The sequence below is a fragment of the Oncorhynchus kisutch genome, linkage group LG29 (genome assembly GCF_002021735.2).
Source record: "Oncorhynchus kisutch isolate 150728-3 linkage group LG29, Okis_V2, whole genome shotgun sequence".
Classification (NCBI taxonomy): Eukaryota; Metazoa; Chordata; class Actinopteri; order Salmoniformes; family Salmonidae; genus Oncorhynchus; species Oncorhynchus kisutch.
Window position 1 is genome coordinate 2,823,565 of NC_034202.2, and position 72,089 is coordinate 2,895,653.

The 72,089-nt window shown below is 44.3% G+C and overlaps 1 protein-coding gene across 6 annotated transcripts; it reads right to left on the bottom strand.

Moving 5' to 3' along the window:
• Window positions 1-2,059: 2,059 nt before the first annotated feature.
• Window positions 2,060-55,598, bottom strand: LOC109873518 (spectrin alpha chain, non-erythrocytic 1). 6 transcript variants are annotated; one of them, XM_020465181.1, is made up of 49 exons: window positions 46,470-46,686; window positions 32,684-32,923; window positions 32,236-32,361; window positions 31,426-31,566; window positions 30,896-31,176; window positions 30,469-30,768; window positions 30,143-30,278; window positions 29,908-30,009; window positions 29,650-29,787; window positions 29,425-29,535; window positions 29,264-29,341; window positions 28,958-29,113; window positions 28,549-28,753; window positions 27,224-27,405; window positions 25,820-26,186; window positions 21,407-21,717; window positions 21,010-21,144; window positions 20,494-20,642; window positions 20,021-20,077; window positions 19,622-19,820; window positions 17,630-17,734; window positions 17,408-17,440; window positions 17,263-17,298; window positions 16,230-16,277; window positions 15,210-15,301; window positions 14,840-14,984; window positions 14,320-14,601; window positions 13,958-14,155; window positions 13,337-13,587; window positions 12,936-13,098; window positions 12,176-12,190; window positions 9,161-9,292; window positions 8,763-8,900; window positions 8,261-8,365; window positions 7,679-7,887; window positions 7,306-7,548; window positions 6,857-7,088; window positions 6,489-6,648; window positions 6,258-6,334; window positions 5,915-6,124; window positions 5,522-5,818; window positions 5,249-5,361; window positions 4,996-5,013; window positions 3,735-3,789; window positions 3,446-3,642; window positions 3,243-3,296; window positions 2,972-3,118; window positions 2,595-2,742; window positions 2,060-2,376 (listed from the first exon to the last, which is right to left on the bottom strand). In XM_020465181.1, the coding sequence occupies exons 1-49, from the start codon at window positions 46,554-46,556 to the stop codon at window positions 2,251-2,253; spliced, it is 7,530 nt and encodes a 2,509-aa protein (XP_020320770.1). In that variant the 5' UTR covers window positions 46,557-46,686; the 3' UTR covers window positions 2,060-2,250. The 6 variants fall into 6 exon arrangements, with proteins under 6 accessions (XP_020320770.1, XP_020320765.2, XP_031664821.1 ...); XM_031808962.1 differs by lacking the exon at window positions 46,470-46,686 and adding an exon at window positions 55,477-55,598 and having other exon boundaries at window positions 2,251-2,376; XM_020465176.2 differs by lacking the exon at window positions 20,021-20,077.
• Between the last annotated feature and the right edge of the window lie 16,491 nt (window positions 55,599-72,089).

Sequence of the window (72,089 nt, forward strand, 5' to 3'; positions counted from 1 at the left end):
TTGTGAGTGACGTCAGCAGCAGGCGCTCAGCTCGTGCACAGGCAGCAGAAGGCCAGCAGCAATTTCAGCAAATTATTGTTGGCTGACGGCAGCAGCAGTAGTACGGGTTCGACTTGCCAAACCCAATGAATATAGTTGGTCACGAATGCTTGAACTTACAACATCAATCAACATGTCTCAATTAAAATTGTACAGCCAGAAGTACAGAAAAGAATCGGAGTCTGTACCTGAACAAATGTCAAATCATATATTTTGCCGAGATGGCCAGCCTATTTGAGTAACGTTATTGTGTATATCACGCAATGACATCACAACGTCATTTAGCAACAAATCAACCTGCCTCTAGCAATTTACTCTGAAAATATGTTGGCAAAACTGGTGCCAACCACCCGTGGAGGCCAAATAAAATGAGCAAGGTGGCACACCGCAGGAGAGACTGACACCAAGCCACAGCAGAAAAGAAGGACCGAGCTAAACCTAAGTCATTTTCTTTGTTATGTTTATTTTCTGTCTTGGTAAAGTTGTTTTTGCGGACCAAAACCCCCCTGTCTCTGCACGCTCAACCTAACACCCCACGGTTTACCACAGTATATAAGGACGTCCCTGTCGTCGGATGCTACAGACCGCACCCGGGTTCGGGAGATGCATTTAACTCGCTGATGTCCTGCGCAAACTAAATTACCTTGAATTCATTTGTTCAGGAGATTAGGAGGCAAATGGCATCTTAAATGCACTTGATTAAAAGCAGCATTGTGCTGCTCTATTTGTTGACCATGAATGGTTGCTAGCTAGACTTAGTAACATTGGTCTCAGTGAAGGGGCAGTAAATTGGTTTAGGAACTATCTTTCTGACAGAACACTGTGTATATTGCTGACAATCGTAAATCTAGCTTTCTTGAGATTAATAGAGATGTGCCCCAGGGTTCCTTTTTAGCTCCTGTGTTGTTCAATTTGTTTTTACGGAAATGGGATACAACCGTCAAAATTGCATCTATGTACAGATGGTATTCATATTCTCCTTCTCTGGTTCAGGCTGTTGAAGAGCTCCAGACTGCTTTTCAGTCACTGCAGGCCTCTCTTTATGGTCTCAAACTGGTCTTGAATGTACAAAAAAACAAATTCATGACCTTTACCAGAGCTAGAACTCTGCCAGAGAAGGTTAGTATTGCCACATCTGGTGGCTTATCCATTGAAAAAATGTAATCCTATAAATACCTAGGTATATGGTTGGATGACATGTTGTCCTTGAAAGTTCATATGGACAATCTTGTAAGGAAGCTTAAATTGAAATTGGGGTTTTATTTTTGTAATAATGCTTGCTTCCCACTCATGACTAAGAAGCTTGTTCGGGCCACTTTTCTCTCTAATTGAATATGGTGATTTGTTGTATATGCAGGTGGGCTGTCTTACAGAGGCTGGTCTGTTTATCATGCATCCTTGTACTGTATTACAAATGCCTAGTCACTCACCCACCATTGCACTTTGTACCAAATGGTGGGTTGGACTTCACTTTTTATGCTCAGAAAGCTACATTTGTACATGTTCATCTACAAAACCCTTTTGGGTAAACTCCCTCAATGGTCTGGTGTCCACCACCAGAAGTTACCATACCTGGTCTGCTAGCTGGTTGCTTATATTCCCCAGGACATTTACAGGATTAGGCAAGACTGCGTTCTCGTCTTGTGCACCAGAGGCATGGAATAGTCTACAACTAGATATGTTAGTGCCACTGAATTAATACATTTTTTTGATGGAAGGCTGTTGAGTGTAAATGTTTTTTTTAGGCTGGATCATGTTGAATTGTATTCTAATATATCGATTGTTTCTGCCTTCTTGGCCAGGTCTCCCTTGAAAAAGAGACTGGGTCTCAATGGGCTTTTCCTGGTTAAATAAATAGGAGTTAAAATGCTTTTGAGATGTTGAAACAGCAAATGTGTATTTATTTATTACTCCATAGGCACTGAGTGGTTATTCAGACCTCCATTGGTTGTTCCTTTTTATACTGAACTGAAACAAAGGTGGATTCATGTTGTAATAGAAAAGGTACAGAGAAGACATGTCCAGTTCTAACCAGTAGCATTTATTAAGCACACAACAGTCCTTATTGTGATGTCACAGCAGATCGTCTCTGGGTTCTTAAATCCAGCAAACATTCAAATGCAGACAGATTCACTAGGCAGGGAAGCACAAAGAGTGAGAGATATAGGTAACTAACAAATGCATCCCGATTGGTTACTGGCAGGCAAGGGATCAGTTGACGAAAAGCGAGCGGGTGAATTCAACAAAGTCGAAGGCAGATGGCATTTCCCGGCCCTTGCTGTCTAGGTAGGGCTTCATGTGCGAGATGCAGTAGTCTGCCTGTTCCTTGCTCAGGTTCTAAAAAAGGGGGAGAAACAAGAAGAGATTTGTAATTTAGGAGATGGGCAGTTATTTCTTCAGAGGTTTTATGCAAGTTATTTCAGAGGCATTTATAAAATGCACAACTTTTATGGCTGCAGCTCATATTCATAATATTCTGGTCCTATTCATTAGCCACTGTGACTGAGAAACAGTCGAGTCAGAATGTGGTGTAAGGAAGGTCGGTGTATAAGTACCTGGTAGAGCTCCTCCTTGGTGACGTAGGGCTTGGCATCGACGCTGAGGGCTCGGAAGGCGCTCTCAATTTCCTCGCTGGACTTTACGTTCTCTGTTTCGCGGCTGATCATGAAAGCCATGTACTCCTGCAAGGACACGTTGCCATCCCTGGAACACACACACAAAACCAGTTAGCCATAAGAAAGCAGCTAAAGAAAGCCATAACCCAAAGAAATATAAACATCAAAATATGAGGCAAACCACTAACCCATTCTGAGTAATAATAAAGTAATTCTTGGGTTTAATCGTTTTTCAAATACTATTCCAACAAGTGATTGGCCGGATGAAAACCCCCAAGTAGAGTTGACTGAATCTGAATAGAGCTCGGGTTCCTGACCTGTTGGGATCGACCGTGTCGAGGATGGACTCAAACTCGGGGTCTGGTTCTCCCTCCTCCACCATTGGCAGGTCGTAACCCAGCGAGCGCAGACACGACTTGAACTCCTGATGGTTTAAACGGCCAGACTTCTCTTTGTCAAAATGCCTGGGGAGTAAAGGGTTGAGGTTATTAAGTTCCTTCACCTATCTAGGGAGAGCTTCTTTGCATTTCAGCCTTGCATGCCCCCCCCCTCCCATACTAAGGTACAGTGAAAATGGCCACCACTCACTTGAACATCATGCTGAACTCCTTCAGGGCATCCTCTGTCACTCCAGTGGTGTTCCTGCAGTGAACAGATATGACCAGATTAGGAATGAAGGAACGCTTTGGCCAAAATAGGTTTACTGTTGAATATCTATAAGGGCTATCAACATGGGAGTTTATAGTGTGTAAGAATGTTTTTGTGTGTGTGTTCGTCTCCCTTTCTCTGACCTGGCCTGGATCTGCTGCTCCAGGTTGTGCTGCATCCTCATTCCTAGTTGGTCTAGCTGGTCCCACTGCTGGGCCAGGCCCACCGTGCTGTGTTCTGTGTACTTGTTGTCCAGGATCAGGGCTTCCTCCATGGCCGCTCCCAAGTCCTCTATCTTCTTCAGCTGGCTGCGCATGGCCCGGATCTCCTGGTGCTTACGCTACAGAGTGAGAGTGACACACAAGTAAGGCTATGCAATGAAATAGCCAAAATGGTTGTCTCCAGCATAAATGACAAGGGTTTCTTTCTTACCTTGGTTGCCTCAAGCTGTGATTCCAAGGTTCCGGACTCTTCTACCATACAGGACCTAGATGTATATACACAAGTGTCAAGGGAGAGGAGAATTCTAGGCTGATGAAATATTGGGCTAAACAACATGCCATAGCCATCAAGATCAGGTGATCCAGTCAGTCACATACACGCAGTCTCAGACAAATGCATACGCACCAATTTGGAAGTAGGAACCAGTGGTGTAAAGTACTGAAGTACAAATAAAGTACTACTTAAGTAGTTATTTTGGGTATCTGTACTTTACTTTTTATATTTTTGACAACATTTACTTTACTACAAAGCCATCCATTTCCCTAGAAATGTCACTGGGCTTACCTCAAATGGTGGAAAAATGACTCAAAAAGTACGAAGAAAAAACTACAAGAAATCCTAAAATACACTGGCCTTTGCACAAAGCCAATCAATCCATGCCAAAGAAGCTAACTGATAGCTGTGGTAATCTATACCATGGTTAGGGCTACAGTGCACAGCGTTGGAAACTACATTTGACTCTGAATCTGTTGCAAATGAATGAACAAATTCAGCTCTCCTTTAAAACAGTGCTCAATGTAGTCAGACTTGAAAAAGGTATGCAGACCAATCACGAGGTTGATCTTAGTTTCAGTGAGCTACATTGCAGTAAAGTTAGTAGAGATAAAACTGAGCACACGGAGCCCAAATGGTTGGTTTTAAAAGAGCATGAGGACACGCAACCCAGAGGGCATGATGGAAGTAATGATAGGAGAAAAAGGAGAAGACCTTCCGGAAAGATCATCACTGACTTCATACTGAAAGACACGGACAACCCTTCGATAAGCTATGCTATTCAGAGAAGGAGGATATAAAAAGAGAGTAAATAAGAAAAGAAAAGGGAGCACCATTCACAAGGAAATTATACAAAGATGAAAACATTTGTCAGAAAAAGGACAAGGCATACAGAAACAAAGGGCGTACACAAAATATAGATTCTCTAAAGTGAAAGTGGTCCAGTTTTACCTTCAACTTCTTCACGTTGAGACAGTTACCTGGTGGTTCTATGTAAACAACATGTATGATGTAGCATTTTACCACCGACTTGATACCAAATGGGCAGTGGCTCAACAAACCTGATTTGTGGAAAGCACCATCACTCCAATCTACCCATCTTTCAGATCACAGACCTTGATTTCATAATCTTCGCATTATATTGATTTGACCCCACTCACACACACAAACACACAAGACAGTAAAATGTGATATTAACCCATCCAGAAGATATGTCCTGATAAGCAGAGTGATTCCCAAGCATCAGCGAGGTAGCAGCAAGAGAGGGAAAAAGTGGGAAAGAGGTGTGGGGGGGAGAGAAAGAGACAATGGTTAGAAACACTAGGCAGGGGCACAATGGTCACATTTTAAAATGGAATGCTATTAACATTCTCCCATCCTATTCCTAGAATATACCAATATATCAAATAGCAAGTGCACTGCCTTCCTAGCACAACAGGTCCAGACCCTACCTGGTCTCCTGCAGCCACTGGTGGAATGCGTTGGCATGCTGAGCAAACTCCTGCCGCAGCTTGTCGTTTTCCTCCTGCCTTCTCTGCTCCTTCTGCAACTCTAGCTCTCGTTCCTATATAGATAGATGGATGGATGGATGAAGTGCTTCCCAGACAAAATGCAGATTCCCCCCTGTATTAAAATGAATGTTTTCCAAATGCTATGTGTGATCACCAGTTAATTTCCCAGCCTGTTGGAGATACAGCACAAACAGACCTCCCACCCCTCATCACCTTGATGATCTTCTGCAGGTTTCTCCAGGTCTCCTCCAGGGCCTCCATGGTGAACCAGGTGTAGGGGTTGGACACCACCTGGTAACTCTTAATCTGCCGGTCCAGCTCAGCTAGCTGGTTGAAGTCGGCCTGCGCCGAGCTCAGCGACGAGCGGAAGGCCTCGTGGGCATCGCGCAGAGCCCGGATCTCCTCCAGCGAGTTGCAGCGCACCGGGTCCGTCAGGTCCTCCTCTGCATTCTCAAACCAGCTATTGAAGGCCGATGCCTTCTTGGCAAAGGTCAGGAACAGGTCTTCCACCTGGGGGGGGGGGGGGGGGGGGGGGCTCGATTCAGTGATGTTTGACGGACTACCAATGATAATAATCTATGAATTGTAGTCATTAAGATATCTTACCTTCCTGAAGTGATCCTGGGCCTCCAGCAGCTTCTTCTTGCGAGCCTGTGAGTTGTCTAGCAGCTTGTTCCAGCGCTTCATGAGGGCGGCGTGGCGGGCCTCAATGGCCTTGGACTGGACGTGCTTGGCCGCCAGCAGCTGGTCCTTGAGGGCCGTGATGTTGGTTATGCCCTCCTGCTGGAAGGCCTGAAGACCAGCGTCAAACGTCTCCTGTAGACCCGAGGAGGGAAGAAGGATCATGAGGCATGGGAGAATGTGTCTAGCTGATGTGTGGTGAGCTTTCTGGCAGAAAATGGCGGCCATGGCATCCCTCATTTGGGAGACAGACATTGCTACAGCGTACCTGCTTAGTGAGCAACGTCTGCACAGAGGAGAGATCTCGTCCGTAGTCATCAGTCTTCAGGCTGTTCTCCTTCTCACCTGCACAAACAACCGGACAGATTGAATAATGCACTCAAATACACATCCTTTCATCTTTTGTGAAAACTTTGAGTTAGTTCACCCTCAAGAAAGTGAAGAGCTTAAAGACTGAACACAACAGTAACAGTATTATTGAGAAGCCCCTCTCGCGTACCGATCCAGGACTCCACCACGTCGGCCTTCCAGTTGAACTGCAGGAAGGCAGAGTTCTCGTCCAGCTTGGCTTTCCTCATGGCAGCGGCCCTCTCCAGCTCAGACACCTTGCCCCGCAGGGACGTCATCTTGGCTGAGATGCTGTCCACGTGGTGGTTGTTCTAATTGAGGGACAGGGACACAGACACACAAAATATGCATTTAAAATCAGTCTGGGACAACAGCCAGTCTAGTGAAAGTGTACATTGTAAAAAAAAATATATATATATATATATATATATATAAAAAGTGTCAACACGTTCAGTTGGTACCTGGTCTCTTAATCATAACATTTATCATTTATACGGTCAGTGTTTGGCTGAGACGTACCTTGTTGATGAGCTCGTCTCCGTTGGAACACACATCATTCACTCTGTCCCTGTGCACGGTGAAGTCAGTCTCAAACGCCTCATGCTTCTTCAACAGGCCCTGCACGGCGGCCAGGGTATCCCCGTAGTCTTCGCTTCCCACCAGATTCAGCTTCTCGTTGATCCAGGCTTCCTCCTCTTCAACATTCGCAACAAACTGCTGGTATTCCAGCGACTCCTCCAGCCTCTGTCCCCTGATCACACATACACAAAAAAATAACATTATCAATGAATGCTCAAGATAATGGGGTTCCACCGGTGTGTGGTGTGCATGTTCATTTGGTTTTGTATCAGATTGGGCTGGGACGATACCAGCATTGCGATAGTATCAGAATGTGTGCGCGTTAGTCAGAATGTGTGTGTGTAAGTGTATGTGTATCAAAATGTACCTGTGTGTGTGTCCAGTCTCACCTTGCTGCAGCCAGGTCCTTCAGCTCCGTCCAGTGCTCCTCAAACTGGCCCAGCCTCTGCTCAATCTCCTCCTGGCCGATGGTGTTGTCATCAGACAGCTTCTTCCCAGTGTCCTGCACAGACTGGATGGCTGGCTCGTGGGCCCCCAGCTCAGCCTCCAGCCTCTTGTGTTTCTTCCTTAGATTCTGCACTCCTGTCAAATCACGTCCATAGTCTTCTGAACTCACAAGCAATTTCTTTTCTCTGAATGGAGATTAAAGGAGAAAAAGAGAGAGCGAGTGTGTTAGTAATTGACCTCAATGTCTCAACACCAACAACCCTCCAAGACATTGTCTTGCATCCATTCCTCCACAACTCCAGGGGGCGCTCTTACTTTATCCAAGACTCCTCATCGTCCAGGTCCCTGAAGAACTGGTGCAGGCGGTGAGACTCGTTGAGCTTGGCGCGGCGTCCGGCAGCCATGCTCTTGATCTTGGCGAAGCGTCCATTGACGGCGTTGCGCTTGTCCTTGACCTGGGTGGGGTCGAAGGCTGTGCTGGCCGTCAGGCTGTCAGCCTGGCCGTTCAGGTCCTTCAGGCGATCCTGTAGTCAGACGGAAAGACATTCAACGCAAAGCACAAACCTGTACTAGTGGATATCTGTAGTGATTTGTACCAAAAAAATTAAAAGACATGATAAGTTCAATAGGCGATGCTTGACCAGAGGTTTCAATGTCGAACCAAACTGAGGCAGTGTCACCTTTCAGCCAGTTATCATTTAACACGGAAGTGTACAGATAACGGATTTCACATATAGCATTTCTCACATTAAGTACATCAAGGACCCCAGCTGAGGCCAGACTATCATTCAGCCATTTTCAGACGAGGCCTTCCCCTGGTCCAACTGAAGAAGCTCAGTCCCATGATGGTGGTGGCTGTAGTTTAACAGTGGGATATGTGGACGTAGGATACATTACCTCATGAGCAGAGATGTCGGCTTCCAGAAGCTGGTGTTTCTTCAGCAGGTTGTTGACGGAGGCCAGGTCTTTGCCATAGTCCTCAGAGGCAAGAAGGGCCTCGACCTGCAAAAGTATTTCTCAGCATCTTTTATTTTTTACTATAGCACAGAGGTGATGTCTTTAGGTAGGTGAACGAGTTAACGCGTCAAATCCAACTATTTTAAGCCCATTTAAAATCTGTCTAACATTAACTACATTGTTGGAAACAAACTCAGAGGTGATGTCTTTTTGGGTGTCTGTTCAGCAAATCAAACCTCTCCTTTTCTAATTTTACTGACTATCTGTGCAGGTCTCAGATAAATCCTATTAAACAGGGTTTTCAGTACATGATTTCTCATGATAAACCTAATATCACCATCTTTAACTTCTGAGAATTGTGTGGTGGATGGGAACCTTTCACGAAAGTGATCTAATTTTTACATCTAGATTTTTTTAGTATTTTATTGTCATTTGTTTTTACCTCAGATAGCCAGAAGTCAAAGTCCTTGATGCCAGTGTTGAAGTTCTGCTGCTTGTTGGCTTCCTTGAGCTTCTGGCTCTTCTCTGCTGACTTGTTCACCAGGAACTGCCACTGCTCATCCAGGGCACCGAGACGCGACTAAAGAACACATGACAGGTTAGACACCCAGTTTTGGACTACTGACAAAAACATCAGATGTTGAACTAGGCAAGAATCCGTTCACGTTGCTTGAATTGCATAGAAAGAGAATGTGTTTAACATTTGTTTGCAATGTGATCACCATGTTTTTCTCAAAGGCTTTTGTCCGTGAAGTGGATTTGTACCTAAATAAAAATGTTATACTTACAATTATAAGGTGTTTGTATAGGACAAGTAAGCTGTTTAAAAACTGTGTGTACCTGAACTGCGTCCTCACTGCCGGCGCAGGCCCCTCTCTGGATGAGGGCGTTTCCTGTGTCGATGACCCCACGGATGCGGTCTGCGTTGGCGTGCAGCTCTGCCTCGAAGGCCTGGTGCTTCTGGTGCTTACTCTGAGAGCAGGCAGGGGAAGGAGGGAAGAGACAGGGGAGAGAGAGGGAGTGAGAACCATGGAGTATAGAGAGCCAGTGGGTTGGTGCTGGATGGGTGACGTCTTCCCTTGGATTGTGTGAAACACATCCAGTAAGCTACTTAGATATGTGTTGGTAAGGGTTGATGTACAATTGAAAAGGCAATTTAGTCATTTAGCAGATGCTCTTCTATAGAATAAGTGCATTCAAATAAGGAGGCAAAGTATACAGTGAATTTGGAAAGTATTCAGACACCTTGACTTTTTCCACTTTGTTACGTTACGTCCCTAAGCCACTCCTGCATTGTCTTGGCTGTGTGCTTAGGGTCGATGTCCTGTTGGAAGGTGAACTTTCGCCCCAGTTTGAGGTCCTGAGCACTCTGGAACAGGTTATCATCAAGGATCTCTCTGTACTTTGTTCCGTTCACCTTTGCCTCGATCCCGACTAGTCTCACAGTCCTTGCCGCTGAAAAACATCTCAACACCATGATGCTGCCACCATGCTTCACCGTAGGGATGGGGCCAGGTTTCCTCCAGAAGTGACATCTTGTTTCTCATGGCCTGAGAGTCTTTAGGTGCCTTTTGGCAAACTCCAAGCAGGCTGTAAAGGGCCTTTTACTTAAGAGTGGCTTCCGTCTGGCTACTGTACCATAAAGGTCTGATTGGTGGAGTGCTGCAGAGATGGTTGTCCTTCTGGAAATTTCTCCCATCTCCACAGAGGAACTCTCGACCTATGTAAGAGTGACCATCGGGTTCCTGGTCACCTCCCTGACCAAGGCCCTTCTCCCCCGATTGCTCATTTTGGCCGGGCGGTCAGCTCTAGGAAGAGTCTTGGTGGTTCCAAACTTGTTCCATTTAAGAATGATGGAGGCCACTGTGTTCTTGGGGACCTTCGATGCTGCAGAAATGTTTTGGTACCTTTCCCCAGATCTGTGCCTCGACACAATCCTGTCTCCGAGCTCTACGGACAATTCCTTTGAATTGGTTTTTGCTCTGACAACTGTGGGACCTTATATAGACAGGTGTGTTCCTTTCCCAAATCATGTCCAATCAATTGAATTTACCACAGGTGGACTCCAATCAAGTTGCAGAAACATCAAGGATACTTGCACCCGAGTTCAATGCAAACATTTCACTTCATCATTATGGAGTATTGTGTGTAGATTGCTGAAGATTATTATTTTTTAAATCCATTTTATAATAATTAATAATAAATTAGGCTGTAAAGTAACAATGTGGAAAAACTCAAGGGGTCTGAATACTTTCCGAAGGCACGGTATATATTAGAAAGGCACTTTTTACAATACGCTTCATAAGTGTCAGTCCTTTTTGAGACATGCTTATGTTTGTGCGTGGAAAGTGAATCTCTCCTATTTGGGGCTATTGATTAGGCAGGGCTTGACATTAACGCTTGTATAGATTTCAGTTTGAACAAGTATAAAAAGAAAAAAACAGAAAACAAATATTTTTTAAATGTACAATATCAAACAATTAGGCTACTCCGATCATAACTGGATGCGATGTTTTGCTCACTGTCCTCCCAATCTCTGCAGATCGCATTGGATTAAAATGATTGTAGGCCTGCATTGACAGGCTCGAGTAGTCTTTCAATCATGCATTCACGAGATATGTTTTTGAGATCAAAGCGAGCTTAGCTGCATTTGCACATTTGTTGATAATAATAGCTAGTGAGTTATTTGCCCAGTTATAGATCATTTTTGGTCAACAATGAAAATCATGAGAAAGTAATGGTGTGTGCCAGTGGGCCGTTGCCACGGGAGAGAAAAAGCTCGCTAGAGAGTAAATTGCTCAGCAGGTAAAACAGACTAACTAGACAACCAGCCAAAACTACACTGTTTTTTGAATTGGTTCTCTCGTTAGTTAAATATTAGCATGCATTAATGTCATTGTCATGTCTGAAGTCCTGAAGTAACTTTCCACTGGCAAATGGCCAAAACGCAGTTGATGAAACCAATGCTAAATTTTCCAGTTGTCAAAGTTTTTCAAGGGCTCAAAATTGGCTATGATTCTCCTCTATTCAATACTGGCCATGTAATTCTGACAAGGTAAAACACCACCAAAAGAGGACAGACGAACTGACTTCTACAGGACAAGACACACCAAGGTGACAAACAAAATGGAGATGGAACTGACTTCTACAGGACAAGACACACCAAGGTGACAAACAAAATGGAGATGGAACTGACTTCTACAGGACAAGACACACCAAGGTGACAAACAAAATGGAGATGGAACTGACTTCTACAGGACAAGACACACCAAGGTGACAAACAAAATGGAGATAAAATATATTTTTGAAGATCCCTACAAGATGAGAGGGTCTTTTAAAAACGAATTCCACACTTTGTTTTTACATAACCAGAGATTGAGAGCAGACAAACACTTATTCGAGGTGTCGGCGCTATCCTTGATGTTACTGTGTTTGCGGCTAAAGTGTGGTTTTTGGTTACAACCATGAATGCAGCTAGCTTGCAAAAAGGCAAGGCACATCAATCTCTCATGTTTAAATACATTTGGCAAGATTTATAGGACTACTTTTTACAACAACAAAAAAAACAACAATATGTGGAGCAAGACTATCTAACTGCAGACAAAAAATATATATGGAAGCCACAACCAGCAACAAAATGGAAACAACTGCAGTCATATACAAACATGTGCATTGATGGCACAAGACGGGGGAAATTAAGACATGTATGAAACCCATACAACAACAAAAAAGCACTTGCGAGTGCAGATGAACACGTAAAATACAGGATGGCATTCTACACACGTGTCTACAACAGACAAGGCGACATAAAACCTACGTTGGGTGTTAGTTTAGCAGACACACTACTCAACTTACCAGCAGCTTGGACAACTATAAACGAGATAAAAAACAGAGGAGAGATTCAGTCCCATATAGACACACATGGGGGTTGGTTCAGTAGGTACAGGTAAGGGGGCATTGTAGTCATTAACAGGGAGCAACAATACATTTACACAGTATTAAACTGCAGTATTGAAACCAACGACAAAACACTCACCCACCCTCCCCGAAATGGGTTTACCCTCTTTTGAAACCAAATTAAATGCCTTGTAGGCCAGGTTGTGGAGGAATTAGTGGGGTTGCCAACATTAAATAAATACTTGTCTAAAAACAATGACAGTACAGAATTATGGCAACATACACATGTTTGAGACAGATCATTTGAAGAAAAAAACATGTTAGAGTAAATGTATTTATTGGTTTTAATATGAATGTAAGGTTATTTGTTGATGTAAAAATCGACATTTATAAATTTTAAGGTTAAACCGTTCGATTTGGGGTGGGGTCACCAGAAATTCTGAAAAAAGGGTGTTTCAAGTCATTATTTGATCATGATCTTTTGATCAAGTCAAAGTATTTCAGATATTTGTCATCCTACTAATGGTTATGGGGTAAGGTAAACTGACCCTAGATCAGTGGTTAGGGGAAGCCCATAGAGATGCTGAAAGCCCTCTATGGCGCTACCGATTGCTATCGGTCTTTTGTGGCAAGTGTACCCACAATCCATCTCTATGGTTCAGCCTTGAAACTCCAAATGTGGAGCCTGTCATTGTGATATTCTTAGCCAATCCTGTACCTGGATGTTGGTGGGGTCCTTGTAGGACTCGTCGGTGGCCGTCTGCAGCTTCTCGCTGATCCAGGCCTCAATCTCATCCACATCACGGCTGAACTGCTGCAGGGTCTGGGACTCGCCCAGCTTGGAACGCTTCTCAATCATCTGGGCCTTCAGACGGCGCCACCTACAGACCGGGAGGACAAACGCAGGCAGGCACAGTTACACTAGGGCAGGCAGTTACACTATGGCAATTCCATGGTAATGGAATTACGCTGAGACTTTAAAAAGTATGCCAAACAAAAACCATTGATTTCAAAGTTTAACAAACCCTATATCAGTGGCCAATTCCATGGTAACGGTATAAACAGATACGCACATGCAAAGTTGCACAGATGGTCATCTAAAGAGAAAGCTAGAGTGACCTGTCCAGGACTTCGTTGCGACGTTTGGAGATCTCAGGCTTGGCGTAGTGGTCAGCGCCGACCAGCTGGTCAGCAAAGGACTGCAGGGCAGCGATCTTCTCCTCCTGAACATTGATGGCCTTGTCAAAGTCCTCGTGTTTCTTGATGAGGGCCTCCACGCTGTCCAGGGAGTCGCCCTTGTCGTCGCTGGCCAGGAAGGCCTCGCGCGCTGCCATCCAGTTCTCAGCCTGCTCACAGTCACGGTTGAACAGCTGAGGGAGGAGTGGTGAGAGATTACTCACTAGGATACGTTTTATACTGGCTAGGCTAGTAATTGACTTCGTCTCGAGGTTGTGTGTAGTATAATTATTTAAAAAATTATTCCATGGGTTGAGAGCACACAAACTAGATTAGGCCTAGTTCATCCAAAGTATATTTCTATTGAGGTTTTATGCTGTGTAATTTCATTTACTTAAATTAAGTTATAGTTAAATTACGGTCAAACATTGCCAATTTGCGAGCTTGGTGTGTGTGCTGTGTCCCTGTATGGAGGCAAGCTCCGTTTCATAGTTTGTTCTACAGTGTTAATGATTGAATGAATGAATGTGTCTGTCGGTGTCCGTGTGCACGCGTGTCTCCAACCTGGAGCTCCAGGCACTGGTCGAGCATCATGCGTCTCTGGACCCAGGCCTTCTCCAGGTCGGCCCTCTCGTGGTCCAGGGCCTCCAGCTTCTGCTGGATCTCCGGACTGGCGTAGTGGCCGCGTGCCAACAGCTGCTGGCCAAACTGCTCAAAGGCCTGGAAGGTGCCCGCACGGGCGTCGATCTCAGTACGGTGCTCCTGGAAAGAGGGAGAGAGGATGGTAAGATTACAGGTGTATATTGGATGGATTAGATGTTTGTGTATGTCCATATGCGGAACCTGGTTCACCTGGTATGTCCACAAGATACAGGGGATGGATGGTACAAGTGCTTGTGTGTGCATCAATGTGTATATACCAGTACCTGGTGTCTCTCCAGAAGGGCCTCAGCCCCGGTCACATCTTTGGCCAGTTCCTCTGAGGAGACCAAGCTTCGGATCCCGTTAATCCAGGACATCAGGTCCCTGAAGTCGGAGAGGAAGCGCTGCAGGTCGTGGGAGTTGCCCAGCTTGTCCTTGCGCTGGTCGGCACGCGCCACTAGGCTGCTCCAGGCCGTGTTGAGCTCTGTGCACTTCTCCTGGATGTCGTCCACAGCCTCTGGGTGGGACTGGATCAGACGCTCCGCCGTCTCCCCCAGAGACTTCACCTGGAGCAGGAAGGCAAAGACCCACTAAGGATTATTACATTCTTCAACCTTTTTTTAGTCCCTGTGTGTTTGGCTGGTCCTGCTCTTACTGAGACGCAGTATCTTCTTGAAGAAGGACGATCGACACAGTAGATAAATGCATGCGTTTCTGCTCACCTCATCTTCAAGACTTTGATCAATACTGACGATCCACTGATCTAAATGGCAAGTGAAAGTGTGTGTGTGTGTTTCCGCTCACCTTGTCTCCCAAGGCGGCCAGGTCTCTCTCAAAGCCCTCATGTTTGCGCTGCAGAGCCTGAACGCTAGCCAGGTCGTGGCCGTAGTTGTCGGTGTTCAGGGCCTGGTTCTTCTCCTCGATCCACTCCTTGGTCTCATCCGCATCCCTGAGGAAAACAAGCAGCCATTTAGTTTTTCATTTCACACCAGCCATTTTGTTCAGTGTGTTAAACTATTAATGTCCACCAACTTTCTCCTTGAGGTGATCTTGGTCTTCATCAGGAACCTACATGGGCTAATACATGTGTCACCTTAAACACACTTCTGCATCTGTTTGAACATAGTGTGTATGTGCACTTCATATGCCTTCTGTGGACGTGTGCTGTGTGTACCTGTGGAACCTCTGCACCTCATGGGCACTCCCCAGCATGTTGCTCCTCTCCTCAGCCAGCTGCTGCAGGGACCTCCAGCGGTTGTTCAGCTCCTACAAACACACCCCCAGACACCGTTATCATCCAATCAGAGCTAAACAGAGCTTCTCCAGGATCCAATAACTCCCATGAGGCCTTTGCCAAGGTTTCTTGAACCCAGTGCTCCAATTTAGCCGATTTAAATTGAGAGAATGTTTTAATTCATTGATTAATGACTTATTTTCAGGGAATTATTTGATATATAGACTCTTGGTTGCATATCCTTCCAGGTTGGGATAAATTCCATTTCAACTCAATGAATCAAAACAAAATGACTTAATTTTTTAGATGAACTTGAAAACTTCTCTGAATTGACTGAGTTACAATGGAGTTACAATGGAATGGAGCCCAATACTGGTAATCTTGAACAATGAGGGTCTTAAACTGATATCAGTTGTGAATATAAATTGTGAATCAGTAAAGTGCTCATTGATTCAGGTTGTGCTCCATGTGTGTTTGACAGACAGACTGGTGGTAAAGGAGGCTGTTGGATAAAAGGGGTTGGTAACGAGGAACATGGAAAGTCAGACTGGGAGATGGATGAATGTCAATGACGATACACAGGATGTAGAAACAATGGAGAAAGAAATGACAAAATGCTAGGGAAACAAAATATGGTGTTGAGGCATATTTCAACGCCATCCTTCATTTAGAAAACAAATAACAATGGTTAAAGGAGAGGAGGATGAGACAAATGAAAACAGGAATGAGGGACAAGGCCATTCAATGACATGATGAGAACAAAAATACAACGTAAAGACTGTAGACACGGACAGAGTCCAGACCGATGATGGACAAGACAATGGAACCACAGGATGACCACGTTGGAGGGGTTAGTCTCCAGAACGAACAGGATGCAGGTATGAGGCCAGCCAGGAGGACATAAATGCGAGGGAGGAGGGGGCGGGATTTGGGGGGGGGGCTAGTCTTTAAAAACCTTACCTTGATAGTATTAAAGTTAGCCGTCGTTTGAACAGCCAAGCGTACATTCTACAATCAAAGGTGGAAAAAAAAATCAGAGCAGAAAGAAGGGAGGATAGGAAAGGGGGGGGGGGGCAAAAACACCACACCAGTCAAAAGAGGAACCATATTAGCACCGCAGGGGGTAAAGACAGACCATGTCTTTACACTGTTGCCCAAAAGACAGCCGGCACCATCAACATGGCGATAGAAGACCAGCAGGCCCCAAACCACCACCATTACCGTACATGCAGTGGAGACAGAGACTTAAGCGCTGACTAAGTTACTACAGCTCAAGGCAAAAGTGAATAATATTGGGTTTATGTGTAGCTATAGCTAAATCAATGTGTCAACATGTGTCTGCTATGTGTTTTCATATAATACTGTCTTCTAGCTAAATCCATCTATGGATGTGTGTGTCTGCTATGTGTTTTCATATAATACTGTCTTCTAGCTAAATCCATCTATGGATGTGTGTGTCTGCTATGTGTTTTCATATAATACTGTCTTCTAGCTAAATCCATCTATGGATGTGTCAACATGTGTCTGCTATGTGTTTTCACCTGTTTTAGCTGTAATGAGAACGTTTTTAAATAGGTCAAAATTACCTTAACACATTTTTGTTTACCCATACCTTATAAACAGGTAGCTAGAGTAAACAAGTAAACAGGTTCACTAGAGTAGCTAGTGAACAGTAGAGTACTTCTAAATATAGAGTAGAATATATTGAATGGTGAGTGGTAAGTGGCAGGTCTACCATTCATTTCTTTATCGCTGGTTTGTTAACAAGTACGTCTTCCATCAACTGATACAAGGTCCTATGTACAAGGCTGAATTACTGGGCATGAATCCAAGATTCAGGTTCATTTAAATATTTTTGACAGGCTACATGCTGTCCAATCTTTTATGGAGGAAAAAAAAAAGACATGGTCACACTAAAAGGATATAGTTTGGGAGACAAAATGCTTTGTTTGGCTATCCATGAGACTAAGTTGATTGGTCAAGACTTTCTTACCTTCCATGGTGAAGCATTTTTGGAATCGGTATCATCCTGTTGGAACAAAGAGGGGAATTTGGGTTATGTGACAGAAATAAACATTCTAGATACATTATACTGTTAATGAAATCAAAATGTATTGAAACTCAGAAGTCGTCTTTACCTTGCCAGGAACGGAACCCACCATTACTTGTTCCTGGAGTAAAAAATAAAAGTTAAGTTAAAAATGTTTTACACTGGCATCCCTGGAAAGTGAATACCTTTGCAATATTTCAAACAATGTCAAATCCTTCACACAAATACTCACGTAAAAACAATTGCTTCATAGGCTTTCATCTTTGACAAATGAAACATGACATATCTCTGCATTAGCGGGCTACATTACCTGAGCTTGGACCATGTTTGCCTCCTCTGCCATTAGGCCCTCAGACTCCAGCTCAGATGCCACCTTGTTGATGTCCCTCAGACGAGACTCGTTGGCCTTCAGGTCCTGGTGGACACGCAAGGAGAAGAAAGACCGTCACTACACAACTCACACACATTTTATTCACCAAGGTACTGGTCGAGATGGGTATGGTATAAACGAAGAAGGACTGCAGCACGTCACATTCCCATGTGTTCTAGCATGCACACATTATTAAATGGCTCTGCAACCGGAATATGGAAGCTAATTGGAGTCAAATCAAAATTGTATTTGTCACGTGCGCCGAATACAACAGGTAGACCTTACAGTGACATGCTGACTGGCACACCCTTAACACCTATTCTTCTTAAAGCTGCACTGTTGGTTAAGAAAGTATTTACTCAAATAAACAAAAACAAAATATTAAAGAGCAACAATAAAATAACAATAGCAAGGCTCAATACAGGGGGTACCGGTAGAGAGTCAATGTGCAGGGGGCAATGGTTAGTCGAGGTAATTTAGGTAATATGTACACTACCGTTCAAAAGTTTGGGATCACTTAGAAATGTTCTTGTTTTTGAAAGAAAAGCAACTTTGTCAATTAAAATAACATCAAATTGATCAGAAACACATGTACATTGTTAATGTTGTAAATTACTATTGTAGCTGGAAACAGCTACTCCAAGTTTATCATTTTAAAAGGCTAATTCATCATTAGAAAACACTTTTGCAATTATGTTAGCACAGCTGAAAACTGTTGTCCTGATTAAAGAAGCAATAAAACTGTCCTTCCTCAGACTATTTGAGTATCTGGAGCATCAGCATTTGTGGGTTTGATTACAGGCTCAAAATGGCCAGAAACAAAAGACCTTTCTTCTGAAGCTCAGTCTATTCTTGTTCTGAGAAATGAAGGCTATTCCAGGCGAGAAAATTCCAAGAAACTGAAGATCTCGTACAACGCTGTGTACTACTCACAGAACAGAACAGCACAAACTGACCCTAACCAGAATAGAAAGAGTGGAAGGCCTCGGGGCACAACTGAGCAAGAGGACAAGTACATTAGTGTCTAGTTTGAGAAACAGACTCCTCACAAGTCCTCAACTGGCAGCTTCATTAAATAGTACCCGTGGAGTGAACTTCCTCACCTCAACTTTAGGTACCGATATGTATTGTGATTCTGTATGTATCACAATTCTATATTTATTGTGATTTCGATACTACTACAGAGGGAAAAGAGCCATGAGACAACGAGTTTTGATCAGTCAAAATGAAAACATGTTGGCTCACCAAGATTGAGGCCAAGCCATAGAAATACCAGAGTTTTGACAGCCGACTAGTGCAAGCTGATATTACCTATCTAGCAGAGAATCGATACTTAGAATATATCGTCAAAAATATTATTGCGGGGGCGTCCCGGGTGGCGCAGTGATCTAGGGCTGTACCACCAGAGACTCTGGGTTCGAGCCCAGGCTCTGTCGCAGCCGGGAGGTCCATGGGGCGACGCACAATTGGCATAGCGTCGTCCCGGGTTAGGGAGGGTTTGGCCGGTAGGGAAATCCTTGTCTCATCGCGCACTAGCGACTCCTGTGGCGGACCGGGCGCAGTGCACGCTAACCAAGGTCGCCAGGTGCACAGTGTTTCCTCCGACACATTGGTGCGGCTGGCTTCCAGGTTGGATGCGCGCTGTGTTAAGAAGCAGTGCGGCTTGGTTGGGTTGCGTTTCGGAGGATGCATGGCTTTCGACCTTCGTCTCTCCCGAGCCCGTACGGGAGTTGTAGCGATGAGACAAGATAGTAACTACTAACAATTGGATACCACCAAATTGGGGAGAAAAAGGGGGTAAAACCTATATTATTGCGATACTCTACTGTATTGATTTTCCCCCTCATCACTACTAAAGCCTAAAAGGATGAAGTACAGTAAGTCAGCTAGTGCCCTCTCCTACTCCCAGCAGCCACCGTGTGTGCAGGGTACCTTCTGGAAGTCGTCAAACTTCTTCTGCAGCACCTCCACCTGCTCCAGGTCGGAGCCCACCTCCTCGTTGGTGAGGGCTCCCTCCTTCTCGTTGATCCACTGCTGCAGTTCGTTAGCCTCGCGGAACAGCATGAACTTCTTGCAGCTCTTTTCTAGCATGTCCTTGCGTTTCTCGCCCAGCTCCAGGAGAGTGCCGTACCTAAAATGACAGGATGGAGATTTTAGAATCCCCTTTGTGTAGAGCGAGAGAGCGAGCACTGGAACCAGTCACAAGGACCACGACATTGAAATGGGTATTGATTGAGGGACTGGCAGGAATGGCAATGGCTGCGTTGCTCGTGGGAATGCATGGTGGCTTCACAAACATGACACCTAGAGGGACACTCTGGTCCTACTCACAGTTCCTCCACCTGCTTCATGCGTACAGACACACTGTACGCCTCCTTTGCGCCCGGCCTACTCAGTCACAAACATGACATGCGCAGGCAGGCAGTTAGGGAGGGAAACAGAGAAACAGACAGAGAGAAATGCAAGGCCGTTAGTGACAGAAAAGTTTAAGCTACTGGCTCACTGGACTGTAATGATAAGGAAGAGACTAAAGGGAGACTAAAATTTGAGGGAGGGGGAGAGAGAGACTGGGACATTGAAGAGGTTAATTGTTAATTAGCTAGGCTAAGATAGGAACATACATTTGTTAAAAACAGTTAATTAAACCAGTCGGGTCAACAGGTTACATTCTAAGTTAGAGGTAAAAAGGTGGTAAAGAACCACAGGACTGAAGATGAGTACTGGGGCATGTAAGAGCAGAAGTCAGAAATCAGTGGGAAAGGGAGGGTAAGTTGGAAGTGGGTTAGGTAGGAGGAGGCCCTTACTGGTTCTCGATCTGGTCCTGGCGGAGGCCGATGCTGCCCTGCTCGTCCAGCAGGTTCTCCCGGGAAGAGGACTGGGTGGGGTCTAGCTTCTTGACGTAGGCCGCTGGCACAAAGCCCTGGCGGTCGTTCACCTCCACCTTCCACCAGTCCTTCAGCAGGCGAGAGAGGTCAGGAGAGAAGACACACAAGACAAACATGTTATTTTTGTCCCCCATAAGGGATGAACATGCATCCCATTCAGTTCATACTATCTTGGTTATGCCTATCAAATTATTTCTGGTCTACATCAAGTGCCTGATCATGGGTATGGGCTAGCAGCAGTTATTTGTGGACCTGGCCCTGCTTGGAGCAAGGCTTTTGTTCATTACGCTAAGATGGTAACTTTCTTTTATTATACAAGTTGTGTGTGTGTGCACACACACACACACACACACACACACACACACACACACACACACACACACACACACACACACACACACACACACACACACACACACACACACACACACACACCTTGTTGGTACTGTTGAGCAGGGTGAGGATGTCTCCCTTCTTCATGGTGACCTCACGGGGGCTCTTCTCCTGGTAGTCATAGAGGGCCAGCACCAGCTCCTTGCCAGTCTCATCATCGGTGGGCGCAACTTGTTGCTGCAGGTGGAAAGGAAACAAGTGTTAAAGGTGCAATCTAGACAATAGCAACATGAAAATATCCATTTGTGTCTATAACAGACCAGGAGTAGTAAAGAAATGATTGATTTGTTGGTACTCTGGTTCTCAGATGTTTGCAAAGATGGAAAAATAGTTGAATTGTTCATGTTAGCTAGCTAGTTTAGGCATTTATAAAAGTTGTAAAATGGTGCACATTCATTTCACGATAAGACTAAAGATGCAATGTGGGTTCCAGACTTACCCTGCAGGATTGGGCCTGCTCCTTCAAAGCCTGGATGCTGGTGCCATAAGCACTCAGGTCAGACATCAGGGCTTCGTGCTTCTTCAGCAGGGCCTCAGCCGAATCCTCATCCTTGCCGTAGTCGGGACTGCCCACGATGGGCTCTTTCTCCCTCATCCACGACTCTGCCTCGTTGGCGTCGGCAAAGTACTGCTGTGCCTGCAGTGAGTCCTCCAGGTCCTGCCTGCGCTGCCCGGCCTTGCCTTTCAGGGTGTCCCAGCGGCCGTTCAGCTCCCCCAGCTTCACCTTAACCTCCTCCCCAGCAAAGTGGCCTGGTGGGGACCACAGGGAGAGGGGGGTTGTTTATTTGCAGCGCCTTAAGAAAGTATTCACACCCCTAGACCTTTTCCACATTTTGTTGTGTTACAAAGTGGGATTAAAATGGATTGATAATTTTTTGTCAACGACTACACAAGACTCTCAAAGTGCAATAAAAATTAACATTTGTCAAACATTTATGAAAAATAAAACATTTATTAGATAAGTATTCACAGTGTTGAGTCAATACCTTCTGGGTAAATTTCTAAAAGAGCTTAACACACCTGGATTGTACAACATTTGCCCATTAATCTTTTCAAAATTCTTCAAGCTCTGTTAAATTGGTTGTTGATCATTGTTAGACAACCCTTTTCAGGTCTTGTCAGGTCTTGTCATTGGTGGCAACCCACCTGTTTAGCAAACAAATAATAATACATCTTTGAGTCAATAAAGCCGCATACAAACATGGTCTCTTTTTTGCCATCTTGAGTAAGGCAGCTCCAAAATGCAGGTGTTTCAGCTTAGCTCAGTGCTTTCTGTGGTGGTGGGGCAGCCAGTGGGAAATATTGAGTGTAGGGGTTGGTTCTCTAGTTGTGCCACTCATGAGGACAATACATCACCACAAAATCTACTGGGAGAGCTTGAAAATTCAAGCCCCTTGGGTGCTGCCTGCCATCAATTTACATTAGAAGTGCCCATCCAAGAAGGCTTAAGGTCATTGGCCACAGATCAAATTATGTCATATCTACAGTAGTTTTGATTGGACTGATCATGTTAACAGTATACTTTCAAAAGCTTAGCTAGCAAGCTAGACACACAGTCATCATGAATCAAATCGGTGCTCATCAGCCATTACACATTAACATTACACAATAAGTTGGAAATCACAAATTCAACAGTGAGTGGTGTGTAAGGAATCAGTGGCGAACTGGAAGCATTGCAAAGCAATCACTAGCCTGCTATTCCGTGGATTGGGTCTGTGGTCCAATTCTGGGTTTAAGGGTATCTATTCCAAGCTTAAAAAGGATAAACATTCCCACGCAACACCATGGGCCAGAAACAGATGAATACATTGGCCATGCTGTCAATTCAGCATGACTTCTGCCGTGTTCTAAACGACTGGAAATTCGGAGCTCCGACTGGGGAAAAAAATATATATAATTCATCCAACTCAGAATTCGAAGTCGGGAACTCTGGCCTCTTTCCAGAGCTCCGACCTGAAGATCACTGACGTCATGATTCAACCCCCCCCCCCCCGAGTTCCCAGTTGTCTTGAAAGCACCATGAATCCAGAGAATTCCAGACCATGACAAAATGTGAAGGACCATCCACGCCACCTTCCTGTTCAAGTGGGGAGTCCAAAAATGTACTGTATGGTGCAGCATGAATGATGTAATATGCCAGGGAGATATGTGTACTGTAGCTGAGAAAGTAATACTAAGTGTATGTTGTGTAGTAAGCTGTTAGTTGCCCATGTGCTTCACTATTCGTGTTTTGTCCCTTTCCCCCTCAAATACAGTACAGATCCAAAGTTTGGAGACACCTCCTCATTCAAGGGTTTTTCTTTATTTGTACTATTTTCTACATTGTAGAATAATAGTGAAGACATCACAACTATTAAATACCACATATGGGATCATGTAGTAACCAAAACAGTGTTAAATAAATCAAAATATATTTTAGGTTCTCAAAGTAGCCACCCTTTGCCTTGATGACAGCTTTGCACACTCTTGGCATTCTCTCAACCAGCTTCACCTGGAATGCTTTTCCAACAGTCTTGAAGGAGTTACCACATATGCTGAGCACTTGTTGGCTACTTTTCCTTCACTCAGCAGTCCAACTCATCCCAAACCATCTAAACTGGGTTGAGGTCAGGTGATTGTGGAGACCGGGTCATCTGATGCAGCACTCCATCATTCTCCTTCTTGGTCAAATAGCCCTTACACAGCCTGGAGGTGTGTTGGGTCATTGTCATGTTGAAAAACAAATGATAGTCCCACTAAGCCCAAACCAGACGGGATGACATATCGCTGAAGAATGCTCTGGTAGCCATGCTCATTAAGTGTGCCTTGAATTCTAAATAAAACTCTAACAGTGTCACCAGCAAAGCACCCCCACACCACCTCCTCCATGCTTCACGGTGGGAACCACACATGCAGAGATAATCTGTTCACCTTTTCTGCGTCTCACAAAGACACAGCGGCTAGAACCAAAAATCTCTCTGTAAGAATCTCTGTTCTTATCTTGTGTCTGTTCTTGGGCTGTAAACACAACCCCCACCTGTGGACGTCGGGCCCTCACACCACCCTCATGGAGTCCGTTTCTGACCGTTTGAACAGACACAAACACATTTGTGGCCTGCTGGAGGTCATTTTGCAGGGCTCTGGCAGTGCTCCTCCTGCTCCTCCTTGCACAAAGGCGGAGGTAGCGGTCCTGCTGCTGGGTTGTTGCCCTCCTACGGCCTCCTCCACGTCTCCTGATGTACTGGCCTGTCTCCTGGTAGCGCCTCCATGCTCTGGACACTACGCTGACAGACACAGCAAACCTTCTTGCCACAGCTCGCATTGATGTTCCATCCTGGATGAGCTGCACTACCTGAGCCACTTGTGTGGGTTGTAGACTCCGTCTCATGCTTCCACTAGTGTGAAAGCACCGCCAGCATTCAAAAGTGACCAAAACATCAGCCAGGAAGCATAGGAACTGAGAAGTGGTCTGTGGTCACCACCTGCAGAACCACTCCTTTATTGGGGGTGTCTTGCTAATTGCCTATAATTTCCACCTGTTGTCTATTCCATTTGCACAACAGCATGTGAAATGTATTGTCAATCAGTGTTGCTTCCTAAGTGGACAGTTTGATTTCACAGAAGTGTGATTGACTTGGAGTTACATTGTGTTGTTTAAGTGTTCCATTTATTTTTTTGAGCAGTATATATATATATATATATATATATATATATATTAGTAAAATGAAAAGAAATACCCTGTAATGAGTAGGTGTGTCCAGACTTTTGACTGGTACTGTAGTTATATAGACTGTCCTAGCACGCTCATTAATATGTCTTAATCGAAATTAGGGACTCCTTATCTGTTCATTGTCCCCTTATGCCATAGCTTGTACATCTCAAATTGTCAGTAGAAACCATATTTGTTTAAGTAAGTCAGGCATAAGCTATGTTTTTTTTAAGGCAATAAATGAAGTTGAATGAAAGGCTCTGCTGATAGCCAGGTGTAGCAGTGGTAAGGATTCACTGCATGGTGCTGAAAAGAAAGCTCTGCTGTTGGGACAGCTTTATGTAGACTAACATTTTGTGGGCACCGTTTGTCACTGTTATAGTGCCATTAATGTATTGTTTAGTGGCTTTGCTGGCATGCTTCTAAAAAATGTTTTTTTTTTGTTTGCCAGACCAACATTTACATGGTAAAAATCACCACTGCTTGCCATAGATTTTCAAGACGATTTAAGTCAAAACTGTAACTCGGGTCACTCAGGAACATTCACTGTCTTCTTGGTAAGCAACTCCAGTGTAGATTTGCCCTTGTGTTTTAGGTTTTTGTCCTGCTAAAAGGCAAATTCATCTCCCAGTGTCTCCATGAAAGCAGACTGAACCAGGTTCTCCTCCAGGACTTTGCTGGTGCTTTGTTCTGCTCAGCTTCTTTTTTATCCTGAAAAACTCCTCAGTCCTTACCAATTACAAGCATACCCATAACATTATACTGCCACCACTATGCTTAAAAATATAAAAAGTGGTACTCCGTAATGTTTTGTATTGGATTTTCCCCAAACCTAACAAATGTTTGGCTGTAACTTTAGTGCCTTGTTGCAAACAGGATACCTTTTTTTGGACAGGCTTCCTTCGTTTCACACTGTCATTTAGGTTAGTATTGTGGAGTAACTACAATGTTGTTGATCCATCCTGTTTTCTCCTGTCACAGCCATTAAACTAACTGTTTTAAAGTCACCATTGGCCTCATGGTGAAAGGGTTTGGACAATTCATTTCAATTCAGTCAATTCAGGAAGTAAACTATAATTAACTGAATTGAAATTGACCCAAACCTGCTAGATAGTGAAAAAAGGTGACAGTAGGGCCTATGCACATTTGTACGAAACAACTCACCTTCCTCCACCATAGCCTCTCCTTTCTGGGTGACGGCCTTGATGCGGGGCTCATGGCCGGCGATCTCCGCCTGCAGGGCCTGGTGCTTCTTCAGCAAGTTCTGGACGCCGATCAGGTCTTTTCCCCGGTTGGTGGAGGCGGCGATGGGCTCCTTCTCCCGGACCCAGGTTTCCTCGTCCTCCACGTCCCTGAAGAGCTGCTGCAGCCGCAGGGAGTCTGACAGCTTCTGCTTGCGGGCGGCCATGGGGTCGCGGAGGGCATCGTAGCGCGCCACCAGCGCCTCCTGCTTGCGCTTGATGTTGTCGCCGTCAAAGTGACCGGCTTCCTGGAACTGACGCGCCTGAATGGTGATGCCATCGATGCGGTCCTGGAGAGAGAGGGAAAGTCAGTCAGTCAGCCAACTAACTGCCTAGTGGCAGTAAAGGCTTCCGATCTGAAACAGTTCATGCATATATTATGACTCTTTTGTTCGTTTTGGTCTTTGGCAAGGGTTTTCTCAGCTGTTCTTGCACACTAGATTTTTTCTTGAGGGATGCCGAAGTATGTAGCAGAAGGCTACATCCCATCGTCGGGGATTGTTCAACAGTAGGGATAATTCAATGAAGTGTGTTGACATTCAACGATAGACTAATCGTTCTCATGCAAATGTTTTTAATTGAGAAATACTTTACCATCATGGCTGTAAAATTGTGCAGCAAAGATCTCCTCTCCAAAAACGTCAATGAATGAGACGTTGTGGCGTCTCAAGACGAAGAAACAGTACTATTGACGCTTTTTCTCGTTTTTAAAGTGAAGGTCATTTTAAGGGAGTTTGCGAGCACACTAGTTCAGTCCGCCTAGGTGTCAGCCGAACCAAATCATGCCGACACCTTAAGTCAGTCAGCCAGTCTTACCTTACCTAGTCTTACCAGCCAGACCACATAAGTCAACACTACTATTTGAATGCCTGAATATTATAGACCATGATGTCACTGCAACCAGGCTATGGAGGCTACTTGGAGTGGTAGCTCCCATGCATAGAATCAGAGTTTATTTGTGTCTGTCAATCAAAGACACCGCCAGGCATGGATGGGATTCTTATGAGGAGATACACTGTCTAGCAGCTGGTCCCAGAGGTAAATGCAACCGTGTCTAAGTAGTTAACTTTTTGGGTCTGAAAACATTGGAGCTGGAGGCTACTGGTGATGTTCTCCAGTTACCTGGTAGCTGTCAGTCAGTTATCTTGTGGTGATATGGAAGTCACTGAGCGCGTTCGAGCAGATCAAAACTGTGGTGCATTGTGGGTAAATTGTGACTTACTGACCTACAAATGATAATAAGTAGTTATATATGATGCAAGGTCGACTTGTAGATCAGTCAGCAGTTGCCTGCACTGTCGACTGCAATGTCAAACAAGCCCTTTACCTGGTGGGCAGCCACGTCAGCCTCCAGCAGGGCGTGCTTCTTCTGCAGGTTCTGGACGCTGGTCAGATCTTTGCCGTAGTCATCTGAAGCCAGGTGGCCCTCGACCTCATACAGCCACAGCTCAATGTCCTCCACGTTTCTGTTGAACTGCTGCTGCTGGTTGGCCTCGCGCAGCTTGATGCCTGGGGAGAGGAGAGCATGGTGAGGAGAGGTTTAGGAATGGTTGAAATTAAGATAGAAATACCCTTCCTCCTTAAAAAAGGTTCAGAGGTTTGGTTTCAAATCTTGGGGCGCCAAAATGACCTTGTCTATTAACTAACAGCTAGTCACAGTATAAGATAACAAAAGCACCTTCACTTTGAAATGTTACTCTCCAATAGATGTGGTCGTCCAAAATAATGTAAATCCCATGGAAATGTGTGTGGGAAAGATCCAAATCTCCTCATTGCCCCCCAGAAAAATGTGCCTACATATAGGCTATTGTTAATATGTGTATTTCACACTATGAGATAACAATCGGAGTATAATGCTTGTATGGATGTCAACCCCAATACATGTTCATGTCATCATCACCAATCAACTGCATTAGTTAAAAGCGACTTACCACCACCACCGATTTCTCTAAGCTAGCTATGGGAAAGAGGGATGCCTAGTCAGTTGCACAACAATGCATTCAACCAAAAATGGGTCTTCTGCATCTAACCCAACCACTCTGAATCAGAGAGGTGCGGGGGGCTGCCTTAAATCGACATCCACGTCACCGGCACCCGGGGGGAGCAGTTGTTAAAGGAGGTTAACTGCCTTGCTCAAATGAAGATTACACCTTGCCAGCTCGGGGATTCAAACCAGTAAACTTTTGGTTACTGGCCGAACACTTAAGAGCTTAGCTACCTATGCTACCAGCTATACGAACGAGTGTTAGCATTTAGCAGGCACTTCTTCTAAACCTGAAAAGTGACTAGTTCTAAAATGTTATGCAGAAAAACCAGCCAAATATATCCAAACCAGATTTTAGTAACCACATTGTGGGCCTGTTACACGGGATCAAGCACGACAGATTTGACGAATAACCACATTGTGGGCCTGTTACAAGGGATCAAGCACGACAGATTTGACGAATAACCACTTTGTTAGATCAGACTTGTTGAATGTGCACCAATCTGGCGCCCTTCATATATCCTCCACGATCTGCATTCCATTGACCTTCTTACCGCATCTATTCACTAGCATTGCCGCCATTTTGTACTACTTCCACTTGCTATAATAATATAATAATAGCCACACACTTCATCTGAACTTCCTCTCCTCCACTCTCGTCGTCTCACCTTTGAGTTCGGTGGCCTCCAGCAGCTTCTTCCACTGGGAGCTGACCTCGTCCATGCGTACAGACACCTCGTCGGCGGCGTAGTGCTTCCCATCTAGGAGCTCCTGCCCAGACTTCTGCAGAGCATCGATGCGGCTCTGGTTGGCTGACAGCTCCGCCTCGAAGGCCTGGTGCTTCTGGACCTTGCCCTGTAGGTTGGACGGGTCCTGGGGACAACAGAGAGATGGTGTAAGGAACATGTTGCTATTATGCCAGAGTACTGTGAATAAGAATCTGTGTGGTTCACGGTGGTACTGCATCCTAATGGGTTCTCGTAGCAGTCTAGGAGAAAGCCATGTTGAGCATTGAAACCCCATTATAAAGTAACTAGCTAAAGTATACCACTATAAAGTAGCTGGTTCCAACCGTACCTTGTAGGCTTCGTCGGTGGCCGTCTTCATCTTCTCATTGATCCAGCTCTTGAGTTCGTCCGAGTCACGGAAGAACTGCTGCAGGTGGAAGGAGTCCTCCAGAGCGGCGCGGCGGGACTGAGCACGCTCGTGCAGGGCGTTGCGGCGGCTCAGCAGCTACAGGGGGAAACACAGATGTGTATAAAATGTCATCCCTAACATCCAGAATATGATATAAACAGATAAGAGAGTGCAGCAAACATAGGACACATTCCGGTTCTTATCGTATTCATGTGTATGTGCAGAATGTTTCCTCTCTGTACTTACAGCATCTCTACGAGTAGCAACATCCTCCTTGGCATAGTGGTTGTTCTGGATCAGTTTGGTGGCAAATTCATCCAGGGCCTAAAGAGAAAGTGGTTAAGTTTAAGATTTGAGGAATGAAAGCGGATTCTAGATCTATGGTTATGGCTAGGACAGGTACTCACAGTGATCTTCTCCTCCTGGGCGCTGAGGGACTTCTCAAAGTCCTCGTGTTTCTTAAGCAAGGCCTCCACGCTGTCCAGAGAGTCACCAAGGTCCTCGTTCAGAAGGAAAGCCTGGATATACACAAAAAAGCATACTTACTTACTAGGATCACACACCCCACCATTTTGGAGAATAATTTTTGGGTGAGTATATTGTTTATTATTATTGTGTGTGGATGGAAATACCTCTTGTTTGCTCATCCAGTTGTCGACCTGCTCTGTGTCCCTGTAGAAGAGCTGCAGGTCCATGCACTGCTCATACTGCTGCCTGCGCACCTCCCACAGCTCCAGCAGAGACTCCTTCTCTTCAGTCAGGACACCCAGCTACACATAAAAATAAACAAGGTAAAAGGAGGTTCAATGAATCTGTGTGGAAATCCATGTTAAAAGTATGAAGCCAAAACCAAGGACAGAAACAACGGGAGACAGAAAGACCAGTCCTACCTTCTCCTTGACCTCCTCTAAGGCGTAGTGTCCGGTGTTGAGCAAGGCCTGACCGGCTTCGTCCGTGGCTTTGAAGCTGTCCTCATGGGCATCAATCTCACCCTAAGGACCCCACACACACACAGTAAACATCAGCAACATTGGAGGAAAAACGAGCATCACTGATTGAAGATCTGAGAAAATGTACTTTTCAACTGCTAAAATAAAGTTCATTCATTTTAGTGTGTTTCTGTACTTTGTGCTCCTGGTGGCGGTCGAGAAGAGCCTCGGCTCCGGCCACGTCGTTGGCCAACTCGTCAGCGTTGATCAGGGCCTTCATCTCCGTCACCCAGCTGGTCAGGTCACGGAAGTCTGCAGTGTAGCGCTGCAGCCTGCAGGGGGCCAAACACAGTCAGAGAGGTTTCTACATACTTTCAACTAAACTGAGCCAAATGGCTGATATAGGAGTTCTTGACCATGCTATTTTTGGGTGGTCGCTGTGTTGAGCACAGTGGTGTTACAATAACGGTATGGCAGTAAAGCTACAGTGTTCGCTGTTAGGGCAGCCAGAGTGGTATCAACCTGTAGGAGTCGTTGAGGTGGGCGTGGCGCTCGGCGGCCAGCGTGCGGATCTGCTCCCAGTTGGTGATGAGCTCGTCCCTCTTCAGGTGGATCTGGGAAGCGTTCTGGGGGTGGGTCTGCTGCAGACGTTCAGCCTCTCCGCCCAGAGTGTTGACCTTGTCCTCCAGGGCAGCCAGGTCTCTCTCCAGGCCCTCGTGCTTGCGCAGCAGGGCCTGAACGCTGGCCAGGTCCCGGCCAAAGTCATCGGACGCCATGAGTTGCTCCTTCTCCTTGATCCAGCTGATGGTCTCGTCCACATCCCTGGAAGCCACATAACACATACATCCAGTCAGAAATGAACATTTCTTGATTCACTCATTATTTTGTGGCTTCTCTATCACACAGACACCCACACCCAAACATACACAACAGTCCGTCCTGGACATACCTGTTGAAGCGCTGCACCTCGGCAGCTCCGAACAGCCTGCCCTGCCTCTGCTGCGCCAGGCCCTTGAGCCTCTGCCAGGCGGCGTTCACCTCCTCCTGCTTGCGGACGATGAGCTCCGCCTCGGGGTGGGACTCCTGGCTCAGCTTGCCCGCCAGCTGGTTCACCTCGTTCACACGCTCCTCGTGAGCCGCCAGGTCCGTCTGGAACTCCTCAAACTTCTTCTGGAGCACCTCCACATGCTCCAAGTCCTGGCCCAGCTCCTCTGAGGTGGCCATGGCCTCCTGTTAAACACGGCTTTGGATTAGGATAGGTTATCTAGCAGGATCCTGTACACATGGTTTAGGGAGGCTAATGTTTAGGATCGGTTGTCTTTCGGGTCCTATGACAATGGTCTCCTGTTGGACATGATTTAGGGTAAGGCAATGTTGTCTATTAGGGTCCTGTAGACATGGTTTAGGCCATGGCCTCCAGTAGATATATATGTGTGTGTGTGTATGTGTGTGTGTGTGACTACAGGTTGAGACACTGACCTTGTCACTAATCCAGTCCAGGGCATCCTCACACTCGCGCAGGTACTGCACCAGCTTCTGGGCCTGCAGCAGACGAACACCTTTCTCCTTGGTCTTCTGCAGCAGCAGGTCCCAAAGACGGTGCAGCTCCTCCAGACGAGTCTGTTGGGCAGAATGGGAGACCATTTGCACCACGGAATGGAAGCTGATCCAACACCAATAATCAGCCTCTCAGAGTAGGCGTGCTGATCTAGGATCAGGTCCCCTCTGTCAATATAACCTTATTCATTATGGGAAATCAGGGCCTGTATTCATAACGCATCTCACGGAAGGAGCGCTGACTTAGGATCAGGCCGCCCTGTCAAAGTGATCTTGTTCAATATGATCCAAAAGTTCAAATTGATCCTAAATCAGCACTCCTACTCGAGACGCTTTATGAATATGGCCCAGTACTTGCTGAGGTTGTAGTTTGAGACCAAGGTAAGTGCTTATCAATGGAACAAAATGTTCCTTTTAGCCACACAAATCATGCACTTTTCATGAACTATTCTTAAATATGGCATAACCACACAACAAACAGAACAGTGGATATGACAGAAGTGGAGTGGAACCTAAAAGTGAGAGAAACAGAAGAGCCAGGAGGTCGACAGCACTCAAGCACCTACTTTTATATACGCCGCCATATTGAAACTTGAGACTATGGGTCTCTGGAAAGTCCGGTAGGGCGTGAAGGACTGAACCAGACATGATTGGGTTAAAAGGGGTAGATTGTGTAGTTCCATCTTGGTTAAGCATATAGCTCAGCGGACTGTGTGTGTATGCGTGTCTTACGCGGATGGTTTCAGAGGCAAAGTGACCCTCGGAGGTCATGAGGTTGCCAGTCTCATCAAGCTTGATGATGGCTCCAGCGTTGGCCTGCACCTCCGCCTCGAAGGCCTGGTGTTTCTGGAGCTTGCCCTGGGGGGGAGGAGGCATGTTAGCGTGGCACAAAGACTAGTGGATAGGACAGACATACCTGGCCAAGGGTCACAGCAAAGAGGGTTTTATGACGTACTGATAATTCTGTGTGTGTGGTTTTATGGCCACGCTGTTTCGTTTTGAATGGCCACTGGCAAGCCTTAAAGCCAGTAAATTCACAACAAGTGGCTTGTGCATCATAAAGGTCAATCAAATCAGGATCTTTACTTCAGTATTCACTTTCTATGCCCTGCTTACAGCTCCACCCAAGTCATCATTTATTTTATTAGCCTCAACTGGCTTCCTATCCATCTGCACTGACCTGGAGGTTGGTGGGGTCCTTGTAGTTCTCATCGGAGGCGATCTGCAGCTTCTCCTGGATCCACTTCTCCAGCTCATCGGCATCGCGGCGGAAGAACTGGAAACGGTAGGAGTCCTCCAGCTTCTGCCGGCGCACACCCGACAGCTCCTTGAAGCGCCGGTAGCGATCCAACACCTGCTGCCGGCGCTCCTGGATGTCGTCGGCAGACTCCAGCACTTTCACCCCACTGGTATCCATTCTCTGATGACAGAAATACAGGTGGAAATTAGGAAAGTTTTATAATATTACAGGAGTAGCCCATTGTTATCAATAGAAAATGGAATTACTGATGGGCTTTGCCTGTTCTAGTAATTATATTTCCGTTGTAGGCCAATCATCATTACTACTTTCTATTTGCAACAATGTTTCAGCTGGAACCTTTGTTTGCTAGTTGTCAACATTAATAGTTCCTACAATTGGGATGAGTGGATGAGAATGTTAAGATGGCTGCTGGCAAATGCATGAGTGTATGAACAAGATGGCTGCTACCATTTGTCCATCTCTTTGAATAGAACAAAAATAAAATGGTCCAACTGAGTCTGCAATGGTTACGCTAGCATGATCACATCGAGTATTACTTATTTTAAATTTACCCCTTTTTCACCCCAATTTCGTGGTATCAAATTGGTAGTTACAGTCTTGTCCCATCTCTGCAACTCCCGTACGGACTCATGAGAGGCGAAGGTCGAGAGCCGTGCGTCCTCAGAAACTCAACCCAGCCTGCTTCTTGACACAATGCCCGCTTAACCCGGAAGCCAGCCGCACCAACGTGTCGGAGGAAACACTGGTGATCATGTCAGCATGCACTGTGCCCGGGCCGCCACAGGAGTTACTAGAGCGCGATGGGACAAGAACATCCCTGCCAGCCAAACCCTCCCCTAACCCCGACGACGTTGGGCCAATTGTGCGCTGCCCCATGGGTCTCCCGGTCGCGGCCGGCTACAACAGAGCCTGGACCCGAACCAGGATCTCACAGCTAGCACTGCGCCACTCAGGAGGCCCACATTGAGTATTTCTACTTGCCCATCATCCGATTTCTCTTTAGGCTTTTAAAAACACAAGAGAGACACACAATACATGTGGAGGACTTCCAAAAGGACTTCCAAATATCACACAGTGCAGTTCATTCTTTTCTCTTTCCCTGGGAGCAAATATCACACAGTGCAGTTCATTCTTTTCTCTTTCCCTGGGGGCAATATCACACAGTGCAGTTCATTCTTTTCTCTTTCCCTGGGGGCAAATATCACAGTGCAGTTCATTCTTTTCTCTTTCCCTGGGGGCAATATCACACAGTGCAGTTCATTCTTTTCTCTTTCCCTGGGGGCAAATATCACACAGTGCAGTTCATTCTTTTCTCTTTCCCTGGGGGCAATATCACACAGTGCAGTTCATTCTTTTCTCTTTCCCTGGGGGCAATTGAACACAGTGCAGTTCATTCTTTTCTCTTTCCCTGGGGGCAATTGAACACAGTGCAGTTCATTCTTTTCTCTTTCCCTGGGGGCAATTGAACACAGTGCAGTTCATTCTTTTCTCTTTCCCTGGGGGCAATTGAACACAGTGCAGCATATTATGGGATCGCAACTCACCACACAAGAACGGATCTAGAGGAAATGCCATGTAACTTTGTGGAAGAGAACCAGACAAGGCTAACTATGCTATGAATTGACAAAAACTCCCCAGTGAAGTAGCCAGCTCCTCTCCAGTCAAGCAGCTAAGACGACAAGAATGTCATGGGGGGAGGGGAAAATAGCTCTGAACAAACAGAGACCAGGCTCCATGCACAATAGGACTGCGGCTGTCAGCCCACAGTGGCCCTCACACCCTGCCTATACACCCCAAACCAAACCCATCCAACCATACACCAGGGGAGAGTGGAGGCCTGTAGGGAGATGAGTAGGGTGAGGTCAGACAGGGTCAGTGTCACCCACCCTGTATTCTTGTCCCCCCAGCCTGGATAGCAGAGAGGGGCTGTTAGAGGACCACACTCTGGGTGGCTGTTACTCAGTCGCTGCAAGGCAGGCATACCCCAAATGCTTCCTCTCACACATGAATGAGAATGTGGGGGGGTGGGCTACACATATGGTGCTATTTAAGGAGTGTGTGTGTGTAACACCACAAATTCCTGAATTACCATCCAATGATTTAGGCCTTTGAGGCTGATGTAACAGTGAACTGTATCATCTACATTGCATTCAAAATGGCAAGTTGGACCATTTTCCATCACTGAATATTTTAAATAGACAACATTTTGTTTTAGCACGTGAGGCCTCCAACCATGAGAACGACTAAGATTTTCACACAAAAATATACAGTACCAGTCAAAAGTTGACACATCTTCTCATTCAAGGTCTTTAAAACTATTTTCTACATTGTAGAATAATAGCGAAGACATCAAAACTATGAAATAACACATGGAATCATGTAGTAAACAAAAAAAAGTTATTTAAAGTAGCCACCCTTTGCCTTGACAGCTTTGCACCCTCTTGGCATTCTCTCAACCAGCTTCATGACAGTCACCTGGAAGGCTTTTCCAACAGTCTTGAGGAAGTTCCCACACATGCTGAGCATTTGCATCTGCTATTCCTTCACTCTGCGGTTCAACTCATTCAACCCATCTCAATTGGGTTGAGGTCGGGTGATTGTGGATACCAGGCCATCTGATGCAGCACCATCACTCTCCTTCTTGGTCAAATAGCCCTTACACAGCCTGGGGGTGTGTTCGGTCAATGACTTGTTGAAAAACAAATGATAGTGGGACTAAGCCCAAACCAGACGGGATGGCGTATCGCTACAGAATGCTGTGGTAGCCATGCTGGTTAAGTGTGCCTTGATTTTTTTATTTTAATTTTGAATTCAAAAAAATCACTGACAGTGTCACCAGCAAAGCACCCCCACACCTCCTCCATGCTTCACAGTGGGAACCACACATGCGGAGATAATCCGTTCACCTACTCTGCGTCTCACAAAGAGACAGTGGTTGGAACCGAAAATCTTACATTTGGACCAAAAGGACAGATTTCCATTGGTCTAATGTCCATTGCTCGTGTTTCTTGGCCCAAGCAAGTCTCTTCTTCTTATTGATGTCCTTTAGTATTGGCTTCTTTGCAGAAATTCAACCATGAAAGCCTGATTCATGCAGTCTCCTCTGAACAGTTTACATTGAGATGTGTCTGTTACTTGAACTCTGTGAAGCATTTATTTGGGCTGGCAACTCTAATGAACTTATCCTCTGCAGCAGAGGTAACTCTGGGTCTTCGTTTCCTGTGGCGGTCCTCATGAGAGCCAGTTTCATCATAGCGCTTGATGCTTCTTGCGACTGCACTTGAAGAAACTTTCAAAGTTCTTCACATTTTCCGGATTGTCTGACCTTCGCGTCTTAAAGTAATGATGGACTGTCGTTTCTGCTTTTTTTTGCATAATATGGACTTGGTCTTTTACCAAATAGGACTATCTTCTGTATACCAACCCTACATTGTCACAACACAACTGATTGGATCAAACGCATTAGGAAGGAAAAAATATATACAAATGAACTTTTAAGAAGGCACACCTGTTAATTGAAATGCATTTCAGGTGACTATGTCATGAAGCTGGTTGAGAGAATGCCAAGAGTGTTCAAAGCTGTCATCAAGGCAAAGAGTGGCTACTTTGAAGAATATCAAATATATTTTGATTTTTTTTTTTTACTTCTAAGGGAAAGGGGGCAGTATTTTCACATCCGGATGAAAAGCATCCGGTTACTCAGGCAGAGAAGCTAGGATATGCATATAATTGGTAGATTTGGATAGAAAACACTCTGAAGTTTCTGAAACTGTTAAAATAATGTCTGAGTATAACATAACGGATTTGGCAGGCGAAACTCCGAGCACAAACCATCCAGGGGAGAAAAAAAATTGGGAGGTCATAGTATTTCCCAATGGTTTTCTATGTGAAGCCCTATTTAATAGGAACATGGCTTCCACTAGATGTCAACAGTCTTTAGTAATTGGTTGATGTTTTTCTTTTGAGAAATGAAGAAGCATGGCTGTTCTTTGTAAGTGTCACTCCATGTGGACTCTACTGTTTGGTGAGTGTGAACTGGAATGCGCTTCACGTTGTTTCTATCCGGTTTATCCCGTCTTAAATTTTATTGATTATTTTAGGATACCAGAGGTTGGATTAGGAACATTGTTTGAAATGTTTGGACCAAGTTTACAGGTAACTTATTAGATACTTTGTAGTCATGTTGGGCGAGTTGGAACCGGTGTATTTCTGAATCAAACGCGCCAAATAAAAATGGACATTTTGGGGATATAAAGAAGGACATTATCGAACGAAAGGACCATTTGTGATGTTTGAGACATTTTGGAATGCGTTACCATTGAAGATCTTCAAAAGGTAAGGCATTTATTATATCGTTATTTCTGACTTTTGTGTCGCCACCTGCCTGGTTGAAAATGATTTATGTGTTTGTATGCGGGGCGCTGTCCTCAGATAATCGCATGGTCTGCTTTCACCGTAAAGCCTTTTTGAAATTTTACACTGCGGCTGGATTAACAAGAAGCTAAGCTTTATTGTGATGTATTACACTTATATTTTCATGAATATTGATTTAGTTTGAATTTGGCGCTCTGCAATTTCACTAGATGTTGTCAAATCAATCCCGCTAAAGGGATCACTAACAGGTCAACACTTTTTACATCACTATTATTCTACAATGTACACATTTTTACTATTTAAGAAAAACCCTTGAATGAGTAGGTGTCTCAACTTTTGACTGGTAATCAAATTAAATCTATGTCGCCCCAGCCCTAAATCTGGAGTCTTTCTCAGGGCGGCGTTACCTACACTGTGGCTTATCAGGTCACTGTGACCTCTGATACACCCTGACCATGGTGGAGGGAGGCCAGTCCAGCTGAACACCATAGCTAGAAAACTCACAGCCCCTTCATCTCAGGTCAGGAATGTGTGAGCATGAGTCTCTCACCCAGTTCCAACAGACCATCTCATACCGCTTTCATACACTGGCTTAAGACATTGTCAAAATAAATTGTCTTAGCCATTTTACTTCCAACTTGTTCTCAAGTGCTTCCATAATTAAAGATACAGATATCCATGTCTGTTGTGAGACACCATAAGACAAATGTGATATGATGAAAATGAACAGAATTCAGTGAAAAGTGAATCCTAATTACTTTCAGTAAGGAGGGACAGAACATTGATCTGTCAGTGAACACCATGAGCAAAGGGGAACACACACAGAGAGAGACAAAGACAAAATATCACTGACAGTCAATCAGTCAAATGGGGACAGGGGACTGCTAGACCAGATGAGAGGCCCACTGTTAGAGCACAGCTCCCATTCAGACCGAGAGAAAGAGGGATGAGAAAGAGATGGAAGGTGAAAGAGTGAAATGGTCCCTATCTGACAGTAGGATTAGTGTTGTCAGCAGTATGGTGGCTTTCCATTCAGCAGATCCAGGAGACACTGCCTGGTCTGGTCCACAAAGGGGCTTAGGGGCTGGCTGGCTCTCCTCAACACGCAACAGACCAGGCCTGATTCCATTTCTCCCAAAACAACCTCAATCCTTCACACCATTAAGCTAACCCACGGAGGAGACACCACCAGCGCTAACGTAGGAAACTGGTGAGTGTTCTGAATAGCTCTTGGGATGGCCACTGCCATCGAAACAAACACAGCTACATAGAGATAGAAATGGCAGAAATAACGGACTAGACTAAGCTGATTACTAGCCTCTCTACATTAGCCCATTTTCTGTAAAAAGCAACCGACTAATTGATATCCCCCCTACATCCCCTAACACCAGTCCCAAAGTTATTGTAGAAGGAGTGACAACAATATCTGTAAAATTTGCTGCTTTGGTGTAAACTTGAAATCACACAACCTGCAAAGAGTTTGGCCTCTTTGACGAGTGGCTTAAAAGTAAATTGAATCTGTGTGCAGTTCCAGGTGTCAAGTAAATGGCTACATTACAGACCAAAATACATTTGGTAGTATTTATCAAATTACATGAATTAACTTGTGGAGGGAGGAGGCCATTTCATAGTACAGGTTGTATCTTCGACCGCCAGAAGGCCCTCTAGCACAGTGCTTCTGCAATAGCAGATAGCACTCGACTCCGAATGGTGTGAATGGTAGATAACACCAACCACCTCCATCTACCACCTCCCTCTCTATGACACTTTCCCTCCTTCACGCCCTCAATCACCTCCCACACACACACACACTACTAAACAGCAGAGCGGAAGACTTCCTAGAAGCTCCCTGTTTATGTAACCCTTGCTCTTTCTCCAACAAGCACATTCAATTTTCGTGTTAAGAGACTGAGAAACACCACACACAAATTCCATCCGCAAGGCGATAGGTCAGTCAAAGTCCAACCACCTGATTTCTAAACAGTGCAAGCAGCAATAAAAATAAAAACCGCTCCATGGTGGTTAAGACTTCTACCCAACAGTGTTTAGGACTGGCCTACTGTACACATACAGAGGTTGTTTCTTGAGGTAGTGGACCCACATCCTGTTGTGGTGAGGCCACTAAACACACTGTACTAGACCACATGAAGGATGGATCGTCTTGCTAACTATAGGCCTTGATAGCAGGAGAGATGTATGGGTTAAATACTGGCCCTGGTAGCTGGGTAAATTGCCACTTCAGTATCAAGTTCATAGGACATCTTTTGAAAAACAAAGACATTATGTCAGCACTCAAGCACAGGCCGGCACACTTGAAGCGTTATGTAATCTCAGCTGTTTCAAGGTTCTCTAGAAGACTCATCGTTCCCTCACGTCCCCCCCTTCAGTCATTTAGCAGAGGTGCATTCAACGTCTGTGTTTTTCAATGCAAATCAAATTTTATTTGTCACATGTGCCGAATACAACAGGTGTAGGTAGGCCTTAGAGTGAAATGCTTACAAGCCCTTAACTTCTTCGAGATAGGGGGCGCTCTTAATTTTTTGATAAAAAACGTTCCCGTTTTAAACAAGATATTTGGTCACGAAAAGATGCTCGACTATGCATGTAATTGACAGCTTTGGAAAGAAAAAACTCTGACGTTTCCAAAACTGCAAAGATATTATCTGTGAGTGCCCCAGAACTAATGCTACAGGCGAAACCAAGATGAAATTTCATACAGGAAATGGTCCAGATTTTGAATGCCCTGTGTTCCAATGTCTCCTTATATGGCTGTGAATGCGCCAGGAATGAGCTTGCACTTTCTGTCGTTTCCCCAAGGTGTCTGCAGCATTGTGACGTATTTGTAGGCATATCATTGGAAGATTGACCAAGAGACTACATTTACCAGGTGTCCGCCCGGTGTCCTCCGTCGAAATTATTGCGTAATCTCCAGGTCCATGCGCGTTACATTTTCTTCAGAAGAGAAACCAAACTGCCACGAATGATTTATCGTCGATAGATATGTGAAAAACACCTTGAGGATTGATTCTAAACAATGTTTGCCATGTTTCTGTCGATATTATGGAGTTAATTTGGAAAAATGCTATGCTAGGCTATCAATACTCTTACACAAATGCTTGTTTAGCTTTGGTTCAAAAGCATATTTTGAAAATCTGAGATGACAGTGTTGTTAACAAAAGGCTAAGCTTCAGAGCTAATATATTTATTTCATTTGCGATTTTCATGAATAGTTAACGTTGCGTTATGGTAATGAGCTTGAGGCTATAAATAGGATCCCGGATACGGGATTGCTCGTCGCAACAGGTTAACCAATGCAGTTAAGAAAATAGCGTTAAGAAAATATTCACTAAATTAACTAAAGTTAAAATAATAACAATAACGAGGCTATATACAGGGGGTACCGGTACCGAGTAAATGTGCAGGGGGACAGATTAGTCTAGGTAATTTGTACATTTGGGTAGGGGTAAAGTGACTATGCATAGATATTAAACAGTGAGAAGCAGCAGTGTAAAAACAATGCAAATACTTCGGATGGCAATTTGATTCATTGTTCAGCAGTCTTATGGCTTGGGGGTCGAAGCTGTTATAAGGAGCCTTTTGGACCGAGACTTGGTGCTCCGGTACCACTTGCCGAGCGGTAGCAGAGAGAATAGTCTGACTTGGGTGACTGAAGTCTGACACCTTTTAGTATAGAGATCGTACTGGGAGGAAGCTTAGCCCCAGTGATGTACTGGGCTGTACACACTACCCTACGCAGCGCCTTACGGTCAGATGCCAAAGAGTTGCCATACCAGGCGGTGATGCAACCAGTCAGAATGCTCTCGATGGTGCAGCTGTAGCACTGAGGATCTTGGGACCCATGCCAAATCTTTTCCGTCTCCTTGTGCCCTCTAAAGGACGGTCTTGGTGTGTTTGGAGTAGAGGTCGACCGATTACGATTTTTTTCCCACGCCGATGCCGATTATTGGAGGGCCAAAAAAGGCCGATGCCGATTATTGGAGGACCAAAAAAGGCCGATACCGATTAATCTACCATTTAAAAAAAATGTATTTGTAATAATGACAATTACAACAATACTGAATGAACACTTATTTTAACTTAATATAATACATCAATAAAATCAATTTAGCCTCAAGTAAATAATGAAACATGTTCAATTTGGTTTAAATAATGCAAAAACAAAGTGTTGGAGAAGAAAGTAAAAGTGCAATATGTTCTATGTAAGAAAGCTAAGGTTTAATTTCCTTGCTCAGAACATGAGAACATGTGAAAGCTGGTGGTTCCTTTTAACATGAGTCTTCAATATTCCCGAGGTAAGAAGTTTTAGGTTGTAGTTATTATAGGAATTATAGGACTATTTCCCTCTATACCATTTGTATTTCATTACCTTTGACTATTAGATGTTCTTATAGGCACTTTAGTATTGCCAGTGTAACAGTATAGCTTCTGTCCCTCTCCTCGCTCTTCCCTGGGCTCGAACCAGCAACACAATTTATTTTATTTTATTTTACCTTTATTTAACCAGGTAGGCAAGTTGAGAACAAGTTCTCATTTACAATTGCGACCTGGCAATTGCGACAATGACAACAGCCACCATCGAAGCAGCGTTACCCATGCAGAGCAAGGGGAATAACTACTAGAAGGCTCAGAGTGAGTGACGTTTGAAAAGCTATTAGCGCGTGCTAACTAGCTAGCCATTTCACTTCGGTTACACCAGGCTCATCTCGGGAGTTGATAGGCTTGAAGTCATAAACAGCGCAATGCTTGACGCACAACGAAGAGCTGCTGGCAAAACGCACAAAAGTGCTGTTTGAATGAATGTTTACGCGCCTGCTTCTGCCTACCACCGCTCAGTCAGATACTTGTATGCTCAGTCAGATTATATGCAACAGTCAGATTATATGCAACACAGGACACGCTAGATAATATCTAGTAATATCAACCATGTGTAGCTAACTAGTGATTATGATTGATTGTTTTTTATAAGGTAAGTTTAATGCTAGCTAGCAACTTACCGTGGCTCACTGCATTCGCGTAACAGGCAGTCTCCTTGTGGAGCGCAACGAGAGAGAGGCAGGTCGTTATTGCGTTATTGACTAGTTAACTGTAAGGTTGCAAGATTGGATCCCCGAGCTGACAAGGTGAAAATCTGTCGTTCTGCCACCGTTCCTAGGCCATCATTGAAAATAAGAATGTGTTCTTAATTAACTGACTTGCCTAGTTAAATAAATGAATGAAGGGAATCAACATTATCCTAAACGAATAGCCTATTATTTTGCTATTCGTGACAATATTTACTCAAAAGCAAATATTTTCACATAGTTACTGTCTGCCATAGCTCTTCGTCACTGAAGTAACCACTTGTGATCACCACACACACTACCTTTTCAGACATAGCTAATGCTATGAAGGCATATTATATCAAATATATGATCGGCAGGCTTAAACAGCTTGCTGAATAGGGTTTGGGGTAAGGACAAGATGGTGGAATGGACTATATCTGGTCTGGAGTGATATGATATTTCTCCTAGTAATGGAGGACAGGAGACCAGGAAGGAGCAAGTCTCCAAATGAGGTTTGGCTATTATCTCTGTATTATAGAGATGTCTGGGCCTCTCGAGTGGCGCAGCGGTCTAAGGCACTGCATTGCAGTGCTAGAGGAGTCACTACAGACCCGGGTTTGATCCCAGGCTTTGTCGCAGCCAGCCACGGCCAGGAGACCCATGAGGCGGTACACAATTGGCCCAGCATCGTCCGGGTCCGGGGAGGGTTTGGCCTGGCCGGGATGTCCTTGTCCCATCGCGCTCTCAGGCGCATGTAAACTGACTTCGGTCGCCAGATGTACGGTGTTTCTTCCGAGACATTGGTGCGGCTGGCTTCCGGGTTAAGCGAGCAATGTGTCAAGAAGCAGTGTTTCGGATGATGCATGACTCTCGACCTTCGCCTCTCCTGAATCTGTACGAGAGTTGCAGCGATGAGACAAGTCTAACTACTAATTGGATATCACAAAATTGGGGAGAAAAGGGGTAAAAAATCATTTAAAAATTAAGAGTCTCATATTCCCACCACGGCAGCGATGCTTTGACAATACAGTATCTATTCCCACCCTCTCACAATTTTAAAATCAGGTCTTTCTCATAAAGATATGCCACAGATTCCATTCGAGGAGGCCAGAGATATTTTTAGAGCCCTGTGTGGCTCCCATCGCTGCCCAAGTGTGCAGAGAGAAATCGCTCTACGGAGAGAGAATGCAAAATGTGGTGGGTGTGAATGAGAAGGAGGGGAGGTGAGGGGTATCAATTTGCTTCATTAGAATTACTGCCACGCATAGTACCACGACCTAGATAATTAATTTGAGCGCTGCGAAGTCCTCGCTGGCTTCCTGGCATAAATGTATTAATTTTGATTTGATGGAGAACAAATAAGGATTCTACCGAGGTGGAAAAAAAGTTGCTTTCACAGTTTCACTTTTTTTTTCTTAATTCTTGACCATGTACTTGTCCAAATGATTAGGCTACAGAATGAGATAAAAATAAATAAAAAAGAGAATGAGGAATGAAGTTAAGATTGGGTGTAACCTTGAGAATAAACAGTCCAACACAAGAACCCTTGCCAAATTAACTCAGAAAAGCACCATTCGGTAGAGTAGTAGAGCACTCTATCCTAAAGGCCCAGTCTCATTCCCAAAGGGAGTCCTGAGAGACAGTGGAAAACCGATGAAGTCACATAACAGCCCCTTCCTGGTTCCCATGGAAACATAGCTTCTCACTAACATATGCCATACTGGGAGGATGCTGGCCGGAAGAATTTACAGGAAACGGCAGGGCGCTCCCACAGTACAAGCAGAGTTTCTAAACCCAAAGGCGCAACATTGCGAGACGTCCAGGAATGCTTGCTAAGCAGACTCGGCAGACTTGGGGTTTTGCAAGCCAATGGGAGAAGTGAAAAATGTGTCCTTCGTTAACTTTCTCAACATCTAAATACAAAACCTAAATATTGGAGCCAACATGTTTCTGCGAATGAGCCAACATTGCCATGACATCACCTACAAGCGTGATCAGGGATTTCTATCGGAGAAGCAGATTCTGCCCATCTGCATACTGTATCATCTTCTGTACATTCCATATGATTTCAATCACTTTGACTGCACCCATCTTAAATTTGAACGAAACCTTCCATACAAGTTTGCCCATGTTAGAAGAGGTCAGAAAGGAACTTTTTTGGACCTGGATGCCAAAACAAGGTGCTCAAAGTAAACCCATTTTGCATACCACACCCTAACACGAGACAGCCATGTCTTCATCACTGAAAAATATAAACGGTTTAGTGTAATGTCATTTGAAAGCTTTCAAAGGGTGTCAAACTGATTTACTGAGAAAACTGTTTGCTTTAAAAATGTTTTTTTGCTTAGACTCTATTTGACATTATCTGAGGTGTTTGTGTTGTGCCTGCCATCGGTTGAGACACAGCATACTTCACTACAGGGTGTCGTGTTTTGGCTGATAAATATTTACATTTTAGTCATTCAGCAATGCTCTTATCCAGAGCGACTTACAATTAGTGCATTTATCTTAAGATAGCTAGCTGAGACAACGTCACAATCATATGTACATTTTATTTCATTGACGGCGCCATGAGAGTTATTTAAGTTACTAATCAAATTGGTAAGGTTTCAGACGTTTTCGAAAGATGGGCAGGGACTCCACTGTCCTGACTTTAAGGGGAAAGTTTGCTCCACCATTGTACTAAAACGTGAATAAAGTTGAAATTTCAACTTTCACAAATGGTACCACAAAGATGGTTGGAGGTCCACACAAACTATTTTGACTTGAGTGGGAATATCCACTGTTAAATGTTACTGTCAATCTTCCATAGAAAACCTATTGAATCATAGAAATACAGATAATAGAATAGACATACCCATTCAAGTTGACATTCGACGGTGGGTGGACCGGCAGCCATTTTACTGGTAGTAATTGCATGTTGAAGATTAAACTAAATGTAAATGTCAAAATGGTGTAACCAGCTACATTGCAGGGTTCTGAAGGGTTAAGTCCATTCTATGAATTATATTTCTATGATTTAAATGACACCCTGCATTTTTAGATAGACATTAAAACCTAATGTCAATTTCTTCATTAAATTTTCGAGAAATTATAGAATAGTTTGACACCCATGTTTGTAAGCTTTCAAATTATATCAAACTCAACCGTTTATCTTTTTCACATTGGAAGTCTCATGGAAGGGTGGGGTACGCAAAATTGGTCAACTTTGAGCACCTCTATCTCCTGAATGCTTCATGAATTGTAACTTTATGACCACTTTTACAATGGGCAAACATGTATGAAAGGTGTTATTCAAATGAAAAGGGGTGCAGTCAGAAAGTGATTGAAATCATATAGAACGACACACAGTCCAGACGCATGTGCAAAGAAGAAAAGCAGCGCAGCAGGAAGGAAAAGGATATGGGCCCAACAATGCTTCAGTTCCCTTCCCTGGAGTGAACCTTGACCTCTTACAGCTCCCTCAGAGTCCTGGCCAATCGACAGCATGCCCAGGGGGGATTCGAATTCATTCGCAAACCCACCATCCACTGTTAAAACTATCTACAAGACTGAGATTAGACTACATGACAAAATATTGAGCTCTATTGTTAATCTTTTTTCCACAAATCATCACAAAACAGTCATACAAGTCCCAAATCCTACTCTGGAACATTACCAAGACAATCATGTCTGGATTAGGCTAAATCAAAATGGCTGTCATCCAGTCAATGACGCATTGGAAAGCCTGTGTCAAAACATTTGACATCTGTGGAGGTTTACCATGCCAAATGCAAACCTGACTCTCTGGCATGTATTATTTTTCATAAATAATGGTCAGTGCCATTAATTTAATCCAGCTCAGTTCAAGTAACACAAACCCTCGGTTTCATGAACACAACCACACACAAATCCAGTCGCACAACGCAGTACACAGGCCTGAATTCAGTGATTCAATTACCATGGAGTCCAGTTAAAACCAATCAAATTTACCAAATTAACCCAGTCCTTCAAGACAAAAAATAAATGTCTTACACACAAACACGTGCAGTAAACGCATGCCAGAATTCAGTGACTAATTACCATGAAAATAAACTAAAACCAATCAACTGACCAGAGTTAGATTAACAGTCCACCATATCCAGCTACTCAAATTCTCAAAATGAGAGTACATAGGCTAACCAGCAAACTGAAACTCAACGTTAGTTATAATCAGTGAGTCAAGGTGTTCTAGGCTCCTTATCCAGAGCCTTGTCTGTCCAACTGTCTTTGCTATGTCATATCAGTACCTGAGGAGAGGTGGTGGCCAAAGTCTCCCTAGGCAGACGGCTTGTCTCCCGCTGTTGCCCTAGGTCTTGGATTTCAATGGTGGCCATGAAGCCAGCAGCAGTCACTCCGGTTTCGGCTCCCGATACAAATCTCAACTGATAAAGGAAGAATGAGAAACTGAACGCCTCTTATTCTCTCTCTCTCTCACTCACTCTTCCGCTCTCTGCAGAGCAGACAGACGCATTGCCCCTGCAGTGGCTCGGCCGCGTCGGGAGCAAGCCAAGATAACGCCCAGCCCTTGCGTCTTTCCCTCTCCCTCCCGCCCTCTCTCCTCATGGCCTCCTTTCTCTCAAACAGTCCGCCTGACTACTCTCAGCATTCTAGAAACTTCGATGAACACCCCAGCACACCCTTCTGATAGGAAAACAAACAGCAAAGCACACACCACGCATACACACATAGTAGTGACACACATTAACTTCAGTTTTGTTTTAATAAACTGGGACATGATGACAGGTGTCTGTGCTGGCTAAAGTCAACAACAGTGAGCACACGCCACAGTTTCACATCAGATCGATGCGTTATTTTCAATCATTCAAAAATAGATAATTCAATTAACATAACATGACATTATGACGAAGACAATTGTGATGCATTAGAATAATATGAATTCAGTCACATGACAAAGTGTCCGGTATTTGCTTTGTGTTGAGTGTGCATGTCCAAAGTGTAGGGTGAGTTAGGACAGCCAGCAGCCTGACAGGACAGAGGCCAGGGTAACAGCGTTGTCATGACAACCAGAAAAGGGAGACTCCTCAGTGTGTGGAGTATGGGGGGGGATAATTAGATAGGCTTAAAAGGGAAGGCAACCAAAATTGACAAACTGAACAGAACATATAGACTGCTGACAGTATAACTAAGTAAGAGTGGAATGTATTGTCATGCAAAAGGCTGCCGGTCTCATGGTAATTGAACGTTAATTAACATCTCCAGGCCTCCATGCATTCAAGCCACTGATGCGCACCTTTGGAAAATATACATTTAACAAAGTCTAATAAGTCAATTTAATATACATCCATTATTTATTTTAGTCCGGTCTAAAGAAACATGATATGAAGAAAATGTATTTCCGAATAACAGAATGTGTTGGCCTACTGTATGTTATCTGGCTATGTTCCATGCCATAGGCTGTAGGCTTGTTCATTTAGCAGATAAGATATGCTTATAAGTCCTGTGCCATTATTTTACATACATTTCATAGTAAGAAGAATATAACTAAACTTTGCTGGATGAAATAGAAAGGAAGGATATTTTTACCATTCCGGAGTGAGTGCGCATATGAAGAGGCTATGCTGAGCATAAAATGGATAATTTACTATATTTAAGAGTGATTTGGCAACTTTAGTTGTGAATGATACAAACCTTAGAATGTCTTAGAAATCAAAACATATCATGGGCTAAATGATGAGACTACAGGCTATTGATGAGTTGAGAAAGTCGCAATAAAAGCTCGCCTCAGGCTGCACAGCTGTTCTCTCAAGTGATCCTATTTTCAAGCATCAGACTATTCTCAATTGAATCTCGTCTTTATTATCAAATGGTCAGTAAGAGCGGCAGGGAAAAAAAGACGTCATCTGCACTCGAATAGAGAATGGTTGCTGCACGCTTTTCCGCCAGTCCATTTTTCCAATTATGCCTGGTAGGCTACTTCGGTGTTATGGCGGAGCTGTGCTTAATATGAGCAGATGAGAAATAAACACTTATTTGACTCCATGCATCAACCACTGTTTGAGGAGCATGCTCTCGCTGCACGACAGGTGATATACCGCCCTAACTCCATACGCCATGAGCTCTCCAACCCTGTTCCTGGAGCTACCCAGTGGTTCATTTTGGAAACCAAGTGAAATCTGGTCGGGAACGTCGATAGAAACATGTTTTCGCAATGAAAAATATCACTAAACTGTTGACAGCCCCTCTGTACGCTCGAGAAAGGAATAAAGGAGAGAGAGGAGATGGAAACGCATGGTGGTGAGACATTATGTTTAGCTAAAAGGTCAATTGCCACCTAATTAATTATGAAAATAATTTTTTGCAATCCCAGTCTATCCAGTATGCATAATACAGTCCACACTGAAAAAGGTGTTTACTCAAATTTGTACAAATGTTAGAGTATAGGCTAAACCAATTATGTACCAAAGATATTGAAAATCAGTTTCATGTTTTTCTGCCATGTGTGATATGCGGTAGGCTATGTACAGTCGTGGCCAAAAGAATGACACCAATATTAATTCAATGTCTGCTGCCTCAGTTTGTATGAAAACAATTTGCATATACTCCAGAGTGTTATGAAGAGTGATCAGATGAATTGCAATTAATTGCAAAGTCCCTCCTTGCCATGCAAATTAACTGAATCCCCCCCAAAAATCATTTCCACTGCATTTCTGCCCTGCCACAAAAGGACCAGCTGACATAATCTCAGTGATTCTCTCATTAACACAGGTGTGAGTGTTGATGAGGACAAAGCTAGAGACCACTCTGTCATGCTGACTGAGTTCGAATAACAGACTGGAAGCTTCAAAAGGAGGGTGGTGCTTGGAATCATTGTTCTTCCTCTGTCAATCATGATTAACTGCAAGGAAACACGTGCCGTCATCATTGCTTTGCACAAAAAGGGCTTCACAGGCAAGGATATTGCTGCCAGTAAGATTTGACCTAAATCAACCATTTATCGGATCATCAAGAACTTCAAGGAGAGCGGTTCAATTGTTGTAAAGGTTTCAGGGCGCCCAAAAAAGTCCAGCAAGCGCCAGGACCGTCTCCTAAAGTTGTTTCAGCTGCGGGATTGGTGCACCACCAGTACAGAGCTTGCTCAGGAATAGCAGCAGGTGGGTGTGAGTGCATCTGCACGCACAGTGAGGTGAAGACTTTTGGAGGATGGCCTGGTATCAAGAAGGGCAGCAAAGAAGCCACTTCTCTACAGGAAAAACATCAGGGACAGACTGATATTCTGCAAAAGGTACAGGAATTGGACTGCTGAGGACTGGGGTAAAGTAATTTTATCTGATGAATCGCCTTTCCGATTCGTTTGTGGCATCCGGAAAAAAGCTTGTCCGGAGAAGACAAGGTGAGCGCTACCATCAGTCCTGTGTCATGCCAACAGTAAAGCATCCTGAGACCATTCATGTGTGGGGTTGCTTCTCAACCAAGGGAGTGGGCACTCCCAATCTCAAGCTCACTCACAATTTTGCCTAAGAACACAGCCATGAATAAAGAATGGTACCAACACATCCTCCAAGAGCAACTTCTCCCAACCATCCAGGAACAGTTTGGTGATGAACAATGCCTTTTCCAGCATGATGGAGCCCATTGCCCTAAGGCAAAAGTGATAACTAAGTGGCTCGAGGAACAAAACATCAATATTTTAGGTCCATGGCCAGGAAACTCCCCAGACCTTAATCCCATTGAGAACTTGTGGTCAATCCTCAAGAGGCAGGTGGACAAACAAAAACCCACAAATTCTGACAAACTCCAAGCATTGATTATGCAAGAATGGGCTGCCATCAGTCAGGATGTGGCCCAGAAGTTAATTGACAACATGCCAGGGCGGATTGCAGAGGTCTTGAAAAAAAAGGGTCCACACTGCAAATATTGACTCTTTGCATCAACTTAAAGTAATTGTCAATAAAAGCCTTTGACACTTATGAAATGCTTGTAATTATACTTCAGTATTCCACAGTAACATCTGACTAAAATACCTAAAGACACTGAAGCAGCACACTTTGTGGAAATTAATATTTGTGTCATTCTCAAAACTTTTGGTCACAACTGTATTGTAAAAGGCATAGTCATAATTACGTTTTTATCCCCCTCCCAGGCTTAGGCTCATACGCCTATACATTAGCTCTAATATGTGTATGGTGTTTTGAATGAATCACCACCTTAGAAATCGCTGTCTGTTGTGTTAGGCTTTGAAACATCCACAACAACCATGTTTTACACTCAGTTTCAACCTGCTGTTGAACTTCTTTCTTCGAATTGATCACCACATTGTGAGTTTTAAAAGCAGGATTACTGTTTTAGTGTTTCATGTAATATCGATTTCATTTGCATTGATGTTAGAGTGGTTAGAGGGACAATAGATCCCGGAGTACCAGGCCATTAGGACCTGATGGTCATTAGCAAGTTGAGTAGTACCAAAGTATGTCCAGAGTGCATAAAAGGAGATTACTATGACTCAATGGTCACGTGGACTTTTACTGCGGTTATGACTTATGACTGCCGATGTGGTGGTAATAGTCACCGCAACAGCCCTACTCATTCCCTCTGGTGACACCAGTGATGACCTCAACCTTGTTTTTGATCCCATCAAGAATGCAAAACAAAAACACACACACCAGCAGGAATGTAAAACACAGACATGCCAGGAGGAACTTCAGTGTTTAGAAGTCTTATGGTTGGAGCAGTTTAATGTCAAGCCCAAACTGTCAACCTTCAGTAGAAACACAATGTGCATCAGCTATGAAGGGAAGTGGGTGGTGGTGGGTCGATGGGCTTAGAAAATACCCATTTTATCAGTTGACCGATATTATTTAAAAAAACTATATATAATAAAATGATAAATTAAAAACAAATTAAAAAACATAAATAAATTAAATACTTTGCCCGATATTAGCCTTTTACAGATGTATTTGCGTCATCATTTAATCCACTGAAAAGGACCGATATAAGATGCGGGGAAAACACAGAAAAAAAATGTGTTCAATGAATTATACTTTTTTTTTTGCATTTCATTATTTGTCTGAAGAGGGCGCTCTTTACATGGCAATTAGCCTATTTTGCCTTGGCGCTATAACAAGACTGGACACGATCACCCAATGCAACTACACCAGTCGGGGAGGAGAGAACTACTGTGAACTAAACTGTTACGGCTTCTACGGGGAGTGCTGAGTAGCTAAAAGCTTGCCAACTCAAACAATGGATGCTATGCCCAAATGTAAAGCAAGTGCCATTCAACTCTGTGGTTACGTTAACGTTAGAGCCCTTTAGTGAAGCCCGCAAAATCTGGTGTTAAATTTGCTCTTTGCGAAGTCTATTCCTCAACCTCCGTCTTTCAAATGCATTCAGAGACAACAACAACAAAAATAGCCGGTTACAAAGTAGCACTTCATAGCTATGTTTTTATTCAACCTTAATTTAACTATGCAAGTCAGTTAAGAACAAATTCTTATTTTACAATGACAGCCTACCCCGGCCAAACCCTAATCCGGACAACACTGGGCCAATTGTGCACCGCCCTATGGGACTCCCAATCACAGCCAGTTGTGATACAGTCCAGGATCGAACCTTGGTCTGTAGTGATGCCTCTAGCACTGAGATGCAGTGCCTTAGAGTGCTGCACCACTCGGGAGCCCAACAATTTTGATGTATGGCTTGTCAGTCAGTGACTGGTCCAAATTCACATTTTGCCACCCTCATTTCCATCACGAGTGCTAGCCACCTAACCTTAACCTAACCCTCACCATTTAAAATGTAAATGGGGTAGGGACATTAAGGATTCCGGATAGTAAGAACCATTCAACGAGACAACGTGTCGGGCGAGAGGCACCAGAATTGGACATAATTATGACATAACATTGAAGGTTGTGCAATGTAACAGCAACACTTTAGACTTCGGGTTGCCGCCCGTTCGATAAAATACAGAACATTTCCGTATTTCACTGAAAGAATAAATGTTTTGTTTTCGAAATTATAGTTTCCAGATTTGACCATATTAATGACCTAAGGCTTGTATTTCTGTGTTTATTATATTATAATTAAGTCTTTGATAGAGCAGTCTGACTGAGCGGTGGTAGGCAGCAGCAGGCTCGTAAGCATTCATTCAAACAGCAATTTACTGCGTTTTCCAGCAGCTCTTAACAATGCTTGATGCACAGCTCTGTTTATGACTTCAAGCCTATCAACTCCCGAGATTAGGCTGGAAATACTAAAGTGCCTATAAGAACATCCAATAGCCAAAGGTATATTAAATACAAATGGTATAGTGAGAAATAGTCCTATAATAACTACAACCTAAAACTTCTTAACTGGGAATATTGAAGAACTGGGAATATTGAACCACCAGCTTTCATATGTTCTCATGTTCTGAGCAAGGAACTTAAATTTGGCTTTTTTACATGGCATATATTGCACTTTTACTTTGTTCTCCAATACTGTGTTTTTACATTATTTAAACCAAATTGAACATGTGTCATTATATATTTGAGACTAAAATTGATTTTATTTATGGATTATATTAAGTTTTAAAAAAGGGTTTATTTTAAATGTCATTATTACAAATACATATATATATATATTTTAAATGATAAATCAGCCGATTAATCGGTATCAGCTTTTTTTGGTCCTCCAATAATCGGTATCAGCGTTGAAAAATCATAATCGGTGCTTGGTTCCCAAGTTTCTAAACCATCTTTGGTAATAGTGTCGCCATAATATTTAAATTGAAAATGTGTGATCATAACCTTTACGATATTTTAGTGATCTGCAGTAGACGTCCTAAATGCCCCCAAGCCTTCAGATGTGAGCTAAACAGTGCACTTGCACTGCATTTTTAGGCTATGGATGTGAACTCATTTCCAAACATTTAAGTCTGTTTTATGCTGCTTTGCAATCTATTAACAGCAAGGATTACATTAAATAGCCATAATATTTTTTACTGGTGCATTTGGCAATATTCAATTCATACACACAAAACATATGAACAAAAGCATTCACTGTGTAAGTTAATACACGTAGGCCCATCATATATAGGCTATGTGTAGCACTTGGTTCAATTTATCAAATCAGTTATTGTTCTCTTGCTCAAACCGTGAGCAACACCTGCCAAACTCAGACATTTCTCTGAAAACACAGGGATGTCGATTCACATGGGACTAGTATTATCAGAGGACCTTGGAGTTCACCAAACAGTAGGTTACTCTGGCTGGATCTGTTACTCTCCTGCCATGTACAAATGACTGACATGGCTGATTCACATGGGACTAGTATTATCAGAGGACCTTGGAGTTCACCAAACAGTAGGTTACTCTGGCTGGATCTGTTACTCTCCTGCCATGTACAAATGACTGACATGGCTGATTCACATGGGACTAGTATTATCAGAGGACCTTGGAGTTCACCAAACAGTAGGTGACTCTGGCTGGATCTGTTACTCTCCTGCCATGGCTGATTCGGACGGGAATAAAATTACAGATGTGGCGTTTTGTGCATATAATTACATTATCCGACGACCCCCAGAAAAACGAATTCCGTCCCAATATGGTTTAAGGCAAGGGGGGTTTCCTTGTCTCTGCTGCCACTACATCCGCCGCATTGTTCTCAATCCCAATATGCTGGCTAAATGTTGCTATTATGCACATTGCAACATAGGGAAAGGCGCCAATTCTAGAGCGCACAGAAGATTGTTTCAGAACCATGGACAGCAACCATATCCAACACGGGAGAAAGTGCATGTTATAAAATAATATTTGATTTATTAGTGTTGCACAATTATTTTCCCATAATATAACCATATACAATTTCAGTATCACATGTCTTAGAGTGATGGACTGTGCCATCCCCATGGCCTACACAATGGATTAGTCCACTGAGACTGCAAAACAGACAGGTGTCTTGTACACCATGAAAAATAAATATGGCTGCTCAACTAAAGAAATCTCGGCCGACCAACAGCCTATTGACCAAACAATCGACCAATTGACTAAATGGAGTCAGCACTAAACATGATCTAGTCCAATTGTGGCACGTATCAACAATTTTTCCATTAGTATCAGTTTCAATGGGGACTTTTATTTTGAAGGCGACCCACCATTCCACTATTGTTGCTAATGTTATTCACAACACACTGGTAATTTGTTCAATGGAAAATATATAAGTAATAAAGTAATAAAGCCCGAGATGGCTATGGGCTGAGATGGCTCAGGGCTGTTCTTATGCACGAAGCAACTCGGAATGCCTGGACACAGCCCTTAGCCGTGGTATATTGGCCATACATCACAAACCCCGGGGTGGCTTATTGCTATTATAAACTGGTTACCAACGTAATTAGAGCCGTAAAAATAAATGGGTTGGCATACCCATGGTATATGGTCTGATATTGGCATACCCATGGTATATGGTCTGATATGCCACGGCTGTCAGCCAATCAGCATTCAGGGCTCAACCCTCCCTGTTTATAATGGTGGTTCGAGCCCTGAATGCCGAACTGACAGTTGTGGTATATCACGGGTATGACAAAACATGCATTTTTACTGCTCTAATTAAAGTTGGTATCCAGTTTATAATATCAATATGGGACCTGGGAGAGGTAAATGGCCAATATACTCACCGTTGCCTCGTGCTTAAGAAAAAGCCCTTAGCCGTGGTTTATTGGCCAAATACCACACCCCCTCGGGGGGCCTTATTGATTCAATAACTAACCCTTCTTACCAGTTCTGTCTGTGATGCCACTATCATATTGCGGTGATGCCGGGCGGGTCCTTCGGCTATGGCCGACAACAGAATATTTAATGTACCATGTATTAAAATGGGCCATTAATTTATAAAGATTTAATATGTTCCCATTTTGCTGTTGAATGGGTGGTGTGACCTCACGCTGTCAAAGTCAGCGCAAGGAAGCTTGTTGACTTAGCCAGAGATGGTTTACGACTCAGCTAATGTAGCTAGTTAACTAGCCTGCTCCAATAATAAGGTTTTTGCTCAATAAGATAAGCAAGCTTGTTTTCAACCGAGGAGGAGATGACGGTGCCCTGACAGTTATGTTGTCGGGCCTGCATCTTCTCTAAGAAAACGATGCAAGTAGCTTGCTAGTTAGCAGGGGGGTGGTGAGGCTAGCTGTGAGTGACGAAATGCTAGATAGCTAGCTAGTAGAGCCTACACAAGTTACTTTATAAGTAGAAAGTGCAAGTAAGTAAAGCCGTTTTTATTCAAAGCTACCATGTGCAAAATAACTGTTCTAAATAGCACGCTTACCTCTACTGTGCAGTGAGCTTGGGTAGCCGTCTAGAACTGGATCGAAAATGGGGCAAACCTCCCGGAATGAAATAGCTGTCGCGCTTTTTGAACCATCGTCTCGTCAGCAACACTAAGACAGAGCACGGAATTTCGAAAATGTTAAAAATAAAAGTTTCCCACGTAATAGTAGAAGTATCATTACCTGTATTTATTCATGATATGGAAAATTGTGTAAACATGAACAACGATTCATATTTGTTCATATTTAATTGACATTTACATTAAATGTGGGTTTTAAAACATGTTCAAGGTAAAAATACACTGCTCAAAAAAATAAAGGGAACACTTAAACAACACAATGTAACTCCAAGTCAATCACACTTCTGTGAAATCAAACTGTCCACTTAGGAAGCAACACTGATTGACAATAAATTTCACATGCTGTTGTGCAAATGGAATAGACAACAGGTGGAAATTACAGGTAATTAGCAAGACACCCCCAATAAAGGAGTGGTTCTGCAGGTGGGGACCACAGACCACTTCTCAGTTCCTATGCTTCCTGGCTGATGTTTTGGTCACTTTTGAATGCTGGCGGTGCTTTCACACTAGTGGAAGCATGAGACGGAGTCTACAACCCACACAAGTGGCTCAGGTAGTGCAGCTCATCCAGTATGGCACATCAATGCGAGCTGTGGCAAGAAGGTTTGCTGTGTCTGTCAGCGTAGTGTCCAGAGCATGGAGGCGCTACCAGGAGACAGGCCAGTACATCAGGAGACGTGAAGGAGGCCGTAGGAGGGCAACAACCCAGCAGCAGGACCGCTACCTCCGCCTTTGTGCAAGGAGGAGCAGGAGGAGCACTGCCAGAGCCCTGCAAAATGACCTCCAGCAGGCCACAAATGTGCATGTGTCTGCTCAAACGGTCAGAAACAGACTCCATGAGGGTGGTATGAGGGCCAAATGTCCACAGGTGGGGGTTGTGCTTACAGCCCAACACCGTGCAGGATGTTTTCATTTGCCAGAGAACACCAAGATTGGCAAATTCGCCACTGGCAACCTGTGCTCTTCACAGATGAAAGCAGATTCACATTGAGCACATGCCAGACGTGACAGAGTCTGGAGACGCCGTGGAGAACATTCTGCTGCCTGCAACATCCTCCAGCATGACCGGTTTGGCGGTGGGTCAGTCATGGTGTGGGGTGGCATTTCTTTGGGGGGCCGCACAGCTAGCAGAATCCTTTTTCTTCTTTCACGACTGACGAGCCCGCCGTGGAGGATATACGGCTCCCTCGGGAACAGGCACCGACCCCAGTGATCTGCGTGAAGAGGAGGCAGAGAAAGAGAGGCCGACGGGCATGCTGCCTTCTGAGGAGTAGGAGGCGATCGAATAAACCCACACTCCACTCAATTCTGCTCGCAAACATGCAATCTTTAGACAATAAAATGACCAAGTTATTGGGAAGATTAAACTACCAACGGGCCATTAAAAACTGTAACATCTTATGCTTCACGGAGTTGTGGCTGAACGACGACAATATCAACATACAGCTGGCTGGTTATACGCTGTATCGTCAGGATAGAACAGCTGGCTGGTTATACGATGTACCGGCAGGATAGAACAGCTGGCTGGTTATACGATGTACCGTCAGGATAGAACAGCTGGCTGGTTATACGATGTACCAGCAGGATAGAACAGCTGGCTGGTTATACGATGTACCGTCAGGATAGAACAGCTGGCTGGTTATACGATGTACCGGCAGGATAGAACAGCTGGCTGGTTATACGATGTACCGGCAGGATAGAACAGCTGGCTGGTTATACGATGTACCGGCAGGATAGAACAGCTGGCTGGTTATACGATGTACCGGCAGGATAGAACAGCTGGCTGGTTATACGATGTACCGGCAGGATAGAACAGCTGGCTGGTTATACGATGTACCGGCAGGATAGAACAGCTGGCTGGTTATACGATGTACCGTCAGGATAGAACAGCTGGCTGGTTATACGATGTACCGTCAGGATAGAACAGCTGGCTGGTTATGCGATGTACCGGCAGGATAGAACAGCTGGCTGGTTATACGATGTACCTGCAGGATAGAACAGCTGGCTGGTTATACGATGTACCAGCAGGATAGAACAGCTGGCTGGTTATACGATGTACCAGCAGGATAGAACAGCGGCATCGGGTAAGACAAGGGTCTAAGTATTTTTATAAACAGCAGCTGGTGAACGATATCTAAGGAAGTCGCGAGCTATTGCTCGCCTGAGGTAGAGTTTCTCATGATGAGCTGCAGACCACATTACCTTCCGAGAGAGTTTTCATATATATTCTTTGTAGATGTTTATATACCACCACTGTCAGAGGCTGGCACTAAGATAGCATTGAAGGAGCTGGATTCCACCATAAGCAAACAAGAAAACACTCACAGAGAGGCGGCGCTCCTAGTAGCCGGGGACTTTAATGCAGGGAAACTTAAGTCAGTTTTACCAAATTTATATCGGAATTTTAAATGTGCAACCAGAGGGAAAAGAACTCTGGACCACCTATACTCCACACACAAGAGATGCATACAAAGCTCTCCCTCGCCCTCCATTTGGCAAATCTGACCATAATTCTATCAACCTGATTCCTGCTTACAAGTTAAAATTAAATTAGGAAACACCAGTGACTAGATCAATTAAAAAAGTGGTCAGGTGAAGCAGATGCTAAGCTACAGGACTGTTTTGCTAGCACAGACTGGAATATGTTCCGGGATTCTTCCAATGGCATTGAGGAGTACACCACATTTGTCATTGGCTTCATCAATAAGTGCATTGATGACGTCGTCCCAACAGTGACTGTATCTCCATACCCCAACCAGAAACCATGGATTACAGGCAGCATTCGCACTGAGCTAAAGGCTAGAGTTGCCGCTTTCAAGAAGCGGGACTCGAACCCGGAAGCTTATAAGAAATCCTGCAATGCCCTCTGATGAACCATCAAACAGGCAAAATGTCAATACAGGTCGAGTCGCACTACACTGGCTCTGATGCTCATCAAATGTGGCAGGACCTACAAACCATTACAGACTACAAAGGGAAGCACAGCCGAGAGCTGCCCAGTGACACGAGCCTACCGGATGAGCTAAACTACTTCTATGCTCGCTTCGAGGCAAATAACACTGAAACATGCATGAGAGCACCAGCTGTACTGGAAGACTGTGTGATCACGCTCTCCGCAGCCAATGTGAGTAAGACCTTGAGACAGGTCAACATTCATAAGGCCGCAGGGCCAGATGGATTACCAGGACATGTACCAAGTGCATGCTCTGACCAACTAGCAAGTGTCTTCACTGACATTTTTAACCTCTTCCTGTCCGAGTCTGTAATACCAACATGTTTTAAGCAGACCACCATTGTGCCTGTGCCCGAGAACACTAAGGTAGCCTGCCTAAATGACTACCGACCCGTAGAGCTCACGTCTGCAGCCATGAAGTGCTTTGAAAGGCTGGTAATGGCTCACAACACCAACATCTCAGAAACCTTAGACCCAATCCAATGTGCATACCGCCCCAACAGATCCACAGATGATGCGGTCTCTATTGCATTTCACACTGCCCTTTCCCACCAGGACAAAAGGAACACCTATGTGAGAATGGTATTAATTGACTACAGCTCAGCGTTCAACACCATAATGCCCTCAAATCTCATCAATAAGCTCAGGACCCTGGGACTAAACACCTCCCTCTGCAACTGGATCCTGGACTTCCTGATGGGCCCGCACCCAGGTGGTAAGGGTAGGTAACAACACATCCACCAAACTGATCCTCAACACAGGGACCCCTCAGGGGTGTGTTCTCGGCCCCCTGCTGTACTCCCTGTTTACTCATGACTGCGCTGCCAGGCACAACTCCAACACCATCATTACATTTTCAGATGACACAACAGTGGTAGGCCTGATCACCGACAACAACGGGACAGCCTATAGGGAGAAGGTCAGAGACATTGGCCATGTGGTGCCAGGACAACAACCTCTCATTCAACGTGATCAAGACAAAGGAGATGATTGTGGACTACAGAAAAATTGGACTGAGCACGCCCCCATTCTCATCGGCGGGGCTGCAGTGGAGCAGGTTGAGAGCTTCAAGTTCCTTGGTGTCCACATCACCAACAAATTTACATGGTCCAAGCACAGAATGACAGTCGTGAAAAGGGCACGACAAAACCTATTCCCCCTCAGGAGACTGAAAAGATTTGGCATGGGTCCTCAGATCATCAAAAGGTTCTACAGCTGCACCATCGAGAGCATCTGGTTGCATCACTGCCTGGTATGGCAACTGCTCGGCCTCCGACCGCAAGACACTACAGAGAGTAGTACATCACTGGGGCAAAGCTTCCTGCCATCCAGGACCTCTATACCAGGCGGTGTCAGAGGGAGGCCCTAAAAATTGTCAAAGACTCCAGTCACCCTAGTCATACACTGTTCTCTCTCCTACCACACGGCAAGCGGTATCGGAGCGCCAAGTCTAGGTGCTAGAGGCTTCTAAACAGCTTCTACCCCCAAGCCATAAGACTCCTGAACATCTACTCCTGAACAAATGGCTACCCAGACTATTCATATTGACTCCCCCCCCCCCCCCCTCCACACCACTGCCACTCTCTGTTGTAATCTATGCATAGTCACTTTAATTCACTCTACCTACAGTGCCTTGCGAAAGTATTCGGCCCCCTTGAACGTTGCGACCTTTTGCCACATTTCAGGCTTCAAACATAAAGATATAAAACTGTATTTTTTTGTGAAGAATCAACAACAAGTGGGACACAATCATGAAGTGGAACGACATTTATTGGATATTTCAAACCTTTTTAACAAATCAAAAACTGAAAAATTGGGCGTGCAAAATTATTCAGCCCCTTTACTTTCAGTGCAGCAAACTCTCTCCAGAAGTTCAGTGAGGATCTCTGAATGATCCAATGTTGACCTAAATGACTAATGATGATAAATACAATCCACCTGTGTGTAATCAAGTCTCCGTATAAATGCACCTGCACTGTGATAGTCTCAGAGGTCCATTAAACTTTCGCAAGGCACTGTACATGTACATAAACTCAGCAAAAAAGGAAAAGTCCCTTTTTCAGGACCCTGTCTTTCAAAGATAATTCGTAAAAATTCAAATAACTTCACATATCTTCATTGTATAGGGTTTAAACACTGTTTCCAATGCATGTTCAATGAACCATAAACAATTAATGAACATGAACCTGTGGAAGGCTCGTTAGACACTCAAATCAAATCAAATCAAATCAAACACTAACAGCTTACAGACGGTAGGCAATTAAGGTCACAGTTATAAAAACTTAGGACACTAAAGAGTCCTTTCTACTGACTCTGAAAAACACCAAAAGAAAAATGCCCAGCGTCCCTGCTCATCTGCCTGAACGTGCCTTGAGCATGCTACAAGGAGGCATGAGGACTGCAGATGTCACCAGGGCAATAAAATGCAATGTTCGTACTGTGAGGGACGATGGTCGGATTCGCATTTATCGTAGAAGGAATGAGCGTTAAACTGAGGCCTGTACTCTGGAGCGGGATCGATTTGGAGGTGGAGGGTCCGTCATGGTCTGGGGCGGTGTGTCACAGCATCATCAGACTGAGTTTGTTGTCATTGCAGGCAATAACGCTGTGCGTTACAGGGAAGACATCCTCCTCCCTCATGTGGTACCCTTCCTGTAGGCTCATCCTAACATGACCCTCCAGCAAGACAATGCCACCAGCCATACTGCTTGTTCTGTGCGTGATTTCCTGCAAGACAGGAATGTCAGTGTTCTGCCATGGCCAGCAGAGTGCCCGGATGGGACCTGTTGGATCGGAGGGTGAGGGCTAGCGCCATTCCCCCCAGAACTGTCCGGAAACTTGCAAGTGCCTTGGTCGAAGAGTGGGGTAACATCTCACAGCAAGAACTGGCGAATCTGGTGCAGTCCATGAGGAGGAGATGCACTCCATTACTTAATGCAGCTGGTGGCCACACCAGATACTGACTGTTACTTTTGATTTTGACTTTTGTTCAGGGACACATTATGCCATTTCTGTTAGTCACATGTCTGTGGAACTTGTTCAGTTTATGTCTCAGTTGTTGAATCTTGTTCTGTTTTTTCAAATATTTACACGTTAAGTTTGCTGAAAATAAGTGCAGTTGACAGTGAGAGTTGAGTTTACTACCTCAACTAACCGGTGCCCCCAAACATTGACTCTGTACCGGCACCCCCCTGTATATACACTGCTCAAAAAAATAAAGGGAACACTAAAATAACACATCCCAGATCTGAATGAATGAAATATTCTTATTAAATACTTTTTTCTTTACATAGTTGAATGTGCTGACAACAAAATCACACAAAAATTATCAATGGAAATCAAATGTATCAACCCATGGAGGTCTGGATTTGGAGTCACACTCAAAATTAAAGTGGAAAACCACACTACAGGCCGATCCAACTTTGATGTAATGTCCTTAAACAAGACAAAATGAGGCTCAGTATTGTGTGTGGCCTCCACGTGCCTGTATGACCACCCTACAACGCCTGGGCATGCTCCTGATGAGGTGGCAGATGGTCTCCTGAGGGATCTCCTCCCAGACCTGGACTGAAGCATTTGCCAACTCCTGGACAGTCTGTGGTGCAACGTGGCGTTGGTGGATGGAGCGAGACATGATGTCCCAGATGTGCTCAATTGGATTCAGGTCTGGGGAACGGGCGGGCCAGTCCATAGCATCAATGCCTTCCTCTTGCAGGAACTGCTGACACACTTCAGCCACATGAGGTCTAGGATTGTCTTGCATTAGGAGGAACCCAGGGCCAACCGCACCAGCAATTGGTCTCACAAGGGGTCTGAGGATCTCATCTCGGTACCTAATGGCAGTCAGGCTACCTCTGGCGAGCACATGGAGGGCTGTGCTGCTCCCCAAAGAAATGCCACCCCACACCATGACTGACCCACCGCCAAACCGGTCATGCTGGAGGATGTTGCAGGCGGCAGAACGTTGTCCAAGGCGTCTCCAGACTCTGTCACGTCTGTCACATGTGCTCAGTGTGAACCTGCTTTCATCTGTGAAGAGCACAGGGCGCCAGTGGCGAATTTGCCAATCTTGGTGTTCTCAAATGCCAAACGTCCTGCACGGTGTTGGGCTGTAAGCACAAGCCCCACCTGTGGACGTCGGGCCCTCATACCACCCTCATGGAGTCTGTTTCTGACCGTTTGAGCAGACACATGCACATTTGTGGCCTGCTGGAGGTCATTTTGCAGGGCTCTGGCAGTGCTCCTCCTGCTCCTCCTTGCACAAAGGCGGAGGTAGCGGTCCTGCTGCTGGATTGTTGCCCTCCTACGGCCTCCTCCTCGTCTCCTCCTCGTCTCCCGATGTACTGGCCTGTCTCCTGGTAGCGCCTCCATGCTCTGGACACTACGCTGATAGACACAGCAAACCTTCTTGCCACAGCTCGCATTGATGTGCCATCCTGGATGAACTATACTACCTGAGCCACTTATGTGGGTTGTAGACTCCGTCTCATGCTTCCACTAGAGTGAAGGCACCGCCAGCATTCAAAAGTGACCAAAACATCAGCCAGGATGCATAGGAACTGAGAAGTGGTCTGTGGTCACCACCTGCAGAACCACTCCTTTATTGGGGGTGTCTTGCTAATTGCCTATAATTTCCACCTGTTGTCTATTCCATTTGCACAACAGCATGTGAAATGTATTGTCAATCAGTGTTGCTTCCTAAGTGGACAGTTTGATTTCACAGAAGTGTGATTGACTTGGAGTTACATTGTGTTGTTTAAGTGTTCCCTTTATTTTTTTGAGCAGTGTATATATATTGTTTTCTGCCCCTCTTTAATTACTTGTTACTTTTATCTCTTATTCTGTCATTTTTGAAACTGCACTGTCGATTAGGGGCTCGTAAGTAAGATTTTCACTAAGGTCTACACCTGTTGTATTCGGCGCATGTGACTAATAAAATTTGATTTGATTTTGACATGCACTGAATACAACAAATGTAGACTTTACCGTGTACTGGGCCGTACACACCACCCTCTGTAGCACCTTGCGGTCGTATGTCAAGCAGTTGTCATACCTTGCCATATTCTTGCTACACACAGGAAACTGTTGAGCGTGAAAAACCCAGCAGCATTGGAGTTCTTGACACAAACCGTTGCCATACCCTCTTCAAAGGCTCTTAAATATTTGTCTTGCCCTTTTACCTTTTGAATGGCACACAAACTATGTCTCAATTGTCTCAAGGCTTAAAAGTCCTTATTTAATGTCTCCTCCCCTTTATCTACACTGATTGAAGTGGATGTAACAAGTGACATCAATAAGGAATCATAGCTTTCACCTAGATTCACCTAGTAACAATGCAATAATCAATAACAATGTATTACTAGGGAAAACATGAAAAATAAGAATAAGAAATATGAAATTCACAATAAAGTATTTACAGAAAGTAAGCATACTATATACAGCAAATATTGAAAAAGTCAGTTCCAAAACCATATGTACATGTGCAGGGATACTGGAGTGATGAAGGTAGATATGTATAGGGGTAAGGTGACTAGGCAACAGGATATATGATAAACAGAGTAGCAGCAGCTTGTATGTGAGTGGGTGTGTGGGTGTGTAGAGTCAGTGTAAATGTATGTGCATATTATGTGTGAGTGAGCAATTTATGGAGTGAGTGTTTGTGTGTTGGAGTGACAGTGTGTGTGTGTGAGTGTGCATAGAGGCAGTGCAAATACTGAAATAAAATATCAATAAAGATGCAAGGTCAACTCAGTCCATGTAGCAATGTCATGGAAAGAGCAGGTGTTCTTAATGTTTTGTAAACTCAGTGTACATGTTGGTTTACAGAGAGAACTATTCTAGGTGTCAAAGTAAAAGTGGGGTTGGGATTACTCACTACGGTCTGGTGTTATTTCATTACAGCCTATATAGTAATGATTTAACAACAATATAATGGAATAAAATAGAATAAATTAGGGAAGGGAGCTGGTCACAGAGGTCTGGTGTTGGTGGAGGGATTTGTAAAGGGTGGTCCTAGTGCTATGGTAGGAGTTGTCTGTGGTGATAGAGTTAACTGGGGTGTTGACCTACTAATAAATGCATAGAACACAATCATTTGACCGCTGATCAATAAAAAATAATGCTGCTGAATAACCAAATCTGAAACATAAATTGGATGGGAGTGGCAGCAATGTTGGGGATAATCATGCTATTTTAATGACAATACATTCCGTTATGCAGCATAATGAACATTTTTATTTTCAATTTTGGGAGGAAGTTGACAAAACTCTGCAATGGCCAGTTGGAAAACCCATTGTCACTAAACATAGTGTTCAAAATCTTTGGAATATGAAGGACAAGAATAGAGATAACATTCAAAGTCTTGTTAATCAGCTTGAGGAACAGGTTGGGTTGACCAGCCCCTAACCCATGTGCAATGGGATAGGAGATTGAGATGAGAGCACAAACTTAAATCAGTGCATCCCAGTCAATAAACAAATATAAACCAATTCACCAATCAAAGACAGAGTGGGTAGAGGAAACGCAGTGAAACATAAATGGTGAGGAATGGGTCACACAACCCAAGAAACGCGAAACACTGTTTTATTTCTGTAAATTACCAAATAACATTGAACAAGCAATGCTAGCATGTGATATCTGTGCAAAATGTTATCACTTTGATTGTGTTGGCTTATCTCCAGATAGTCAAAAGGATGTAGAATATGCTACGTTTTTATGCAACGCAGAATTATGTTGAGTTCAAGTGCAGACATTGAAAAACTGATTTAGCCTTAAAGGGGACTTTGACACATTGATGCAGTACATTCTACTGCTAGTGACAACATAGTTAAATTAAACAAAATGGTACAAACAGAGAATGTAAATGAGGCTCAGGTACAAAACCTATTGCCTGTGGAGTGTTTAAATGAGGGAATGTCAACTGCTCAGAGAAGACCTTCAGACTGCCAACTTAATTTGATAAACATACACATACAACAACACAGAGTTACACATGGGATAAAGAAACATACAGTCAATAATACAATAGGGGGGGAAAGTATTTATACAATGTGTGCAAATGAGGTCGGATTAGGGAGGTAAGGCCATAGTGTTGAAATAATTACAAATATAGCAATTAAACACTGGAGTGATAGATGTGCAGAAGATGAGTGTGCAAGTAGAGATACTGGGGTGCAAAGGAGCAAAATAAATCAAATAAATAACAGTATGGGGATGAGGTAGTTGGATGGGCTATTTACAGATGGGCTATGTACAGGTGCAGTGATCTGTGAGCTGCTCTGACAGCTGGTGCTTATAGCTAGTGAGGGTGATATGAGTCTCCAGCTTCAGTATTTTTTGCAGTTCGTTCCAGTCATTGGCAGCAGAGAACTGGAAGGAAAGGCGGCCAAAGGAGGAATTGGCTTTGGCGGTGACCAGTGAAAAATACCTACTGGAGCGTGTGCTACGGGTGGGTGCTGCTATGGTGACCAGTGAGCTGAGATAAATCCAATCAAATGTATTTATATAGCCCTTCGTACATCAGCTGATATCTCAAAGTGCTGTACAGAAACCCAGCCTAAAACCCCAAACAGCAAGCAATGCAGATGTAGAAGCACGGTGGCTAGGAAAAACTCCCTAGAAAGAGCAAAACCTAGGAAGAAACCTAGAGAGGGGTGGCCATAAAGCGAGGCTTTACCTAGCAAAGAATTACAGATGACTTGGTGGGTTTGGTGACGAATATGAAGCGAGGGCCAACCAACGAGAGCTTCAGGTCGCAGTGGTGGATAGTATATGTTTTTTTTGTGACAAAACGGGTGGCACTGTGATAGACTGCATCCAATTTGCTGAGTAGAGTGTTGGAGGCTATTTTGTAAATTACATCGCCAAAGTCAAGGATCGGCAGGATAGTCCGTTTTACGAGGGTATGTTTGGCAGCATGAGTGAAGGATGCTTTGTTGCGAAATAGGAAGCCAATTCTAGATTTAATTTAGGATTGGATATATTTAATGTGAGTCTTGAAGGAGAGTTTACAGTCTAACCAGACACCTAGGTATTTGTAGTTGTCCACATATTCTAAGTCAGAACCATCCAGAGTTGTGATGCTGGACGAGCGGGCAGGTGCGGGCAGCGATTGGTTGAAGAGCATGCATTTAGTTTTACTTGCATTTAAGAGCAGTTGGAGGCCACGGAAGGAAAGTTGTATGGCATTGAAGCTCGTCTGGAGGTTAGTTAACACAGTGTCCAAAGAAGGGCCAGAAGTATACAGAATGTTGTCGTCTGCATAGAGGTGGATCAGAGAATCACCAGCAGCAAGAGCGACATCATTGATGGGTACAGAGAAAAGAGTCGGCCCGAGAATTGACCCCTGTGGCACCCCCATAGAGACTGCCAGAGGTCCAGACAACCGGCCCTCCGATTTGACACACTGAACTCTGAGAAGAAGTCAGTGAACCAGGCGAGGCAGTCATTTGAGAAACCAAGGCTGTTGAGTCTGCCAATAAGAATGTTGTGATTGACAGAGTCGAAAGCCTTGGCCAGGTCGATGATTACAGCTGCACAGTACTGTCTCTTATCGATGGCGGTTATGATATTGTTTAGGACCTTGAGAGTGGCTGAGGTGCACCCATGACCAGCTTGGAAACCAGATTGCATAGCGGAGAAGGTACGGTGGGATTCTAAAAGGTCGGTGATGTGTTTTTTAAAACTTAGCTTTCAAAGACCTTAGAAAGGCATGGTAGGATAGATATAGGTCTGTAGCAGTTTGGGTCTAGAGTGTCTCCCCCTTTGAAGAGGGGGATGACCGCAGCAGCTTTCCAATCTTTGGGGATCTCAGACAATATGAAAGAGAGGTTGAACAGGCTAGTAATAGGGGTTGCAACAATTTTGGTGGATAATTTTAGAAAGAGAGGGTCCAAATTGTCTAGCCCAGGTGATTTGTAGGGGTCCAGATTTTGCAGCTCTTTCAGAACACCAGCTATCTGGATTTGGGTGAAGCAGAAATGGGGGAGGCTTGGGCAAGTTTCTGTGGGGGGTGCAGGGCTGTTGACCGGGGTAGGTGTAGCCAGGTGGAAAGCATGGCCAGCCGTAGAAAACTGCTTCTTGAAATTCTCAATTATTGCGGATTTATCGGTGGTGACAGTGTTTCCTAGCCTCAGTGCAGTGGGCAGCTGGGAGTAGGTGTTCTTATTCTCCATGGACTTTACAGTGTCCCAGAACTTTTTGGAGTTTGTGCTACAGGATGCAAATTTCTGTTGAAAAAGCTAGCCATTGCTTTCCTAACTGTCTGTGTATATTGGTTCCTAACTTCCCTGAAAAGTTGCATATCGCGGGGGTTATTCGATGCTAATGCAGTACGCCACAGGATGTTTTTGTGCTGGTCAAGGGCAGTCAGTACTGGAGTGAACCAAGGGCTATATCTGTTACTGGTTCTACATTTTTTGAATGGGGCGTGCTTATTTAAGATTGTGAGGAAAGCACTTTTAAAGAATAAACAGGCATCCTCTACTGAATGAGGCCAATATCCTTCCAGGATACCCCGGCCAGGTCAATTAGAAAGGCCTGCTTGCTGAAGTATTTTAGGGAGCGTTTGACAGTAATGAGGGGTGGTCGTTTGACCGTAGACCCATTACGGATGCAGGCAATGAGGCAGTGATCGCTGAGATCCTGGTTGAAGACAGCAGAGGTGTATTTGGAGGGCAGGTTGATTAGGATGATGCCTATGAGGGTGCGAGTGTTTACGGATTTGGGGTTGTACTTGGTAGGTTCATTGATGATTTGTGTGAGATTGAGGGCATCAAGCTTAGATTGTTGGATGGCTGGGGTGTTAAGCATGTCCCAGTTTAGGTCACCTAGCAGCACAAGCACTGAAAATAGACGGGGGCAATCAATTCACATATGCTGTCCAGGGCACAGATGGGGGCAGAAGGTGGTCTATAGCAAGAGGTAACGGTGTTAGACTTGTTTCTGGAAAGGTGGATTTTAAAAGTAGAAGCTCAAATTGTTTGGGCACAGACCTGAATAGTAAGACAGAACTCTGAAGGTTATCTCTGCAGTAGATTGCAACTTCGCCCCCTTTGGCAGTTCTATGTTGTCGGACAATTTTATAGTTAGGGGTGGAGATTTCAGGGTTTTTGATGGTCTTCCTAAGCCAGGATTCAGACACAGCTAGGACATCCGGATTGGTAGAGTGTGCTAAGGCAGTGAATAAAACAAACTTGGGGAGGAGAATTCTAATGTTAACATGCATGAAACCAAGGCTTTAACGGTTACAGAAGTCAACAAATGAGAGTGCTTGGGGAATGGGAGTGGAGCTAGGCACTGCAGGGCCTGGATTAACCTCTACATCACCAGAGGAACAGAGGAGGAGTAGGATTATGTTTGAACCGACCCGGCTGTAATTCTGGGAAGATAAGATAGGACAGGGAGAGCCCCTCCAGGTTTCTGGTATCTGGGGGAGACTGGAACTGTCAGCTGAGTGGTAATAAACTGTGGTGAGATTTCATGAGAAAATCCTGATGTTGGTGTGTATGTATGTGTGTAGGTTAATTAAGAGAAAGATATAAAGGGAACATCTTTGTATATGCGTAAATAAACATGCTGACTATTGTAAACTGGTCTCTGTCTGTTTAATTTCAATAACAACCTTACAAATTCTTAGTAACAGACAGAGTAGTTTAAGTGAAGTTCAGTTTATGAACATTGAGAACAAAATGTTCATAACAATGGGTCGGTGGGGGGTCCAGGCCAATTGGCAAAATAGCTCCAGGCTAATTGGTTCTTGCTTCGGCACAGAGACGTTAGCCAGGAATGGCCACTCGGTTAGCAGCTAGCTAGGTGCAATGATCCAGGTGAAAAGGATCAGAAGTTGCGGTAGGAATCCAGAGATATGGAGAAAAATCAGGCCGATTTGCTCTGGTTTGAGTCACGCTGTGCAGACTGGCGAGAGTTGTCCGGGCTAAAGGTAGCTGATGACCGCTAGCAGCGGCTAGCTGACTACTAGCTAGTAGATAGTTAGCTGGCTAGCTTCTGTTGGGGGTTCCGGTTCAAAGTAAATACAATAGCAGATCCATACCACATTAGGTGTGCTGAATTTCAGGAGAGTATGTTGAACTTGAGGTTAAGAAAAATATTTAAAAAATATACGCAAAGAAAAAATATATATACACGATTTATACACGGGAGACGACAAGACGAGGACAAAAAGCGTCTGACTGCTACGCCATCTTGGATCTAATGTGAGGGAAATGGCAATACGCTTTTTCACAATGGCATGCAAGGCTATGTTTTACATGAGTTATCAAAGAGGAAATTACTCAGTTAAAAGAAGTTAAGGTTTTAAGCTTCAATGATACAGCAGATTGATGAAATTAGGCTATATGCTTAATAATTTAATTATATTTAAACACAGCGCCAGTCAAAAGTTTGGACACACCAACTGATTCAGGGGGTTTTCTTTCTTTTTACTATTTTCTACATTGTAGAATTATAGTGAAGACATCAACACTATGAAATAACACATATGGAATCATGTAGTAACCAAAAAAGTGTTAAACAAATAAAAATATATTTTAGATTTTAGATTCTTCAAAGTAGCCACCCTTTGCCTTGATGACAACTTTGCACACTCTTGGCATTATCTCAACCAGCTGATACTCAACCATGCTGAGCACATGTTGGCTGCTTTTCCTTCACTCTGCAATCCAACTCATCCCAAACCATCTCAATTGAGTTGACGTCAGGTGATTGGGAAGGCCAGGTCATCTGATGCAACACTCCATTCCTTCTCCTTGGTAAAATAGCCCTTACACAGCCTGGAGGTGTGTGTGGGTCATTGTCCTGTTGAAAAACAAATGATAATCCCACTAAGCGCAAACCAAATGGGATGGCATATCGCTGCAGAATGCTGTGGTTGCCATGCTGGTTAAGTGTGCCTTGAATTCTAAATAACTCACCAACAGTGTCACCAGCAAAGCACCCCCACACCATCACACATACTCCTCCATGCTTCACGGTGGGAACCACACATGCGGAGATCATCCGTTCACCTACTCTGTGTCTCACAAAGACACAGTGGTTTGAACCAAAAATCTCAAATTTGGACCACTACTAAAGTACAGATTTCCACTGGTCTAATGTCCATTGCTTGTGTTTCTTGGCCCAAGCCAGTCTCTTCTTCTTATTGGTGTCCTTTAGTAGTGGTTTCTTTGCAGCAATTCGACCAGGCCTGATTCACGCAGTCTCCTCTTAACAGTTGATGTTGAAATGTGTCTGTTACTGAACTCTGTGAAACATTTATTTGGGCTGCAATTTCTGAGGCTGGTAACTGTAATGAACTTATCCTCTGCAGCAGAGGTAACTCTGAGTCTTACTTTCCGTTGGTGGTCCTCATGAGAGCCAATTTCATCATAGTGCTTGATGGTTTTTGGGACTCACTTGAAGAAACTTTTAAAGTTCTTGACACTTTCCATTTTCATGACCTTCATGTCTTAAAGCAGTGGTCGCCAACCAGTCGATCACGATCGTCGTCCTAGTCGATCACCACATTTTTCTGTAGAAAAGCCAACGACCGATAAAGGTTTGCGCTCCTTTTTAAAAATCGTTTTGAGGTGTTGCCGGTAGGTGCACTTAATTAAACAGTCCTGCGCACCAGGTAAGCAAAGTGTTCCCATGAGACAAACTCCGCCTACCCGGCAGACCGGCAAATCTGTGACTAAATCGAGAGCACCTACTGCGCTGCCCAATCGGATAGCTCAAATCACCGTGGCTACAGAGCTTCAATGACCCTGGCCACAGAGCTTCAGTGACCCTGGCCACAGAGCTTCAATGACCCTGGCCACAGAGCTTCAATGACCCTGGCCACAGCCAAGTTTAATAGGCTACTAGCCTACGTAAGATTGAATTACTTTTAAAACCATGACCACAGAGAGACTGTTAACGAATACAGCGAATACGTGCAGTTTTTATGAGTACGGTCACTGTTTTTATTCAACACTATTACAAAACGTGCTTCTTCGTACTTCCGCTCGGGCTGCAGCTGCAATGAATGAGTAGCCAAGTATCGATAGCCCTGCGTTTTATTATTATTAGCAGCTCGTCTCATTTTAATATTAAGGAATATTTAACTTTCTCTGGTCATTGGAACAACATGAAATTGTGCATGAGGTAGATGCGGTGTGACTCGAGTTTCGCCGTCAGGTGGAAAACGGTGTCCCCTCTCTCTGGTCAGTCTCACCGGAGGAAAGGAAGGAGAGAGCAGGGACCGTGAGAGGCGGTTAGGAAAAATAGTTTTGAACAGTCATCCAACTCGGAATTCCAACTCGGAAACTGGCATCTTTCTAGAGCTCCAACTTTTCGACCTGAAGATCACTGACATCGTGATTTGACCTCGTTGACCATCAGATGCAGGTACCATCAGTCCAGTAAAATAAAAATGCTAATTATTTCAATTCATTCTCCACAGTGTCGCACAAGTGCTAAACCAACTGATTTATTTTGTTATCAAAGCTTGAGTTTTGAAATATAATATGGTCTGATGAACAATGTTGGCAGGCCAATCATATAGCCAATATGCTGTGATAATGTACTGCCCAAACCTCATTCC

What these genes read in the sequence shown, in the direction of transcription:
- LOC109873518 (XM_020465181.1), bottom strand. Translation starts at nt 46,556, where the DNA reads ATGGCCACCATTGAAATCCAAGACCTAGGGCAACAGCGGGAGACAAGC. An exon ending in ACCGCCACCAGGAGCACAAA is followed by an intron (nt 30,010 to 30,142) that starts GTACAGAAACAC and finishes TGGGGTCCTTAG; the next exon opens with GGTGAGATTGATGCCCATGA. An exon ending in GAGTTCAGCATGATGTTCAA is followed by an intron (nt 3,119 to 3,242) that starts GTGAGTGGTGGC and finishes TTTACTCCCCAG; the next exon opens with GCATTTTGACAAAGAGAAGT.